We start from the raw sequence: 61414 nt of genomic DNA on the forward strand, positions 1-61414 counted from the left end.
GTTTTTATTTTAAAGCGGGATTGTCTTTAAAAGTTGAAAAAACTTTATGGAGCAGGCACTCAATGAAGGCAATCTTCCACCAGGCAGATACATTCAAAGTGAAAAATTTATTGTTTCCACAGCCTTATGTGTTTCGTGATAAATACTTAATGATAGGCTGTCTTTAAAAGTTATATACGAAGAAAAGAAAAAACTGAAAGAGCTGGCCCTCACAATTGCACCTTCCCATACATAACCTCCGAATTAAATTAGAAGTATTAAAGTTAAAACGTAACCTTTAATAGGCATTTAAAATAAATGTCCAAACAGAAAATTAAACTGATGCTTAGCACCACTCATAACAACCCTCCTTTTACCCGGTCAATCAGCTTCCTGCTTCTAGCTGTCTTTTTAATTTTCTTTTTGGACATTTTCTTCGTATATAATTATTATCTGACCTTGCACACCATACACTGTGTTTGATGGTTGGTGCTCCCCAACACCACATTTCTTCATGTCTTTAAAAGTTGTAACTATTAAATTTGTAAATTTTATCATTTAACACTTTTTTTTTTACCATTTTAAGGGCATGCCACGTTTGTTTTAGGGTGGGCTCATATCTAGGATCTCTTCATATAGAGGATCTCTTTTGTCTTTAATTTGCTTCCTTCGACATTTTTAACAATAAGTGGACACTTCAAGCAATTCCACCTACATTTGTAATAAAGTCATATATAAGAGCTATATGTACCCGCCCTATTCATATTGACCTAAGCGTATGTGAACTAATGAAACGAACGCTAGTGAAAGTTTGCTATGAAAATGCATACGCTAACAAATTAACGCTAGCGAAGCTTCACCATCATTTGGCTGCAGAGACACAACTTCACATCTTAGCGAATCAGCTTAGTGGTAGCGAATTTGTGCCTGGCAAAGTGGCGCCGGATGTGGCAGAGCCTTTCCAGGCAAAAATTCACCCCTAAGTGTTTAGGCCACTTCCCTTATTACTAAAGGCCCAGAAGGTGGCATCCCCAGGGCCCCAAGCCCTTTTGCAGAAGCACATGCTATATAAATAATATGTCTGCCCCTGTCTTAAGAAAATCTTGCTACATAACTCTACCTTTTTTTAATGTGTTGTGAAAAGAATCTCATTTTTCTTTTTGTCTGCAGCTATTAAACATGATGCTGTAAATGTGTTTGGATACACCGCCTGGTCCCTGGCAGACACATTTGAATGGCACAATGGTTTCAAACTCAGACGGGGATTATTCTATGTTGATTTCCACAACAAAGATAAACCAATGACTCCCAAGTCCTCTGCATTCTACTACAAGCAGGTTGTTCAACAGAATGGCTTTCCCCAGGGTGACTCTGCCTCGGAAGTGTTTGGTCAGTTCCCATGTGACTTTAACTGGGGAGTAACAGAATCTGTTCTAAAGGTAAGACAGACTACTAAAGGTATTTTATTTTTATACAAGCTGAAATGTCATGTTCACTGCTAGATAGTCTATAACAGGGGTCCCCAACCTTTTTCACCCGTGAGCAACATTCAGATGTATAAAAAGTTGGGGAGCAACACAAGCATGAAAAACTTTCCTGGAGGTGCTAACAGGAGACTCTATTTGGCAGTACACCTGTTTTTTTATGAAACAAAAACTTGCCTCCAAGCTAGAAATTAAAAAATAAGCACCTGATTTGAGACCACTGGGAGCAACATCCAAGGGGTTGATGAGCAACACGTTACTCACAAGCTACTGGTTGGGGATCACTGGTCTATATAGTCAAGTATAATCAATACTATTGGGCGATTTTTGTTTATTGTGTAATGTGTTAGTCCTGTTTAAAGTAAAGGATAATTGATATTTGCAGAATAGACATGAAAAACTAAATAAGAGAATAATCAGCGATTAGCCTGGTTCAGGCATCTGCGGGAGCAACAATCAAAGCAAAAATTTAACAGTTGGTTTTTCCATGATGGTGCATCTGCAATTTAGAAAATGGACAGCTCATCTGTTATCCAACAAAATCACAGGACAGTCTGTTCAAACCAACCCCACAATCTGCCATATGGTTTAAACTGCCCTATCAAATCTGAACATGTGTGGCCACCTTTAATGGGTTGGTCACCTTCAAACACTTTTTCCAGTTCAGTTGGTTTCAGATTGTTCACCAGAAATAAAGACTATTTTCAATTTCTTTCAGTTTTCTATTTGTGATTGTTTTTCTAATTTTGAAGTGTAAAATTAAATTTTTCTTCCAAAGCCGCTCTGGGAAGGGGGGTCGCCGACTCTGTAACTGTTCTAAATTGATATATTAAGTTGATACATTTGTTATCTTTGTTCCTGTTGAGAAGAATCCCTGAGTTTCATTAAAGGCAGCTGTTGATACAATAGTTGCTTACATCCTAAAGATACTGCTGAGAAATGTATCAACTCATGTAGCCACTAAATGTATCCAATTGCAAGAGTTAAGAATCTGCTCCTGGATCACTCAGCTGCCAGACTCAAACACCGCAGACACAAACATTACATTTTAATTTTGGGAAACCGATAAAATGTAAAAAATGGAAATCAATTGAAAAAAAGTCTTTGCTTATGGTGAACAATCTGAAAACAACTAAACTGGAAAAAGTGTTTGGAAGGTGAACAACCCCCTTTAACAAAAATCAGCTTGGTAGGAACTAGTTTCTGTAACAATGGAACTCTCAAATATTTTTGTCTAAGTCTAAGGAGTTTGCATCTTCACTAGCTATTAGCCATTTACTTTACCTTATAACAGAGCCATTACCAGATAGTAAATAAAGATAAGAATGGCATTTCCCAACATAGCAAAGTGTACTCTTTGGACATAAATGTTGTACATTATGTTTTATGCTTCTGTACCAGCCCAGGGCAACCACGGCCCTTTAGCAGTAATGATCTGTGTCTCCAAAGATGCCCCAGTAGCTCCCCATCTTCTTTTCTGCTGATTCACTGCACATGCTCTGTGCTGCTGTCACTTACTGAGCTTAGGGACCCACTCACAATATACAGATACACATAGAATAGAAATGTCACAGTATAAGGCTGATTAGTAATTAATACAGATAATTACTACATGGCAGCACAGAAACCAGTGCAATTAGCATCAGAATTTAATAATCAGCCCTGTAGCTTCAGCTTATATTACAGGGGAAGCTCATTTTCTGCTTGATAATTAGTGACGACCCCTAAGTTTAGCTTCTCAACAGCTCCTCAGAGCCCACTGAGCATGTGAGTGTCACAGACACTTTCCAAGATGGTGACCCCCTGTGACAAGTTTGAAGTCCCGGATCATTGCTGCTATTGGGAAGCTGAAACTTTAGGCTGGTGCAATAAGTTCAGTAGATAAAACATGGCTTGTTTAGTCCTATTCATTTTTAGGGTTTAGTTCTCCTTTCTTATGGAACACGGGAAATACTGGCACTTTCAGGCTGGCTGTAATTCCAGGATACATGTGTGCACTTGCACGTTATTCAACAGTGTAGTGTGTGCAAATACAGGTATAGGATCCGTCATAAGGAAACCCATTATCTAGAAAGCTTGTTATTACGTGAAGTCCATGTCCTATAGACTCAATGTTAATCAAATAATTACATTTTTTTTTAATTATTTCCTTTTTCTGTGTAATAATAAAACAGTACCTTGTACTTGATCCTAACTAAGATCTCCTTATTGGAGGCAAAACAATCCTCTTTGGTGTATTTAATGTTTAAATGTTTTTTTTAAGCAGATTAAAGTTATGGTGATTAAAATAACAGAAAGATCCAGAAAACCTTAGGTTTCATACCTGTATATGCAAGTGCATTGATCTTATATGGATGTAAATACCTTTTATAAGTCACATGTACAATGAGTTCTTTCTAGCAGTGATGTCTGGTGCACAGAGCTGAAAGGATATGGCACCTCCCAAAATTGTACAGCAACACCAAATAATACAGTAGAAGAGAAGCAAGTGAACATGGAAATAACTATTAATGTGACTCTGTCCCTACAATTAATACACTATTATATAGAATTTTCCTTTAACAAAAGTGTCACCATCCAAAGCAGAGTACAGGTATGGGATCCATTATCTGGAAACCCATTATCCAGAAAGCCCTGAATTACAGAATGTCCATCTCCCATAGACTCCATTTTATCCAAATAATCTTTTAAATGATTTTCTTTTTCTCTGTAATAATAAAACAGTAGCTTGTACTTGATCCAAACTAAGATAGAATTAATCCTTATTGGAAGCAAAACCAGCCTATTGGGTTTATTTAATGTTTACATGATTTTCTAGTAGACTTAAAGTATGAAGATCCAAATTACGGAAAGATCCGTTATCCGGAAAACCCCAGGTCCCGAGCATTCTGGATAACAGATTCCGTACCTGTACTAATAAATCCAGTTATTCTGGACTGAATTCTCCATTCATAAAAGTCCCATTTTCCCCAGAAAAAGGGTTTGGTCATTCTAGAAGAGAGAAGGGATAGAGCAGATTTGTAGGCAGGGTAAGAGTGTATACATTCATAAATAAAATAAAAATAGTTTTTAATTTCCAATGTTCAGAGTTATAGGATCAAATATATGTACGAGTCATTAAAATTATACAATTCTTTTTATAATTTTTAGGCTGAGTCAAACCCCTCATCCCCCCAGTTTATTGACCGCCAGTTGTATGTGTGGAATATAACAGGAGATGGCATCCTGCATGCGGTACAAGGAGTGAAGTTGAAGACCCGTCCCGCCCAGTGCACCGACTTTACCAGTATCAGGAAGCACATAGAAATGCTGACAAGAATGAAAGTCACACACTACAAATTTGCCCTCAACTGGTCTTTGATTCTACCAAAAGGAGATTTGTCTCTAATTAACCGGGAAGTACTAAGATATTATAGGTGCATGGTAGATGAGGCATACCTTCAAGGGATCAAGACTATGATCATGCTTTACTACCCAACTAATTCTTTGAACCTTCCAGGACCTTTACTGCAAAATGGAGGATGGTTAAACAAAACCATAACTCAGGCATTCGCTGACTACGCTGACCTTTGCTTTCGGGAAATGGGGGATTTGGTAAAGCAATGGATAACTGTTAACGAGCCAAGCAAGTTGGGGCAATTATACAGAAGAAGCACTTATCAGGCTGTGCACAATGTACTCATAGCTCATGCTATGGCTTGGCACACATATGACAAAAAGTATAGATCCATTCAACATGGGTATGTTTCAACAGCTCTTCATGCGGACTGGGCAGAACCTGCTAACCCCTTCATCAAATCCCATACTGAAGCTGCAGAAAGGTTCCTAGAGTTTAATATCGCCTGGCTGGCAGAACCGATTTTTGGCTCTGGAGACTATCCAATCCACATGAGGCAGTACATTAATGCCAAGAGACAAAGGGGACTGTCCAATTCTTCCTTGCCTTACTTCACGCAAGAAGAGAAGCTCCTGGTGAAAGGATCAGCCGATTTCTTTGCCATTAACCATTTCACCACGTGGCTGGTACGCCATCAGCCACTGAATGATTTCGACCAAGACATCAATCCTTTTACTGACGTCACATGTTTACATTCTCCAGGCAAAATGGCAGTAGTTCCCTCTGGGATGACGAAGCTCCTGAAATGGATAAAAAGAAATTATGGAGACACCTCTATCTATATCACAGCAAATGGGATTGACGACCATTCATCCAAAAATGACGAGATTCGAATATATTATCTGCAACAATACAGCAGGCATTTATTACAGGGTAGGTTTATATATTAACATGCAACTTTTGTTTTTTAAATTGGACTTGTGCTATACACATTTAGATAACAAATCCATATATTGCTGTACATTAGTTCAAAGGTACTCTAAGCCTTTGGTTCATTGGCTGGCAAAGGGGATATCAGATCCTAATATTGCTGAGGGCCCTGGGGTGTGTAAATGCTTTTTTATTATTTGCGGTGAAACACAAGCAATTCATCTTTCAACTCATCTTTCAATTTACCTATGGCAGCTCTCACAGTCTCAATTCACGTACTGTATCTATCAAGTTCTCTAGTAGACCCAAAGAGGCCCAGTCTGACACGGTTCTGGAAGATGATTTGTCTAAAGGATATTGCTGAGAAAATGTATTAAAAAAATAGAAAATTAGTTGCACAACCAGTTTCTTTTTACAGCATTTGGCCCATGGTTAAATAATTTTTACAGGGTATACAATATTGGGCCAAAGGAATAACTTTTACATTAAGTGTTCTCCCCCCTGAAATACCTGGAGGAGAGCATAATATATTTACTAATACAATTCATACAAAAAGAATGGAAGAAAGGGCCGTTCCTTATTTATACTTTATATGTGTAGAGTTTCCACCTGGCTGGTATTTCACTGGCATAGCTGATTAAATACCAACCAATACAAGTAGTGCTGTATTTACATCCAGTGCCGCCTTAGGCACTGGACCATAAGAGGGCCCCCCACACTCTGTGTATGACATTACTTCCCGTTGTGCATAGGGTTGCCACCTTTTCAGGAAAAAAATACTTCCTTCCTAGATATTTATCTTTTTTCCCTATTAATAAAATTGGGATCAACCATCATTTTTACCGACCAGGCCGGTAAAATACCAGCCAGGTGCCAACCCTAGGTGGGAATGATGTCACTTTCTGTTGTGTGTCACTTCACCTCCACCAAGATGTGCTACTAACTGCCAGCTACCCTTTACCTACCCCAAGCTCAGCTGCCGGATGTTTTTATTGGGGAAATTTCACTTTTTTTTTTTTTGTAAAATTATATCAGGCATCTGAGCTGCCGCAAGGCTGTCTCCCTGGCTCAGGCCCTTGGGTGCCTATATAAATATATATAAATATGGCCTTGCAGCCAAGGCAGGGGTAATACAAATCAAATCTACTCACGATTTGACCTTTTTACTTTTTTATATAGTTTGTCAGTATGGATAATATTATCCGGCTAATGGCTAACGTTTTAATCTTCATTTCATACAGCTTACCGTGAAGATAATATAAACCTGAAAGGCTACTATGCCTTTAAACTGACTGATTCTGCAGTACCGCGTTACGGCTTCTACAGCTCTACCATGAAAGCCAAACCTTCTGTGGACGCTTATAGTGCAATTATTAGTAGGAATGGCTTTCTACTGGATCCGTCCGCCAACACCTGCGGAACAAAAAGCAACAGAGCGGAATGTTCGTTCTGTGTGTTTTTGGAACAGAGGAAAGCACTGATCTTCTTCAGCTGTTGCCTCATTTCCACCTCTGTCCTTCTACTGACTGTTACCTTAATACGAAAATACAAAAAGAGGCGCAGGAAACTGCATGCAGAGAAAAGGAAGACTTTAGTCTGTGTATTGCCTAGAAAGAAAGACAGTTTCAGACGCTGCTGACCACAGGCCTCAATGGAACTAGTGTGTATGCTTCAATTCACTCCATTTGTTCTAGTACTTTAAATAAATCAGGACTTGGCCTTGATAATTATGTTTTCTGAGCTAATTTGCAATCAAAATGTCATTACATTGTAGAATGCTCTTTGGATATAAATCTCACGTAGAGGCAGGAAGGACCCCAAACCTATGCTTTGGCAGAAATGTATTTGACATAATAATTTTTAGGTGTTATTAGTTTCCTAGCCATTCCCAGTCTGCATATAAGACAATGGGTAACTGTTTGCCCTCACTTGGATCCTTAAAGGAACAGTAACATTAAAAAATAAAAGTGTTTTAAAGTAATGAAAATATAATGCAGTGTTGCCCTGCACTGGTAAAACTGCTGTGTTTGCTTCAGAAACACTACTATTGTTTATATAAATAAGCTGCTGTGTAGCAATGGGGGCAGCCATTCAAAGGAGAAAAGGCTCAGGTTACACAGCAGATAGCAGATAAGCTCTGTCTGTCTAATGGTGTTATCTGCTATCCATTAGTTAACATGTGCCATATAGCTATTATTCAATTTCCGCCATTGCTCCACAGCAGCTTGTTTATATGAACTATAGTAGTGTTTCTGAAGCAAACACATCAGTTTTACCAGTGCAGGGCAACAGTACATGATATTTTCATTACTTTAAAACACTTAAATTTGATTTTCCGGGGGGCGGACCCAAGAGATGGCCGCGTTGTAGCCGAGCTCCCGCACCAGGCAGCAAAAATATAGCCATCACAGCAAACGAAAGGCCAAATTGACACAATCCGTCTCTGCCTGAGATAGGGATAAAGAGGGAAAAGGGTTGATACCATCCCCTGGCTCGTCCCTTCATTGCTGCCCCGGAACTTACTGCACAATATCGCAGTCCCACGCCGCAGGCTCCGGCCTGCAGCTGGAAAACTCTAACCAGCGCTGCAGGCTTCTCTGTGCAAAGTGCGCACATCGCATGACGAAGACCGGCAATAGTGCTCTAACTACACCCTTACCTAGCCCGCTATCTCGCAGAGGGGAGGGGAAGCTCCGACTCAGCACGGCACAGCGACGAAGTGCTGCCACTCCTGACGTACTTCCTCCATTTAGCCGCGGACCCGGACCGGAACCCCCGCTGCCGTACCCGACGGTCGGTAAGTGGCAGTCACCCGACTTCAGAACGCTAGGGGGAACTCCGGCCACGGGAAGCCGGCACATCTAAGGGCCTTACCAGTGTTCCTGGGCCTGTTCAGATACACACACGGGCCTACCATCTGGAAAGCCTATTTTCCCGCCCCACACGCCCAGTATCGAGACCACTAATCTGCACTAAACACCCCCACGGCTGACTAACGCCCCAGTTCAGATTATTCATTGTGGACTGAACGTGCTGTTGGGATGATTTAACCTCTGGACACGACTCAAAGCAACCTAGATCGTGATCCAAGGTTTGCCTACCCTGATCATCGGGCCAGGAAATTAACCCTACTTTGCCCACCACGATCACGTCTTCTAAGTTCATACTACCAAAGGCCGCGCTACCATAGTTCATACCCCATATGTAAAGGGGACACTTTGACTATATCAGCGCTCATGTAGCCACAACTCTCATCCACCTCTCCTCTGCCTTATCATGGGACTTTTATAATCCGATAACAGCAACCCCAACTGCACCATTCGGACCCGCTCTTGTATTCCCAACAACAAAGTTAACCAACTCCATTCATTCACGGACCCTGATATAGGTAAATATGGATAAATATCTGGGAACTTCCGCATCCAAATCGCAGCGACAGCTGAACACAAAGGTTAAAGGAAAAAAAGGATCACAAGACTGTGACACACTGGAATCAGAATCAGAATCATCTAATCCACCCATGTCGCCACAGATCCAGATCCAAGACCTAACACAACTGCTAGGACCTCTATTGGATCAAAAACTAGCGGGCATAAAAGAATCTCTCACGGAAGTACTCCAACAGCTTACCAACCAATCACAAAGATTGCACGAAGCGGAACAACGGATCAGTACCCTGGAAGACGTATTGGACAAAATGCAGAAGACGGTGGACACACAACAGCAGGAAATCACCATCCTAGCCGAAAAAGTAGATGACCTTGAAAATCGCAGCAGACGCAACAACCTTAGGGTTGTAGGTATCCCGGAATCGATCAAAGGAACAGAACTTGAATTGCTGCTGACTACTAAACTCCCGACTCTACTCAACATGAGTGAATCCCAATCTAACTTTATCATAGAAAGATTTCACCGTATAGGTCCTCCACCTACCACTGCTGATGCCAGACCAAGACAAGTCATCTTCAAGTTGCTCAATTATGCGGATAAAGTCAACATATTGGCAGCTTACAGAAAATCTAAAGCACTACAGTATGAAAACAACCGCATACTGATATTTCAGGACTTCTCGGCCTCGGTAACCTCGAAACGGAAGGAATTCTCGCCAGTCTGCACCAGTCTCTTCACCTCGGGATTTCGTTTCTCTCTACTATTTCCGGCAAGGCTAAAGATTATAGACAAAGACACCGGCAAACCCACATTCTTCGATAACCCTACACAAGCCATGGCATACTATAACAAGAAGACATCTATCACCTGAACAACTTTGACTTTTCTTTTTTTGACTGTTGATTCGCAGAACCTACCCTTATCCTTGGAAGACTCCGTTCGTCTATACTTATATGATGTGACTTAACACTAACTTTGAACACCGGTTATAAAGTTCCAACATTTTACATCCCGCACTGCCTCGTCTGAACTTGATCACTTAAGGCAGAGAGAGAAGTGACTTCTATCTTCCTACCTTACCTTTTCTCCTCCTCCCCCTTCCTCCACCCCCTTCCCTACGATACTACAAACCCTATTCTTTACTTTCCTTCTTCTCTAACTGTTTTATCTTCCTTCTCTTTCTTTTCGTTACCTTTTCCTTTATTTAATTTCTAATCACAATGTTGATGTTTATGTTGATGTTTACAGCTCTAATGTTCTCATGTGACCCAAATGTGACCCCGGGACAATCAAGATACCCCCGGCCCCAATTCCGGAAGTGCAGGTCTGCTCGCTGGGACAGACTTGACTCCCATACTATTCCATCTCATACTGCACCCTGCCCCAGGCAGGGAGTGGGTTAATTTACAGATCTGATTAACTTCTAAAATGACTACTCCCGTAGCTAACACGTCTAATAATGATCTCATGATACTCTCCTGGAATGTAGGCGGCCTAAATTCCCCAACGAAGAGGAGAAAAGTATTGGATAAATTAAAAAGGGAAAAAGCCCAAATAATTCTCCTGCAAGAAACCCATTGGCGTAAAAAAGATAATCAAACGCTAAAAGATAACTGGATACAATCCGTGATAGACGCCCCCTATAGGTCTAAATCGAGAGGGGTAGCAGTACTCATTAAAAACTCTCTTCGATGTGAAATCCTGAAAACATACAAAGATCGAGATGGTAGATATGTGATGGTGAACCTTGAAATACAAGGGACTGTATATACTATCGTGAATATTTACGCACCAAATACTGATAATAAATGTTTCTTTGCAGATGTGCTACAAAGACTAAACTCCTGGGGGGCCTCCAACATAATACTTGGTGGTGATGCAAACGTGGTCTGGGATGACTCCATAGACAAGTCAGGTAAATCTACCTCGCACTCACGCATTAGAGCAAAACCACTCCATAATCTCTGTGATGTTCTACAATTATATGACACATTTCGACACTTACATCCAACGTCGATAGATTATACCTTCTACTCAGGAGTACACAATACACATTCAAGGATTGATTATATATTCCTATCACAGACATTGCTTCCAACCCTATCCTCTGCCGCTATAGGCAATATAGACGTTTCTGATCATGCACCTGTTTTAACAACGATTAAATTGAAAATACCTCAAGCCACATCCTTTAATTGGAGATTCCCGGCCTATCTGGCTGCTAATGTAGACTTCCAACTATTTTTGAAAACGACTTGGGCCAATTACGTGGATGATAATATTGACCACTGGGATGACCCACAATTGTTGTGGGCAGCGGCAAAGCCGGTTTTAAGAGGACAGATCATCTCCTATCTAATCAAATTAAGAAGGAGTTATAACGAAAAATATCATACCTTACAAAAACTATTGACCCAACATTATACAGATTTTAAACGGTCCAATTCCCAAGATGACAGAAATAAATATAAAGAGACAAAACAACTTTTTGACACTTTATTATCGGAAAAAGCATACACAACCATAAGCCACACAACTAACAAATTCTACAGATACGGTAATGAATCTGGAAAACTCTTGGCGCAAATAGCCAAAAGACGCACTCGCCACACCTTCATACAAAAAATAAAAACACCAGATATTACACACATTTTAACTGAATATTTCAAAACTTTCTACGATAGCGCCACAGATGATCCTCACGATGGCTTACAATTTCTCAGGGAAGCCAACTTGAAAAAACTGACGCCCCAGGACAGGGAAATTCTAGACGAACCTATAACGGAGAGAGAGATATTAGATACGATAAAACACTTAAAAAACGGGAAATCGCCGGGTCCAGATGGTCTGACCGCGGAATTCTACAAACTCTTGTCCCCCGACATAACTCCGACCCTAGTCACGCTATATAACGATACCTTGAGGGGTGTACCTTTGTGGCGAGAAGCAAACGTAGCTAGAATAATTTTAATCCCTAAAGAAAACAAAGACCTGACTGATCCAGCTTCATATAGGCCAATTTCACTCTTAAATCAAGATGTTAAAATCATGACTAAAATCATGGCGGATAGACTACAGCGGATCTTACCCACTATACTCACCGAGCATCAAGTAGGCTTTCTTAGGGACAGACATCCAGTTAATGCACTTCGAAGGATTGTGACAGCAGTTTATTATAGCAACCTAGAAAAAAGAAAACACGGCATGTTAATAAACCTAGATGCTGACAAAGCCTTTGATAGAATATCGCATGCACATCTACGACGTCTTTTAAAATTTCAACATTTCGGTTTAAATATATTCAACCTATACAAGACTTTATACTCCACCCCCACAACGTTTTTAACGGTAAATAACATAAATTCTGACAGATTCCCGATCAACAGGGGTACCCGACAAGGATGCCCTTTATCGCCACTCCTCTTCAACATTGCCATAGACCCGCTACTTAGACACATAATTCAAAACACATCATTCCAGGGTATACAAATAGGCCAAACCAACCTCAAGGTCACGGCCTTCGCAGACGACATTTTTCTATTCCTCGGACAACCCAAGACCGACATACCGATATTATTAAAGATCATACAGAGATTTGGGAACTTAGCTGGATTCCAAATAAATCTAAATAAATCGGAAGCACTCCAGCTTCACCACTCCGACCCCACGGACTGGCTCCCTCACTTTCCCTTTAAAAAGACCAATAATAACATCAAATACCTAGGGATTATGATTCCATCACACTATAACCGTCTATATGAGCTAAACATTAGGAAGACTATTGATGACATACAACAGGAGACACAACAATGGAAGCATTTACACCTTACCTTTCTAGGCAGGATACATTTAATAAAAATGATCATCTTTCCGAAGCTTTTATATCCCATACAAATGTTACCTTATTACATCAAACCCACAGATATCAAACGAATAAACCATATATTCCGAACCTTTATTTGGAACAGAAAACGACCCAGAATCAGCTTGTTCAAATTGGAACAACCCAAAGCTCAGGGAGGAGTCAATTTCCCCAATATTAAAGACTACAACACCGCAGCGCTATTACGGTATGCAGGGAATTGGCTCCTCCACAAAGATCAATACGCTACGCCATCCCTAGATCAATACCTAAGCAGAGACTACTCTCTTAATTATCTACTACACGTTTCGCCCACCGATACCCCCTTATGCCTTCGAGACAACCCCCTATTCGCAGACACCTACAAAGCGTGGCATATCACTAGGAAAAAACTAGGCCTATCACCGACAGTATCTCCATGTTTAACCTGGGTAGGGAACAAACAATTCCCCATTGGACTACATAACCCGATACTCATCCAATGGCGTAACGACGGACTTTCTATCCTCAAAGACTTACTAACGAATGAATACTCCCCAATTACTCAAACACGATTAATGGAAAACTTCCCATACACTACACAACATGTTTTTTTAAGACTTCAACTCCTTCATTTCACGACCCACACCTTGTCTCACTTAACTGCCAAAGACAAGGAAGACCCACTTTACAAACTATGGAAAAATACAATGGTCAAACATTCCACATCACATATATACCAGACTATACGGACTATAATAGACACGGATAATGAGGACAACCCAATCTTTAAATGGGCCAAGGATATCCCCGACGTAACACAATCAGACATCCTAAACTATCATATGAAAACAATGCAGCTACTCCCGGCAAGTAGATATCAAGAGATGTCTCTGCAAATTTTACATAACTCCTATCTTACCCCACTTAGAAGGCATAAAATGGGGAATCTTTCCTCTGACAACTGTTTACGCTGTGCCTCACCAAGAGCTGATTTGCTACATAGCCTCTGGTCGTGCACGAAACTGCAAACATTTTGGCAGGAGGTGGTCACATACGGTGGCCAGATGATCGGGAAACCCCTCCAACCACTAATTGAATGGGCATTATTTAGTCACACTACTTACTATACACAGCTGTCGAAATCTGAGAAATACCTGATAGGCAGATTAGCTGCGGCGGCGAGAAAAACGATCTTACAACAATGGCTGACTACAGAACCCCCATCTATTCTGATAGTCAAACAAAAATTACACCATTTATTTCACATGGATTGGTTGGAAGCAATGACCAAAAAAGAACACAATGCTCCGAAATTCTTTACCACCTGGATGTCGTATGTGACATCACTCCCACTTCACACTAGATGCCTTACGGTTTACACGTTTCGTCGTACAACTTGGTACGATGAAGAATCACTCAGAGACCACCCACTGGTCATGGAGTCATCCCAGTACCTCGACAACTGGCAACACGAACAAGACGGGCTGGTTTTTGCACCCCCCGGGAGTCATCAGATAAACAGATTATTGGCAACATTCCCACTGAGTCCCTCTTGAGATCGGATGCTGTATTTAGAGCTGTATGTTTTGTTGATATTGTTAAAAATTTATCTTTGACTAATGTTCAGTTTCTGCACTATGGGTTCTAACTATACGTATCATTGCAATGACAGAATGTACTTTATTTGTGCTGTATCTGAATAAAAAAACACATTTGGAAGAAAAAAAAAACACTTAAATTTTTTGATGTTACTGTTCCTTTAAACTGCCCTTCATACCCGTCAATCCTTTCTCTTTACCTGTGTATAAGGGGCATATGTTTCCATCAGGAGGTACAGAGGAAGTGTAGTTAGAGGCCCAATGAAAATGAAAAGAGATGTAGTTAGAGGCCCAATGAAAGAGATGGGCCCTAGATTAGCAGATGACCAAGGGGGTGTTGCTAATGGGCAAAGAAATGGGGTTTGAGCAGATTCTGGCCATAGTGGGGTGCATCTGGGCAGATTTGGGGTGCGGTATGCGCGGAATTTTGTTGCCAATTGTTTTTACATTTTTTATTGGGGTCCCATTCTACTTAGTTACAGGAAAGGGCCTTGCTAAATAAGTAGTATTGGCCCCCTTCATTTATTATGGGGGCCCTGCCTGCAGTTGGAAAGGTTCACTACTACACCTGTATTGTACATTTATCCTTTGCCTGGAGCATCTCCACTACTTCCCGACATTCACTGGTTTCTCAGCATCTTTGTCTACACCTGGCGCATCTGCTCCAGCTGACTACAGACGTACTGTAATGTATATGCAAATTCTACGGTAATTATTAGATTATTTAAATAAAAGAAAATGCTGTTGTGGTTGTCTGTTTTGTAGATTGTTAAATATGTAAAAAGAAAAAATTATATTGTGAAAATATTGTCTATTTTTTTTTAAGTTGGTCAATGGCCAAGAAGAAATTGTTGTTGTTCACATCATGTATTAAATAAAATGAGCGCAATTGTTTTTTGTTTTTGTGATTTTTTTCAAAGAAGGGAGTTACAAGATTTATGTGTTATTCGTCCACTACTCAATAATACTGTAATACAACTGATATTCATGTTTTTGCAGTCCGAGAGACACCACCCGTTCCCATGTCATAAGGGACATAAAGATTCAGGCCTTTTTGAGACCCTATTTCATGCTATTATTTAGTGTAAAATTTGAAATTAGGCCTAAAAAAACAGGAGTGGATGATTATCTTCCTCGTGACATGAGGCTGGCTGACAACAGCTGGCAACTATAACTATAGGCCATATATTGTTTTTTAACTCTTTAATTTGCATTTTTTTGGTGCATCTGAAATGAGCAGGGAGATTCCTAGATGTGATAGTCATGTGATATGTAAATCACTAAATCCTTTTAGATGTGCTAAAAGATTAAGGCCCCCGTACAAACTACAGACTTAAAGGTGAACTAACATACCTCCCAACATTTTGGAAACGGAAAGAGGGACAAAAACATTTGCCGCGTGGATCGTGGTGAATTTCTTTGACCACACCCCCTAATTACCATGCCCATTTTACAAAATTTGGTAGGTTATGAAAGTTTGAACACATTTCTGTAGTTTTTATGTTTTATTACAGTTTTACTAAGGAAGGTGAATTGCCCTTTAAGCTGTGAGTATAACGTTGTATCTAAAACTGTTACAAATGTATCTTAAGTATGTACTCTGGGTTCTCTGCCAAGAGCCAATTAAGTTAGAAACATTGTATCTTTTTTGGATGTTCAGTCCCATTGTATCTTTTTTGGCTGTTCAGTGCAGAGAAATTGGGACTTTCCAGTACAAATGAGGGACTGCGGGTTGAGCTGTCAAAAGAGGGACTGTCCCGCTCAAGACGGGACAGTTGGGAGGTATGAACTAAACCTTAAATAAAGAAGTAGGACAAAAATGTTGTACGTTATGTTTTGGGCTTCTGTGCCAGCCCAAGGCAACCACAGCCTTTTAGCAGTAAAGATCTGTGTCTCCAAAGATGCCCCTGTAAAATCACTGCACATGCTCTGTGATGCTGTAAATTACTGAGCTTATGGAAGAAATTATATGTATATATTGAAATTAAAAATGACAGACTATGAGGTTTATTAGTAGATAATTCAGATTATTGGTACATGGCAGCTCAGAAACCAGCACAATTAGCATCATATTTTAATAATCAGCCTTATAGCATCAGCTTATAAAACAGGCAACCCCTTATTTTCTGCTTGATGATTTGTGATGACCCCTAAGCTTAGCTTCTCAACAACTGTTAAAAGCATACTGAGCATGTGCGTGCCACAGACACTCCTAGCAAAATCCAAAATGTGAAACTCCTGTGACAACTGTAGACCTGGTTTATTACTACTGCAGAGATGCTGAACTTTTAGTCTGGTTCTATAAGTGTAGTGTATAAAATATGTATCCTTATTCATTTTCAGAGTTTAGTTGTCATTTAAAGGAGAAACAAACCCTTAAATATTAAAACCCCTACCCCCCCACCCTACATAGACCCCCCTCCCTGGTCCCCCCCAGCCTAGGTGTTACCCCCGGTAAATGCCCCTTCCTCTTTAATTACCCCTCAGTGCAAATTCTGTGCAGCTGAAGTTCATGGGCGCCATCTTCTAGTCATCGGTAATCTTCGGGAAGAGATCAGAGCATGGTGATGGAAATTGCCAAAGCACTGGAAGAAAACCCGATGATTACTGAAGAGAAGAAGATGGCGCCCGTGAACTCTGCTGTACAGAATCTGCACCGAGGGGTAAGTAAAGAGGTAGGGGCATTTACCCAGGGTAACACCTAGGCTGGGGGGAGCAGGGTCTATGTCGGGTAGGGGTTTTTATAATAAAGGGTTTAGTTAAATTGGCCATATACAGGCAGATTTAAACTGCTGATTCAGCCCCTGCAGACTGAGTTGGCTAGTTTATCTGCCTGTGTATGGGACCTTCCCAACTGCCTCCATGACAGATATTTTGCGGAAATTCCATGATCTTTAAACTAATGTAGCCAAGTTGAAAAGCTGCAGTCCCAGACTTTTTGTAAACAAATCAAAAGAGAATGTCTGCCAGAAAATCACTAATTGGGCTGGTTTATGTTCCTGTTTTTTCTACCTCAGTCCACCATTTAGTACAGGGATAACTGGAAGTCTATCTAATATACACTGTATGCATTGAGTCATTGTGTCCTCCTATGCATGCGTCTGTCCCACAAAATAAATAAAATTAATAAAGTTTTTTTTTATAGTTTGTAGTGGAATTTGCCTTATCCCAGGCATGGCAGAGGTGAGGGGGTTTAACATGTTAATGTTCAGTCAGCACTGACAGATAACACAAGAATGATAAGCCCCAAGCGCTCAGAGATTTCTCCATATTTATAAACCAACCAGGCATCTGCTGATGTCCACAACTGATAAACAACATTAGTCAGTGATTACAGCTTTCATCACAATAAGCTCTGTGAAGGCTCAGTTACCAGGCACTGCAAGAAAATAGAGAATGTGTTAATTATATCTGTCACCTCATCTTCACCTAGAGCCTAGGGCTGCCCAAAGGACAATCATGATCTACCCAGCAAAGTCTGAGCTGGTAATATACAGCCATATAGCCTCGTCCACGAACTGTTCACAATTTAGCGTGCTTCCCATTAAGGATAGCAATTTTTAAAAATGTATTATATTTCGATCTTCATATAGATACATATTGGATAAAATGAGTAAAATAATAATATGTGTCAGAAAATTACCATCAGTACTTGAACATCTACTAATAAAAGAGGGATAATACAAGTCATAAAATTAGAAGCTTTAGGGAGCTAGCACACGGGCAGATTCGGGGAGATTTAGTTGCCTAGCGACTAATTGACTCTTCTGCGGGGTGACAATCTCCCTGAACTGCCTTCGCAGTGCCTGCTACCTGCTATAATGACAAAATTATAGCGCCAATGCACTCGCGGTGCTTCGATTTCTGAAGTCGCCCGAATTCGCCTCACAAGTCATTATAGCAGGCCGCAGGCATGGCAAAGGCAGTTCAGGGAGATTGTCGCCCCGCAGAAGAGGCGATTAGTTGCCAGGTGACTAAATCTCCCCGAATCAGCCCGTGTGCTTGAGGCCTTAGGGTGGTGGCAGATGAGGCTACTGGGGGTGATTAGTCGACCAGCGACAAATTGCCTCTTCTTCGGGCAACTAATCTCCCCTAAATGCTAGCAGGATGTAAATTGCCGGCAGGATGGCACTCGGATTGTTTTGGCTTCCAAAGTCACCCGAAGTTTCCTCGTGAGGCAACTTCGGAAAACAAAGTGTTCTAAGTGCCATCCTGCCGGCGATTTAGATTCGGCGTGAAGGCATTTAGGGGAGATTAGTCGCCCGAAGAAGAGGCGATTTGTTGCTGGGCAACTAATCTCCCCCAGTCGCCTTGTCTGCCACCACCCTTTTTGTTTGAGAAAATTAAATAAATTTCAAGAAGGCAAAGACAAATACTCTTTGCTCAATGTCAATATGAGTATGAGCATTGTCTATGATGAAAATAGACTCAAAAGAATGCTTGGAGATTAGCAGAATTAAATCCTTTCAATATTGTTATTAATTACAAAAAATGTTGTAAATCCTCAATTTCCACCAGGTAAGACAGGTGGAATTTTCTGGAATAGAAACCTAAAGATGGGATAAATGGCATATGAAATGATAGGAGAACCTGCTGGAAAAGATACTTACATCTTGGCAAAATAATTACCTGAATCAGTTTTAATCAAGACAACATAGCCATTGGTATATCTAGACAAACGAGCTGGATAAACAACATTTGTGATATTTGTGCAGACTTTACCTGAGGCACCAAGGCTCAAAAAAGAACTTGGTATGAAACTCATTCAACTATTGATATTAAAAATTGAGAAAAGGAGTAAATGTTTAATCTAAAAAAATGGTAAAATGAGCCAAGTTGTGTTGTGGCTATTATGTAAGACATTCGTTCACTCCAGCCTTTAGATCTGTTTACCCAGTTTAATTTTATGTTGAACTGTTTTTTAAGTAGCTGCTGAGGTATTGGCATTGAACTGATGTCTTGAAATTATCCATCCAATCTAATGTAGTTTGCACTGGTGGTGACTAGTTTGAGTAGTGAATGAGATTAAGGCAAGACCTGAGCAGTGTCGGACTGGCCCACCGGGATTCCAGGAAAACTCCCGGTGGGCCCAGGTGTCAGTGGTCCGTCATGCTGTTAAACTTTTGGCTTATTTCATGGCCATTCCCTATTTCTATGAGAACAAAGTGGCTAAATAGGTGGAATAATAGATTATAGTATTTAAAGAAAAGAGACTAGGAGAATAGAGGTTGAGTGAGGAGAGGAAGAAAATACTGAGGGTGGGCCCCTGGTCTAAAAACTTTTGGTGGGCCCCTGGTCTAATGTTTTTTGGTGGGCCCCTGCTGCCCCAGTCCAACACTGGGCCTGGGGATATCACAGAAGATGCTCCAGACAGCCAGGCTTGGCCCCATTGCTAGTTTGGGGACTTTTCTGTTAATTTAGCTAATCTAATATTTTAGGGTGGCCAGTTAGGGTTGCCATCTTTTCAGGAAAAAAATACCAGCCGTCCTATATATTTATCTTTTTTCCCTATTAATAACATTGGACTCAACCATCATTTTTACCGGTCAGGCCTGTAAAATACCGGCCAGGTTGCAACCCTATGGCCAGTGCCTGCTGGTGACTTGTTGGATATTGTACATGATGAGACCCTTCCTTCCACAATAAAGTCATACTGGGCACTTTGATTGTCACCAATTTTCCCAGAAAAAGCTATTTTAAAGAGTGTTTCCCATGATAAATCTGTTGAACTTTACTCCTTGGAGCCTTCCACCTTGCATGGCAGGTAAAGTATTGATTCAATTCTTACAATTACACCCATATGTACAACTATTTCCACCTACAGTACTAATAAAATATCACAAACTCGCTGCATGTTGTTTTAACTACATCTTTTTGAACAAAAAGATACAAAAACCAAAATGTCATGTATAAAATATCCCTTAAAGATGGGTTCATGCAAGCATTCTTTACATGGTGTTTGTTGACCCCAGGTTACGGAAAAATCCCAAATATTTTCCTGTGATAGCTGGAGTGCCGTGCATTTCCCTCTGAGCCACATGCAGGGAGCCCTGGGCTAGTGCTTATTGTTTACTCTTGTTATTCAGTGTGTGCTTTTATCAGCAGGCAAATACAACATGAAAGACAAAGTCCTGTCTTGTATCTTTGTGATTATTCAACACTTTACACACAAAAGAAACTAAGTGATTTATTTGCCACTTAAGATGCTATCACCCTGCATGCATAGCTTCCAGCTGCCCATCCACATGCCTTCTAGGCACATAATGACAAGAGAATGCAAGAAGCACATTGTCCTGCACAGGGTTAACCCATATTATTGTTATTGGCAGATCTCTCACAAATATGTTTAAATAATAGTAAAGCAACATGTATGTGCTGATTTAGGTGGAGGTATAAAAAGCAATGTAAAGTATATATATATATATATGGACATAGGATAGCGCTTCCTTGAATTCACTAAGCAATAAATATGGCCTTTTTTATTTTTCAGAGATGTCCATAATTGGTCAGTTGCTATAAAGGTAGATAATGGCACAGATACAGTAATTGGGGTTGCGGTGGTGCAGTAGTTAGCGTTATAGTGCTAAGCCCCTATATGATTCAAGTCAGGGCATTATCCAGGCCAGATCCTGATCTGAATCATGGATTCAGTGCAATCCCTATATATAACTAACAATGGGGTATATTTATCAAAGAGTGAAGTTAGAGATCGCCACAGTCCGCTTAAGTGAAATTCCGCCACTCTCCGTTCAGTTGTATGGGATTTTTAAAAGAGTATTTATCAATGAGTGAAAGTGAAAGTTCATTCTTTGATAAATAAAAATCCCATAGAAATGAATGGAGAGTGGCGGATTTTCACTTTAGCGGACTGTGGTAATCGCTAACTTCACACTTTGTAATATACCCCAATGTCATGACTGTGATTCCCAGCTTGCTTTACACACCTACGATGGGATAAAAAGGCATGGTGAAAAGCCTTGTAGTCCATTCAGCCATGAAGCCATTCCCATACCAGGCCAGCTCTTTTAAGAACAGCTAACCATATTAAATCAGCATTATTTTAGACATAATGGGACAAATTCAGTTCAGTGAGAAGAAGGTTTATCATGGGAAAAGTTATTGACGAGATCCAGTTTGAGATGCAATTTAATTCAGAAAACCTCTCACAATTTAGCACGAGAAAACTCTTTGAATTGAATGTCAACCATGAGTTTTCACGTGAAAAACTATTTCTTACTGAATTGAATCTGACCCATTACGAAACGATCCAGTTCATTGGAAAAGCTAGCTATGGGAAGGGAAAAGAGGAGCAAATCAGCAATCTAAACAATCATGAACATGTCACTGTGAAGCTTGAAATGAACAGGGGTGCTGTTGTCATGGGGGAGTTGAGAAACTTGCCTCAGGTGGCAGCTGCCCACAAGTTAGCGGGGGGGGGGGGCAAAAAACCTGCTCCTGGTAACTTTAAGAGCTGAAATTCCAATTTAAAATCAGAATTTCAGCTCTGCTAGTGCACAATTGCGCTCTCCACATTAGCGAAGCGCCCCATCCTAAACCCCAGTGCTGGAAATAATATGCGGGTGGGGGCGGGTTGTACAGCCGGGCCTGCAACCTACCACCAATATACTTTTATTAAAAAATGTGTACTGTTTTTATAAGAAACCTGACTTGCGCAGTGAAATTCTCCCTTCAATTATTGCTGTGGATAGGAATTGTCAGACGGTCCCTAACTGCTGAGCAGGGAAACAATCATACTTATGAACAGCAGGGGGAGCCCCCGCCTTACTTCCCGGCGATGCAGAACTAAAGCAGCTTTGTTTGTTTCCCTGTAGAGCAGTCGGCGAATGTGTAGAGATTTGTATTGGATTTTATTTTTGCCTTTACATCCCCTTTACCGTTTCCGACACCAGCTGCAGCGACAAAGATCATGGAGCCAGATTTAAACAGATAAACTGGGATTCTATTTGGAGGATTATTTTGCTGTAGCCACTGGTTCTGCAGAGCTGGAGAAAGTTTGTATTAAACAATACAAAAACTATAAAATCCACATTAGATGACATGACAACACAGGACCCAGTGCAGTCTGTATATTCTGATTATTAATCAGTCTTGCTGTATCAGCTTCTGGCAGCTATTATTTGACTTGTGCTGTTTTGATAATTTATGACGATCCCTAAGCAGCCCAGACCACACTGAGCATGTGTCTTGCTCTTGCAAATATGTATAACTAAGTTACAAGATGGTGACCCCCTGTGGCCAACTTTGAAAGCATAAATCATTTGTTTGATTAGGCTTGTGGTGCAGTAAGTTCATGTTTATGTTTAGAATACCAAATACAGCATTTCTAGACATATTCTATTTTAGACTTTACTTCCCCTTTAAAAGGTTGAACTTGACGTGTGCCTTTTTCTAACCTAACTTACTGTACTATGTTACTATGTTAAATTAAATTTGGCACACACCAAAGTGTGCAGAGTGTATATTGTATTTACATATATATATATATATATATATATATATATATATATATATATATATATATATATATATATATATATAATATCAAAACAGGGGGGTTGTGGGAGCACTCTAAAGGCTTTAAAGTATATATATATATATGTATATATACATAAGTATAATAAATGCTATTGCATATGTACCCAAAACAGGGGTTATTTTGTTACAAAGTTATGATCATAAAATTGATAAGCCACCATACCACGTCAAGGTAAACCCCGAATGGCGGTCCCTAACTTGTTTTATTTTTTATGTGCATTTTAGCATTACCTGTAATCAATGTCCGTTGAACGCTGTTTTTTCACTGAGGGCTAAACAGCAGCATTTATTATACTTATATATATATATACTTTAAAGCCTTTAGAGTGCTCCCACAACCCCCCTGTTTTGATATTGTATATTTAGCTGGAAGCTGTGGCATAGCTTCAGTGGTTGTAGCACCCCATACCCCCCCCCCCCCTTTAAACTAGTGGTGATCCTATGCTTTTAAAATTGGGCGTTTGTTTTGGGAATATCTCTCCTTTAATAGCCTGATTGCTGGCTGGGGAGGATTTAGCCCTCAGTGAAAAAACAGCGTTCAATGGACATTGATTACAGGTAATGCTAGAATGCACATAAAATATAAAACAAGTTAGGGACCGCCATTCGGGGTTTACCTTGACGTGGTATGGTGGCTTATCAATTTTATGATCATAACTTTGTAACAAAATAACCCCTGTTTTGGGTACATATGCAATAGCATTTATTATACTTATATATACAGTATACTTTAAAGCCTTTAGAGTGCTCCCACAACCCCCCTGTTTTGATATTATATATATATATATATATATATATATATATATATATATAATATATATATAGTTCTCAGATGAGTATCCGCACTCCAAGGCAATAAGGATAAGGAGGGGTGCACGGTAATATTAGCATACATCAATAGTTTGCAAACCAGCACTCCTTTTTGGTGAAAACATACAATCTTTTATTGTGAGATGGTATCTTATTCCAACGTTTCGATCCCTGTTGGGATCTTTTTCAAGGAAGATCCACAGTGTTAACAATCAAAATCTTAAATACCCTAGTGCTTCACAACTAGCCAATCCGTGCTCCGGTACCTCTTAATTGGTTAATTGGTTAAAATTTGAATTAGTGACAACATTTAGACAACTTTATATATGTGCAAAACATCATTTTTTTAAAAAACATATCCACATCATATGTCATTTTACTTTAGTTTTGTGCTCTATCAATATATAAATATATAAAATATACGTAACAATGCATAATAAAATCCTATTGTTTAAATCTTTCTGTGTCAGTGTGAATTATTTATCACCACATTAAAAAACATAAAACTGTAAAACCTTAGTGTCTCCACAAGGTGTCACCAGTGCATTCTAATATGTAATATTATGGAAGCCAATTTGGCACAAAGAGTAGAGAGATAAAAAACATAATACTCAAATATTGGGATGTTGTACGCACTGACAAACAATTAAAGGGAAAGTTATGTAAGAAGCCCAAATTCAGCTACTCGCGTGCCATGAATTTGAAGGAACAACTTAGTCCATCTGACCCTAGGGACAAGTATAGCAAAAAAAGTAATGGATCAATGACCCCAATACAGCCGGGTGTGTTTAAATGCAAAGGATGTGTGATGTGTGGGACACTGATCTTGGGCACGTACTTCACACACCCACATACGGGCAAGAGGTACAACGTTAGACAGCGGATGAATTGTGAAACCACAATGGTGGTATACATTATAAAATGCCCCTGTGGGTTGCTTTATTGTGGGAAAACGGTAAGGCAACTAAAGGAGAGGATTGGCATGCATCGATCGAGTATTAGGGCAGCATTGAATCCCGAAAGGATAATAAGAGAGGGAAAGCAAGATATTGCCCAACAGCCAGTCGCGAAGCATTGGGCTGAGGCCAGACATGATGCCTCCTCTTTTAGGTGTATGCCAATCGAACACGTTAAAACACATCCCAGGGGTGGGGACATTGAAAAAATGCTATTAAAGAGAGAAGCATTTTGGATCTATGAGCTAAACTGTATGATCCCTAATGGCATGAATGGGCAAGTCAATTTGAGCTGTTTTTTGACATAATTTAATTGTAATTTCCCCCAGTTGGTTGCTATACTGCAAATGGAAGCTTTTCCGTGGACACATTGCAAATAGAAACCTTTCAGTGGATACAAAAATGATGCCTATAGTACTTATGTGGTTGTTACAGTATTGTTTTTAATAGTTACAAATCTATTTTTTTGTTGTTTCCTTTTAGGATTTATGTCTAATGGACACTATGGACACTGTAACACGAACCCTATTAGAATGCACTGGTGACACCTTGTGGAGACACTAAGGTTTTACAGTTTTATGTTTTTTAATGTGGTGATAAATAATTCACACTGACACAGAAAGATTTAAACAATAGGATTTTATTATGCATTGTTACGTATATTTTATATATTTATATATTCATATATTTATAGAGCACAAAACTAAAGTAAAATGACATATGATGCGGATATGTTTTTTAAAAAAATGATGTTTTGCACATATATAAAGTTGTCTAAATGTTGTCACTAATTCAAATTTTAACCAATTAACCAATTAAGAGGTACCGGAGCACGGATTGGCTTGTTGTGAAGCACTAGGGTATTTAAGATTTTGATTGTTAACACTGTGGATCTTCCTTGAAAAAGATCCCAACAGGGATCGAAACGTTGGAATAAGATACCATGTCACAATAAAAGATTGTATGTTTTCACCTAAAGGGAGTGCTGGTTTGGAAACTATTGAGATATAGATATATATATATATATATATATATATATATATATATATATATATATATATATATATATATATATATATATATATATATATATATATATAAAAGAGCACTGAAATCCTGTAAACTATATCCGGACCGCTCTGCCACCAGAGGCAGTTTACTGCTGCCACCCTCCTCCCCTGTGCACTCACCTTTATGCGCTGGAGGGGTCCACAGCATCAGTGGAGGGGTTCAGGAGGCTAGAGCAGCAAGCACAATTGCACTCTCTGTGATAAAAGAGTCAAATTTCTGGCTTGAAAAATGGAAATTCAGCTCTTAAAAGTTACAGGAGCAGCATTTTGATGCCCCTGGTAACTATTGGGATGCTGCCTCCTGAGGTGAGTTCCTCAACTCAACTTATTGGAGCAGTGCCCCCTGCGTATAAATGGCGCTTAATGATATAATTTCACATATGCGTATTATTCATAATATCCTTTGTATTTTATAGTAAGGGGTACATTAATTACTTTTGGAGACACAACACAGACACAGACATTTTAAGTCGATAGCACGTGATCCACATTTAACTCTGAGGAAGTGCGGTTCGGTAGGCACGAAACGCGTTAGTTCTACCACTCACCCACTGCCAATGTCACGAGTGTTGTTTAATAAAAGCCGTTTAATATAGTAGCGACTCCATGGATGCCTTTGTCAGCGCCGAATTGTGGGTCATTCTGAAGGTACATTAATTACTGTATATATAGTGAACAATGTACCACCTATTGCAAAATAAAGGTATATCATAAGTCACCGAGCAGTCCCATGACCATATTCAAGTCCGAAGACAAAGGCCGAGTACTTTTATACAGGTCATGCTCCGAAGTGACTTCTACTATCCTCATATTTCACAACAGATGAAACATTTAAGTTTTAGTGGGCCATATGCCAGAAATGACATCACTAAGCACCATTTATAACGTAATCGTGGCTCTTGTGTATTATATAGTGGATAATGTACAAAGAAATGATGTCACGAGGAGATACATGACTACTGTGTGTGTACATTCATGTATATGTGCGTGTGCTTGGGCTGGAATTTTTCTGTCTTACGTGGAGGAATAATGGAAACAGTGTTGACCACTTCATTTTTAAACCACACCCATGTTATCACAAGAACATTTAAGACCATATACACATTAATTGTGGTAGCACGCCAAAAACCAAATGTTGGGATATCACTTATCAGCCATATGTGAAAAACGTAAGTCATATTAAGACCTACCCTTAAATCCATATGCCTCTTCCTACCCTGTGGATAACACAGCACCCCCCCCCAGCACATGAGTAAACACCTAAGTGACCTCTAACAATACTTTTCAAATGCTAACAAACTCCCAGAACAAACCTTACCAGGCTCGCATCCCAAAGGGTAGACAGAGTATGGCACACACAGAGAGTATAGGACAGGCAGAGTATGGCACACAGGGAGCATAGGGCACGTAGAGTATGGCACACACTGGGAGCATATGATAATCAGAGTATGGCACACACAGGGAGCATAGGGCAGGCAGAGTATGGCACACACAGGGAGCATAGGGCAGGCAGAGTATGGCGCACACACAGGGAGCATGGGGCAGGCAGAGTATGGCACACACAGGGAGCATGGGGCAGGCAGAGTATGGCACACACAGGGAGCATGGGGCAGGCAGAGTATGGCACACACAGGGAGCATGGGGCAGGCAGAGTATGGCACACACAGGGAGCATGGGGCAGGCAGAGTATGGCACACACAGGAAGTATAGGGCAGGCAGAATAGAGCAGGAGACAGGGAAACCTATCAGGACTCTCATACTGTGCTACATACAGTTACACAATGCTGGTGTCTCTCCAGTATTTTGTCTGAGATGTGAACAGGAGAACAATGGGCACTTTGAGTCTGTTTCTGAGGTGTGAACACTACAGGGCTTTAGGGGTGTGAACAAGGCAGGGCTGATCACAGGTGTAAAAAATACAGGATCTTAATGTCTGAATTTGAGGTGTAAACGATGCAGGGGCCAGTTAATCTTAATACCTTTTACACAAGATAAGCAGTCACAGCAGGCAGACTTTCATGGGGGGGGCGGGAGACAGCACTGCTCTAGAAGTTATAAACTGCACTTTTATGATGTAGGAGCAAGCAGTTTATTTGGGTCAGGGCACACAGGCAGATTCGGGGAGATTAGTCGCCCGTCGACAAATCTCCTCTTCTTCTGGGCGACTAATCAACCCGAACTGCCTCCATGCCGGCGATTTGGCACTCAGTGAAATTCGTTTTCCAAAGTAACCCGAAGTTTCCCCGTGAGGCAACTTTGGAAAACGAATCACACAGAGTGCCAACCCGCTGGCAATTTACATTTTAGCCTGCAGGGAGGCAGTTTGGGTTGATTAGTCAACCTGAAAAAAAATCGTAGGATGCCTCCTGCACTCACTTATCTGGGTTGTAGCCCTGGTGCTAACAGAATATATGTATAAAAGTAAAATGAAAGCTGTTGCTCAACAGGGTCTTGCAAAAAAAGTAATTATTATTTCACAAATCAACGTTTCAACCCTCACTGGGGCCTTTGTCTTGACAAAGGCCCCAGTGAGGGTCGAAAGGTCAATTTGTGAAATAATAATTACTTTTTTTGCAAGACCCTGTTGAACTTACCATCCTCCACTCTAATGAACATTCTCTATACCCAGGTTTAAGGGCTCTTACTGACGAGCGGTTGTAGCTGTGCTCCCCTGCGTTCCATTTTTCTGCGTTCAGCCGCAGGGGAGCACAGGAATAGACGCATTATGTTTTTTCCAATGGGGCAGTACTCACAGGCGTTCGGCGCGTGTAGGCGCCGAACGCAGGTTGAGACGCAACATGCTGCATTTATCCTGCGTTCAGCGCCTACATGCGTCTGCGAGAGTACAGCCTCATTGGAAAAAACTTAATGCGTCTACAACCGCTCGTCAGGAGGAGCCCTAAGAGTCTGCAGGATTTCGAACAAGGAAATTGACAATTAGAATTCAGTGTGATTTACAAAGCTTTCTCCACCTTGTATATATGTGGTGTCTGTGCTCATTAAACCAAACCGTAAAATCTGACTGTACTAGTCACTCATTAGTCCACCTTAAAGATATTTAATTCGTTTTCAAAAACCATGTGTTTCTAGTAAAGCCAACTGCATGGCTGAACTTATACATGTAAGAGACAGGATTTATGAAGATTGCCAGACAACAAGCTCTAAAGTATTCAACCCTACATTCTTTGTATACATTTTATTTTGGGCACTTCTTATGTATTGGACCATTAGTTTGAAAGGATGACCAATACTTTATGTAGCTTTTAGTGCTAGTTGGGCAGAGCTGGTCATCCACTGGTCTACAATCTGAGATTACCTGACCCCCAAATATGTGAAATAGCAGATTGACAATGCATGGAAAACCTGAACGAAAACTGAATGAGGGTATTTGTTTTGTAGTCTCCAATTTACACAGAATGCTTTTAACAGTGGTCTTATTAACACTAACTAGTATTTACTGTTAACATACCGCTAATGTAAAAAATAGATCAAAGCTACAGCGGTTAAGCAATCTGCAAAAAAAACTTACTTTACGAATTCATTTTAAGATAATCATTGCGGAGGGCGTGGCCGACTAGCAATTTGAGCAGACGTGTATTAGCTGAGCTCCGTCTGAAACCCACGCAAATCCAGTAAAACCCAGGGAATATCCCCTTATATTCAAGCTTGCTCGTGACCAATTGCTGATGGGCAGAAAGAAGCAAAGTATGGCAGAGGCTTCTGATATCTGATTGCATCTGCAAATGGCCGACACAGAAACGCCTAAGGAGCAGCGCAGCAGATTATCTACGCCAGCCATCTTGGCCCAGAACTCAACTGTGAGTACAGCGGACATCCCAGCCGATCATTCTGACCCTATACACTCCCTCTCTCCCCCGACCACAAGCCTCCAGCGTCTCCGTGTGTTTCTGCCCTTAAACTGTAGCGGAAGGGGAGATCCATCTAAACATTTTGTCAGAAAGCAATTACATGTGCATGTGAAAGGCTATGAAAATAAGGCCAGAAGGACAGCGAATCTCCAGTGGTGGTGTTAGTATATGACAGTTTTGATAATCCCAGCTTCTGAAAATGTATGCATTTACAGAAAGTTAATTAATCTTGTGTGAATTATGCAGTTATGTGTTAAGGCTTTATTGTTATATCTACTTGCCAAAATAGTCATTAAGAGAATCCTTTAAAAAAAAAGAAAAAAAAAAAAAAGAAAACACAAATCAGGAGATTAGATAAAGGGACTTTATTTTTGGAAGCAGCACAGGAATCAGACTTCTGCAGGCCTGTAAAGACAAAAAATATACATCATTGTACCTTTGCTTAAAGTCCATTACCAATGCTATTGTTCTAACAGCCTAACGACCTCATTTTACCCTTCTATGACCACATCCTTATAATCGGATATTAATTCTCATGGATTCTACAGCAGCGCAAAATATTGCTAATAAAGGCACACAAGGCAAATTATGTAGAGAAAGTAGTGATGTCAGCAGTTGTGTTATTTCTTGCTACTCCCATAAGCCGCCTGTATAAACAGACAAAATCCAAGCAGAGGCTTTATCAGAGGCAAGAAGTGTTTGTTGTAATATTTAAGCCTCGCCAGTGGACTGATGTTTTGCTTAGATTGTCCTCCTTAAGCACTGAACGTAGACAAATTCAAGTTATTTTCTCCAAATCGGTACAAAAAACAAAAACATTATTCAAAAATATGTTCAGCACAATCCCTATTCATTTAACTCTGAGATGAACCACTTAGTTGCAGTAATTGTACATTTTATGTAGGGATGCACCGAATCCAGGATTTTTCAGCAGGATTCAGCTGAATCCTTCTGCGCGGCCGAACCGAATTTGCAAATTAGGAGTCAGGTTCGGTATTCGGCCGAATCTTTCACAAATGATTCGGGGGTTTGGCCAAATCCAAAATAGTGGATTCGGTGCATCCCTAATTTTATGATCTATGGCTCCATCTTGTGGTGAAAGTTTTTACACTAGGCAAAAAAATAAATAAATAAAAAAGTGGGGGAACAAGTGACCCTTGGGAGAGGATTGCCCGGAATAGCAGCAAACAAGTGGCCACATACTTTGGTAAATATAGGTCATATTTAGTACAACTTTTCTTGCCTGTAAAGTTCAAGCTTTGAAGTGATTCAGAAAATGCCAATACACTGCTTACGTTAGGAAAATATTGCAGGTGGGAGTTTGAAGAAGAACATTTACCCATTTTACATTGTCAGAATGTGCACTTTCCTGGGGTAGGCCTACTGTTCTAAAGTATACTTTTGGTTCTTTGGGAATTTTGTAGAACACTGCTGGAAGTTTTGACCAATTGACTAATTGTTTTCTGGGTAAACCAACCTCAAAAAAACCACAAAATGTTAAGTGGTCAACAAGTCCATTTGCTTTCAGCAATATAACAAATATATTTGCCCAATAAAAATAGTTTAGCTCAGGGGCGATTCATATTTGCATTAACTTTTAGTACGTTATAGAATGGCTAATTCTAAGCAACTTTTCAATTGGTCTTAGTTTTCTTTTTAAATTGTTTTTAAATTTGCCTTCTAACTCTTTCCAGCTTTCAAATGCGGTCACTGACCCATCAAAAAAGAAAAGATGCTCTGTAAAGCTAAACATTTATCGTTACTTATTACTCATTTTTCTATTCAAGCTCTCTCCTATTCCAGTTTTATTGAGGTAATGGTTGCTAGGGTAATTTGGACCCTAGCAACCAGATTGCTGACATTGCAAACTGAAGAACTGCTGAATAAAAAACCAATTGCAAATTGTCTGAATAATGCTCTCTAAATCATACTAAAAGTTAATTTAAACATGAACCACCCTTCATTAGGCACACATGTTTTATTTCTTGTATTAAAGAGCAAAAACCATAAAAACAGAGTGTCATATGCTACTTCTTGGTTTGTATAAGCACAAATCAAAAGAAGTCAGTAGTCTATGGAGAAGCCCCCTTCCTTTCAATCAGTCTGTTCAGTTGCAACATGTAAGAAATACTTTACTTCCAAGCCAACATACTAGAAACCCCTTTTCTCCATAACCATGGGGATCTCAGATACCACCAAGGGGCAGATTTATCAAGGGTCGAATTTCGAAGATAAAAATACTTCGAAATTTGATCAAATTAAAATACTTCGACATCGAATTCGAAGTTTTTTCAGCTAATTTGGGTGTCCTGCGGTCGAAGTTAAATCAATCGAACGATTCTAAGGATTTCAGCGATCAAACGTTTTTTCGACTTAAAAAACTGCTCTAGAAGGTCCCCATAGATTAATTTAGCACTTCGGCAGGTTTCATTTGGCGAAGTATTGAATTCTACGTTTTTTTTTTAAAGAGACAGATTATTGAATGGTCGAATATTCAAACTATTTTACTTCGAATTCAAAGTCGTAGTATCCAAAAAATTGCTTCGAATGTCGATTTTACTTCGAAAATTCCCTCTAATTCACTTCGACCCCCCCAAGTGTTGATTTTTTCATATTGTTGTGTGCTAAGGGTACTCTGTGTTGGATACTGAAATATACTTACACTATACTGTGTGATGGGATATTTTACATGAGATGTACTGGTGTATATGTTTTTATTCAGTTTTATGCAGCAGACACATTCAGGTACACAAACTAGTAAATCAAGTGCAACTTGGAGTGTCCAAACACCAACCTTTTATTCTTCAAGCTGCTGGACTGTACCCTTTTCAGACACATAGATCCCATCCAAGAATTTTCGGATATCCTTATTCTTTACTGTGGTGGCTTGCTGGATCAAGGCAGCTTTAAAAGAAAAAAATATATAATGTATGACATCCAGCTATGATGGTTAAAAACCCCACATATTATTCTAAACCACTTAATCTCTAATGTTAACCAGGCAAATTTCAACCTTGAACAAACAAGTAGAATTATGTTTTATTAAGAAAGAATCCATCACACATCTAGGCCCGGTAATAAGTCTCATTATTGGGAACCTTGAATGGATATTTAAGGACTTACCAGAGTTTGATACAAGTTCAATGTCATTGCCTTCAAGAATCAACTCGTCCTTCTGGGCTTGGGATAAGGTGCATGCAACACCTAGAATGGAAAAGTACAGATGGATTTATTTTTACAACTTCATGCCATCAAACACTTAGTTTATAAAATATTTCTTAAAAAGACAGACATTTGAACACATTACCTGTTAATTGCAACACCTGTGCTATTTAAATGGTTGTCAAGTGATGAAACAAAGTTGAATGCTACTTTAACAATGACAGAGACTAATAAGACTACTGTAGAATGGGATGTTTTGGAGCCCTGCTTGAAATATAGCAGGGTGTGCAAGGTCTCAGCCTTTCACTGGTTGCTTATTATAAAATCACACCAAAACTGATTTTTAGAGCTCATTTAGGTACCATTGTTGCTCAAAGATACTAAAAAAGTAGGGCAACAATCCATGCCTCCAACTGGAAAACAATTGACACCGAAAACCCAGCTTCTGTTGGAAGCCCTATACTTTGGCTCTATTGAATCACTACATCATGTTCTCTACAGGTCCAAGAAATCCTTAACCATCTTAATTCCATTACTAGAAGCCACCAAAAAGTCAGACATTCTTTGCAAATCCACTAATAAAGATAACTCTCTCTCACCAGACATGCCCTTGTGGCATAATGCTTCATTAAGCAACTTGACAATCGCCAGGGGAAAAAAAAAAAAAAAAACTAGCGCCTAAAACATACACATTCCTTGTATCTCGAAAATATGACCCTAGTGGGAAGGTAGTGGAGTTTACTTAGAACCCGATTGATTGGGAAGAGCTGGAGGACAGCCTCTATCTCCTCTAATCAGCACAAGAAACATTTAAAATTGTACACCAAATGTACTTGACACCAAAAAAAACTAACTTATGGGTCGCCTAGAGCATTCCAGATGTCCTTGCTGCAATTCACCAGATGCCGACTTTATACATCTGGTATTGTCCAGATATACAGAAATTTTGGAAAAAAAGTAAAGCAATTTTTAGCCTACGAGTTTACTTTGCCGCAAGTGTTGAACCCGGTTACCTGCCTACTGGTAGTAACAGACTGGTACCTAGAATCCACTCCAGATTATTGATGAGAACACTTATTCTACGCCAGGAAAATGATAGCCCTACAATGGATGGGACCAACACCTTCTACGCTTAAAAAAATGGATTAAAACCATAAATTCCCAGCTTAAACGTTACAAATTAACTTATATTGCCAGAGGATAGCCACAGAAAATCAAAAAAATATGGACTCCTTAGCTGGATTCACCCGCAACAACGGCCCAATAATTCTGTTTAAGAAAAGTTCAGTGTAGCCTCTCAATGTCTATTTCTCTTTCTTCCTTCTAATTTTGTTTATTAATGAAAGCTTAATATAATGTACGATTATAAAAAAAAAATGTAGGGCAACAATGAACAAAAAATATAATATAAATATAAAATAAAAACATATTAGAGGGTGCCAATTTGTTAAGGCCCCCGCACAGCCAATTGTTAACCTGGGACTATAATATGCCATGTTTTTTTCCCTCTGTTAGAATCTAAGCTACTGGCAAACTCCATGGAAACAGTCGCCCAAGAGCAGAGTCTTCAGACATTTTAAAGTTAGGTGAGGAGGAATTTGGGGACCATATTTCTTTAAAGGAGCACTGAACTCCAAAATTGAATATGGCAATAATACCGTAGTTTATATACAGAACTTACTGCACCCGCCTAAAGTTTCAGCTTGTCAATAGCAGCAATGATCCAGGACTTCAAACTTGTCACAGGGGGTCACCATCTTGGAAAGTGTCTGTGACACTCACATGCTCAGTGGGCTCTGAGCAGCTGTTGAGAAGCTAAGCTTAGGGCTCGTCACTAATTATCAAGCAGAAAATGAGGTTGGCCTGCAATATAAGCTGATGCTACAGGGCTGATTATTAAATTCTGATGCTAATTGCACTGGTTTCTGAGCTGCCATGTAGTAATTATCTGTATTAATTACTAATCAGCCTTATATTGTGACATTTCTATTCTATATGTACTGTATATTGTGAGTGGGTCCCTAAGCTCAGTAACCGACAGCAGCACAGAGCATGTGTAGTGAATAAGCAGAAAAGAAGATGGGGAGCTACTGGGGCATCTTTGGAGACACAGATCTTTACTGCTAAAGGGTTGGGGTTGCCTTGGGCTGGTACAGAAGCCCAAAACATAATGTACAACATTTCTAGCTACTTTGGGTGATTCACCCATGTTTCTCACCAACTGTGAAACAAAAACCCCTTATCCGAGATCCACAAATAATTAACCTATATGACAGCCATACGAGTCTCTCCTAAAAGCGTATGCAATTCTCAACACCGGAGGCTGGCATTTTTTAAAATAACTTCCCACTTCAGTAGACATAAATCAGTTTTAGTAGCTGAAGCCCCCTTGTGTCACACTGCCCCTAGAACAGAGAATGTTTAATTCATAGCAGTGTGACTTACATCAAAGTATTCATTTTGCAGAATATATAATCAAGTTTTAACTAGATATGATCAGCAACCTGAAACAAAAAGTGACCAATTTCAAAAAAAGTTAAAAATGTAAAGCAATGTGTTTCATGAAGGTTTTACTCAACTGGCAACTGTATTAAAACACCATAAGGGCAGAGACAGACGAGAAGATTCGGGGAGATTTAGTCGCCCATCAACAAATCGCCTATTCTTCGGGCAACTAATCTCCCCAAACTGACGGCGGGATGGCACTCTGAGCACTTAGTTTTCTGAAGTTGCCGAAGTGCCATCCAGGCAGCGATTTAGATTCTAGCCGGCAGGGAGGCAGATCAAGGAGATTAGTCGCCCGAAAAGCCGATTTGTCGGCGGGCGACTTATCTCCTCGTCTGTCTCTGCCCTAAATCTCCGAAAATATACTCCCAAATTCCACTAACCAATTCAGAAAATCATGTCAGGCAATTAGTCATACGGTAACATGTAGGACAGCTCAGAATAAAAACCAGACTAAGCATGACAATATGAACGGATAATCATATCTTGGATTATCCTGGGGAGTTTAGTTTTCTGCAGAAACTCAAGACCTCTGCATATCCTACCACCAGCTAACTAGACTTCATTAGAAATGCCGTGTTTTGATCTTTTTATTCCTTGCTGACGAAAATGGGGTTCTATGTAACTCGCAGACACAAACAAAGTTTGCAGATCTAGTAGAGGGAAGGCAGGAGTCTTGGTCCTGCAGCAGATGAGCTCTAAAGACCAGGGATCATACTAGGGATATGGATACACTCAAGGGTCACAGGCAAATCCCTATATGACCTCAAAACAGACCAGGTAAAGAGTTGCAACAGTATAACAGATACTCAGTTAGCAGACACTGTTAGTAACCAGCAGTAATGGGAAAGATACAGCACATTTATAAACTATGTACCAAAAGGAACAGATAATGAAAAGCAAGCAGACTTGACACTTTCCTGATCTCATGCGAACCCTGCGGATATACTTTTCACCCAAGAAGTTCCTGATTTCCACAAGAGACCCACTCTCCTGAATGACGACGTTGATGGGAAAGTGAGCATACACGGATCTCATTTTGTAACGAAACCCCTGTGGAGAAGGACGCAGAAATGTCATTATGGAAAGGGAATGGAGCAGACATGCATGCCAAAGTTTGACTTTTACAAAGCTATGCTTCTATATGCAGTAGGGATGCAACGAATCCAGGATTCAGCCGAATCCTTCTGCCCGGTCAAACCGAATCTGAATCCTAATTTGCATATGCAATCTGAGTTCTACCATGTAAACAAGTTTATGGCACTGGTTTCCAATTGCACATTGCAGACAAGTCTCCATTCAGAATTAAAGCATCCACAGAGTGTGAATCTAACACATGCCTGGACAATTATTTGTGGGCTTACAAGACATCAATATTTACCACCACCCACTTGTTAACATATCCACAAAGATTTTAAGCGAAATTAATACTCTCTACATAAATACTGGGCAGAGATTTGTCTCATGCAACCAATGGCAAGCAGCTGCCTAATGTGAATGTGGGTCAGTTTTATTTGCTCCATTATGCATGGCGCATTATGCATGGCGCAAAACTTGCACTGGTAAAACTGCCGAGTTAGAAACACATCTACTATTTCTATAAATAAGCAATGGGGCAGCCGTTCAAAGGAGACAAGGCTCAGGTTACACAGCAGATAACCTCTGCAGAAGATAATGGTGTTATCTACTATTAAACCTGTGCCATATAGTCTTTTTTCAATTTCCGCCATTGCTACACAGCAGCTTGTTTATATGAACTATAGTAGTGTTTCTGCAGCAAACAAGAGTTACCAGTGGAGAACCACAGTACATGATATTTTAATTACTTTAAAAAAAACGCATTTATTCGTGTTACCGTTCCTTTAAAGGGGTGGTTCACCTTTAAGTGAACTTTTAGTATGTTATAGAAAGGCCAATTCTAAGTAATTTTTCGAAAAAAAAAAAAAAAAAAAAAGTTTTTGAATTATTTGCCTTCTAACTCTTTCCTGCTTTGAAATGGGGGTTACTGACCCCATCTAAAAAACAAAATGCTCTGCAAGGCTACACATGTATTGTTATTGCTACTTTCGCTTACTCATCTTTCTATTCAGGCCATTCCTATTTCAGTCTCTTTTACATCAGTTCATGGTTGCTAGGTTAATTTGGACCCTAGCAACCAGATTTCTGAAACTTCAAACTGGAGAGCTGTTGAATAAAAAGTAAAACTCAAAGCACAAATAAAAAATGAAAACCAATTGCAAATTGTCTCAGAATATCCCTCTACATCATACTAAATTTTAATTGAAAAGGTGAACAACCACTTTAAGGTAACCTTTTAAATAGAAACTGTCAATTTTAACATAGCATTGAGATTCTACAACAGCCCTTGTGTGACAACGTTACATACACAAGCCAACTGATAATGGGCTGACAGGTGGAAAGTAACTTCACTTACCAGTGTGACTCCTTTCACCATATTTTGCACATGACTACAGATGGTGCGCACTGTGGCCAGCTCTTTTCTGTTACCCCACCATTTGTCAACACGGAGCTAAGAGAGGGGAGAAAAGAAAAATGTTCAATATAAATCAAACTGCATCCCTATCTAGGAAGATTTAGCCCTAAGGCCACTTATTTGCTGCCCTACATTTAGCTTGAACTATAGTAGACCGGAGGATATTAGACATACGTCTGTAACCTTGTTTGTTATGTGAGGCCCTGACCAAATACTGGACTAGAAGGGGCAATCTAAAAATATATGAAAAGGTCTCCCTGCTGTCAAATCACATGGCACATTCAGCCCTACACTTCAAAGTTATTCTATGCTCCCCACTAGTGAATATGTTAAAATCAATCATTAGGATACATTATATAGCATACTACAGGAATAGGATCCCTTGTCCGGAAACCCAATATCCAGAATGCTCCAAATTACAGAATGGCTGTCTCCCACAGACTCCATTTAATCCAAATCCAAATTTTTAAAAATGGATTTCCTTTTTCTCTGTAATAATAAAACAGTAGCTTGTACTTGATCCCAACTAAGATATAATTAATCCTTATTGGAAGCAAAACCAGCCTATTTGGTTTATTTAATGTTTACATGAATTTCTAGTAGACTTAAGGCATGAAGACCCAAATTACGAAAAGATCCGTTATCCGGAAAACCCCAGGTCCCGAGCATTCTGGATAACAGGTCCCATACCTGTATTATGAAGCTGGTTTAAAGGGTTACGGTCATGGGAAGAAAAAAAAAACAAAAAACTTGCTGGCTCAGCAAAAAATTTTTTTACTATCTTACAACCTGTTACAATAGGAAATAGAATATTCAGCCAGACAACTAATCGAGCCTACATCATGGACATTCCCCTTGCTCAAGTCCCTAGTTTGGTTAACTTCAGGTTATTGCACATAGGAAACAAACAGTGTACTTACCCTCCTCTTCTTCTTGCCCAGAAGACTCAATTCAACATTGATGTGGTTGAACTTTTTCCGCAGGACACCTCTGGGCCCCTTTACAGTAACTGTGCGGCCCTTCAGATTGATGTCGACTGTGAAAAGACAGAAAGTCAGAGGCACGCAGACAAAAAAAAAAGTGCAAGTACAAGAAGGTTGTTTTGTAGAGCAACTTACCATTCTGAGGGATGTCAACAATCTGGTTGCTGAGAATGGTCTTCATTCTATAAATGAATGGAAAAATAATTACAGATCAATATTGCATCATATGAAGGGATATTTAGATATAATTTATGCCATGAAGGTCATTTTTTTTTTGAACCACCAATAGGTGACTACAACACGGGCTCATCAAGTGCACTTCAACATAATAGCCTCAAGTATTAACCTGAGACGGCTCAGTGTGTTGATTGTTACTTATTTATATCATGCCAGCATTACTAAAGAGGATCGCTGGAAGACTCAGGCAATTGTAGTTCTTCTGCAAGGTTACTGTCACAAGCTGCACTTACTTTTTCTACTACAGTTCATGGCATTAAAGACCACACGTTAACAAAGCACAACAAATATTACCTTAAAGGAAAAACAAACCCTTAATAAAAAAAAAAAAACCCTAACCCCATCCCAGCCTACCTGCCCCCAAGTCTTTGCTTATCCTTCGGTGCCGATTCTGTCCAGCGGAGTTCAGACGACTTCTTCTCTTTGGTAATGTAAACTACAGAATGAGACCGGTGTAGTGGCGCATGCGCAGTTGGGAGCAATTTTCTATTTTGCAACAACTGCGCAATGCCGGAACTCACGAAAATTGACGAAGCTCTGATATCATTCCGAAGATTACCAAAGTGGCTGAAGATGCCGGCCCATGAACTCCGATGTACAGAATCTACACAGAGGGGTAAGTAAAGAGTTAGGGGCATTTTACTGGTGGGGCATTTACCCAGGGGGGCAGCAGGGTCTATGTAGAGTAGGGTTTTTTTTATCGAGGGTTTGTTTCTCCTTTAAAGTAGGGGTGTCCAATGTTTTATACCCGTGAGCCACACTGAAGTGTAAAAAGAATTGGAAAGCAACACAAGCATGAAAAAAGTTCCTGGGGTGCCAAATAAGGGCTGTGATTGGCTATTTGGTAGCCCCTATTTGGAATGACGGCCTACATGAGGTTGTAGGTGGCAGTACACCTGGTATTTATACAACCAAAACTTGCCTCCAAACCAGGAATTCAGAAGTAAACAGCTGCTTTGAGGCCACTGGGAGCAACATCCAATGGGTTAGTGAGTTGCTCCCAAACTACTACCTGGAGGATCACTGCCTTAAAGGGGTGGTTCACCTTTAAAGTAAACTTTTAGTATGTAATAGAATGGTCAATTCTAAGCAACGTTTCCATTGGTTCTCATTTTTTTATTATTATTTGCCTTTTGCTCTTTCCAGCTTTCAAATGAGCGTCGCTGACCCCCATCTAAAAAGCAAATGCTCTTCAAGGCAACAAATGAATTGTTGTTGCTAATTTGTAAGTCTCATCTTTCTAGTAAGGTCCTCTCCTATTCATATTTGTCTCTTTCAAATCAATGCGTGGTTACTAGGGCAATTTGGACCCTAGCAACCAGACTTTCTAATGCAAATTGAACAACTCATGAATAAAAAAAGCTACATAACTCAAAAACCACAAATAAAAGCCAATTGCAACATTACTCTCTCTACATCATACTAACAGTTAACTTAAAGCTGAACAACCCCTTTATAAGCACATGTAGCCCCTTTACTTTCTGCTGCCTTCTCCTAGCATGCCATTTAAATGAAACCCCACAATGCTGATAATCAGAAGATCACTGATCTGTTTATCAGGATTGTGGAGCTTCATTCAAAAGGCATGCACAATCAAGCCCAGGCCTATTAGAAGCCCTAAAAACTTCAGGCAAGCCAAACGGCGGTGGAGGAGAAACAGCGCTTATCGCGTCTCCCTTGCAGCAAACTAGCCCCATACACAGCGCGGGAGAGAGAGAGAACACAACACATTCAGAAACCGGCCACGGATGACACGGAAAGCCTCTCCCTCCGAGGATGAAAGCAGATTGCAAAGACTCCGCCGATACAGCCGCCATATCCTCACCTCGCAGCTGACAGAGGAAAGGGAAAGCGTATGTCGTCATCACGCTTTTATACCGCCGGCGCTCACGGCCTTGAAAGCGACGTAGAGAACGTAGGAACGATCATCGGATTACCAATTCACTTACTCTCGCTACTGACAACATAGTAATTATACGGGTAAATACATATAGGGTTATTATTAGTGACGGTAAGAAAGCAGTTCTCCGTTATACCTTTACTGTGCAAAATGGAAACTACCGGCCAACTGTGGTAAATAAAGGAAGCTTTGCTGAGCTGCTTGTACTGTCTTGTTCTAACACGCATGCGCATTGGCTTCTTGTGTTGTCGTTATCTAACTGCGAGTATCTCTAGACCAGACCAGCTGATTAGCGAGCCGGGGAGAGTAAACATATTGTCCTTTGGAGCTGATGCCCGCTGAATCCTGTCTGTGACAAAGTAGGGACCCGGGGCAGCCGAGATGAGGCAATGCGGGCTTGTCAGAGCGGCACAACTTCTGCGGACTTGCGGGGTGAGCTTGGGTTTACACCTGTAATTAAAGGGGAACTGCAACCTGTCCTCTTTAGCAGATTATTGTCCTACTTTGAGGTGCAGTTCAGCAACATCTGTAGAGACGTATGTGTAAGATCAGTTTAATAGGAGGGGCTCTCTCTTTTTTATAGAGTATTAGTGCAGGGTATTTAGCTAAGAATCCCGAGCATCACAAATGATAGGTTTTTTTGGGGAGGGGGATGGTAGATACATCCCTCCCAACTGTCCCTTTTTTGGAGGGACAGTCCCTCTTTGTAACAGTTTAGATGAGGAGAAACATTTTTAAACTTTAATAACCTGCCAAGTTTTGTAAAAGGGACATGGTAATTAGGGGGTGTGCAAAATATATCCAGCTCTCGCACACCACAATTCAATTAGATATCTGGTGCTCTGTGGTAGAGGTTCGGCAACCTCACAATCTGTTAGAAGTACAAAGTATCCACGGCACACAGCTTAGTGTAAGCAAGGATCTCCTTGCACGTTTATTGCGGTAGTGAGCAACGTTTCGGGGTCACACCCCTTTGTCAATTAGGGGGTGTGGCCACATAAAGGGGCATGGTCAAAATATTTTGCTGTTGTACATGCGAGAAAAAATGTTGTCCCTCTTTCTACTTCCAAAATGTTAGGAGGTATGTAGATAGAGTAATAAGGTGAGGAACTGCATCTCCCCAGCATTCAACTATCAGTATTCTGTCAGTGCTCTGATGACAGAATAGTACTCTGACAGAATGGAGCTCTGATGACAGAATGGAGCTCTGATGACAGAATGGAGCTCTGATGACAGAATAGAGCTCTGATGACAGAATAGAGCTCTGATGACAGAATAGAGCTCTGATGACAGAATAGAGCTCTGATGACAGAATAGAGCTCTGATGACTGAATAGTGCTCTGATGAAAGAATAGAGCTGTGATGACAGAATAGTGCTCTGATGACAGAATAGTGCTCTGATGACAGAATATTGCTCTGATGACAGAATAGTACTCTGGCAGAATAGTGGTCTGATGACAGAATAGTACTCTGACTATTCTGTCAACTATCAGTATTCTGTCATTGTATGTAAAGGAAGAGGTGAGTATCTAAAAATACATGATAATAATAATATGTGCCAGTGGTTCACTCCATACTGTGTTTTAGTTCAACTGCATTTGGAGGTAGTGCACACTGGCTATGGCTGATTTATATAACCCAATCCCAGGTGGGCACCTCAGTCTTTCTGCATAGATGGAATCCCTTAGCCTTGTCCCTCAGCATTAAATGTAAAGTTTATGCCTATATATAGCGTTGTTTAATTTAAGCAAAACAAATTAGATTTGTGTTGAAAATGGATCTGCCAAACCCAGACTCAGAAGGCTAAATGTTGGAGCATGATGTATGGCTGATTTATCACAAAAACACAGCAGCTGCTAATCTGCTCGGTGCATTATACCATGTTTACAACAATAATTATCATGATTTATTACTTTGTACTATTCTTTGGCTAATTTCAGGGCATTTACCACTTGTCTTGGTAAATATTACAATAAAGCTGCTAACAAAAGGGCAATATCACAAATAAAAACAAGTCCATTGTGAATTTCAATAGTGATTTAATTCTTTGGAGGTTTAACATTATCAACAACCAGACATTTGTACATCGTTATTATATTTTAATTCATGTGATAATAAACATTAAGAAGAAACATAGAATACTTCCTTAACAGCAGGACATGCAGATATGACAATTCTTGTCTTAACCTTAATCTAATGTGTTATTTTTGCTGTGTATTTGCTTTGTAGTTAGCTGAATGGCATACCCCTTACAGGGCATTAAGCAGTCTGCCCGATGAGAAGAAGGAACTCATTAAGAATGGACCTGACCTTCAAGACTTTCTGTCGGGAGAGCTGGTTGATAAGAGCTCCTGGGCTGCATACAAAGGAGACTTAAAGAGACAGAAAGGAGAGAGGTAATAAATAGAATAAATTTCAATTGTGGGCAAAATGGTGCATTTCCAGAGATGCATATCTGGTCCCTGATCCCTATAAACGGACTACACACCTGGGACACTGTGGTTATTGGTTTGCTTCCACATAGTTTTATGTTTTACTGGGGTTTCATATGATTTGTGAAAATGTTTGTAGTGAATTAGCCTGTCCCTGTTGAGTATTAGACAGTTGTACTGTATGTAGTGTCTGTCATTTTATCCCAATCGTTTTGGGATAGAAGGGGAATTAGCCTTTGCCAGTGTGATTAGGCTGATAGAAAGTGTTTGGGGAGCCCAGTCAAGATTTTGAAATGCAGTCTGGCTGTTTTTTTTTTTATGGGATTTCTGATAAAAAGGCAAGGTGTAGTAAGGGAAAAACTCTGTATTGATACTGGAAAAGGTATCCTTTAATACCTTAAAGGGGAACTCCACAAAAACATAACTTAAGCTTTTTGAAAAGCAAATATAATTTCAAGCAGATTTTTAATGGTTTTGTAGAAACAATGTGAGCACACACACTAGCCTTCCTTACTTGATTGCCTGGTGCACAATCCTCTAGGGAGACGGCACTCAGGTGACGAAGGGGCGTACCCCCAAAACGTTGTGCATCATTTGACGCAATAAACACTTAGGGGTTTACCCCACATTGCAATCGTTCCTGTGTGCCGATTCCTCCTTTCACTTTGCTTCATTTTAATGGTTTGGAACAGTTCCATAAGCCTAGCCCCCTGCTCTCCTGCCTGACTACTGTGCTGAGCTGTCTGACTACTCTTACTTTGTATCAACAGCCATCTGTCCTCAGCCTGCATCCTCCAAACCCCACAATTCCCTGCACACGTGATTTCAATAAGGAACAGAACGTCACAGTGCAATGCATTGTGGGTTATGTAGTTCCTGCATGCTGTCTGTAAGCTGTGGAGAAGTTGTTACAATTTGTAACATCAGTGTTTAGTCCCTCCTTCCCTGCCAGAATTTCAAATGATGCAGAAAGAGAAGAACTGTTAAACAGCTGGATTTCAGCATAAAAAATGTCATTTATTCATACTTTTTGAAGAAACGGTTAACTGTGATGGGTACATTAGGGGTTTCTGTGTTTCATTTAGAGTTAATCCCAGCATTTTAGGTAAGTAACCTGTCACTTACTAGAAGTGGAAAGGGAATTATGCCAGCATATAAAGTTTGTTGCCCTTTGTTGCTCTAGAGCAGTGATCCCCAACCAGTAGCTCGTGAGCAACATGTTCCTCACCAACCCCTTGGATGTGTCTCCCAGTGGCCTCAAAACAGGGGCTTATTTAAGAATTCCAGGGTTGGAGGGAAGTTTTGGTTGCATAAAAACCAGGTGTTCTGTCAACTAGAGACTCCTGTAGGCTGCCAGTCCACACAGGAGCCACCAAATGGCCAATTATAGCCCTTATTTGGCACCCCAGGACTTTTTTGCATGCCTGTGTTGCTCCCCAACTCTCTTTATTTTTTAATGTGACTCACAGGTATAAAAAGTTGGGGCCCCTGCTCTAGAGGGCCCTCTATACATGGGACATGGCAGAGGGTGTGTGAGGGAGCTATCTGGGCCTCCATCCAAATTTAGTCCAGGAGAGCACAGGCCCTAATGCCTTGAAGAAGATTTGAGGGTACACACAATTTGTGCCAAGGTTCCGCAGTCATATGGATACAAAAATATATTGCTAAGAAAACTGATATGGCCTTTTTGTGTTTCAGTAAACAGGAGTGAATACGCTCTTATGTTTTTGAACATTTAACTAAAGGTGGCCATAGACGCAAAGATCCGCTCGTTTGGCAACATCGCCAAACGAGCGGATCTTTCCCCGATATGTCATTAACGAGCATGGCTATATCGGGAGTAATCTGAACGTTCGGCCCTATGGCCAAACGATCCGATTACGATGCGCAATGGGCTCCAGCGGGATCGGTCGGGTCGAAATCAACCCTGACCGATCGACCAAACGACCGATATCTGCCGGACGAAAGATGTCGGCACACACTATCCGAAAATAGGATCTATGTGTCTGTGGCCACCTTAAACCAATTGTTTATTTATGGTGATTGTGTCTCTCTTTATAGATTAAGACTTCCACCTTGGGTGAAGACTGAAATTCCAATGGGTAAAAATTATAACAAACTGAAAAACACCTTGCGAAACCTTAATCTTCACACTGTAAGTATGATAAGCTTTCTGTTAGAACTGAATGGCGGTTAGATATGGGTTGGGTGGATAAGCCAAGCTATATGTCATTTGCAAAATATTATTAATCTTTGATTTGGAATCTTTAATTTTTGGAATGGTCAAAATACACAATGGGGCAGTGGACCTTAAAAGAATTTGTTAAGCAAGAAGGAAAACTTTTTTGAGGGGGTTTGGGGGTTGCTTGAAAAGGCAGGGGTACCGTGAAAGCTTTAAGAAAATACAGAGGTATTGGTTAAAGGAGAACTAAACCCCTCCCCGTTAATCAAAAATCCCCATCCCCTTCCGTCTATTGGCCCCCTCACTGCTTTCTCCCTCCTTAGTAACTCAGTGGAAAAAGTATCCCTGTCATGTAACTTGGCATAATGATGCAGAGTAGCACTGCGGAGCTCTTCGGCACCATCTTCTGTATCTTCGGATACTCTTCTTTTCCTTCTGCAATCTTCCAAACTTTCCGCGCATACGCAGTAGGCACGAATACCAGAATGGTCCCAACCGCGCATGAGCGAAAAAGCTCTGTGCTGGCGCTTACTTCAGTGAGGAACCAGAAGATACAGAAGATGGCGCCGGAGAGCTCCGCTGCGCTACTCTACATGAATACGCCAAGGTACATGACAGGGACACTTTTTCCACTGAGTTACTATGGAGGTAGAAAGCAGTGAGGGGGGCCAATGGACGGAAGGGTATGGAGATTTTTGATTAACTGGGGGTTTAGTTCTCCTTTAAATAAAAAGACAGGATAAAGAGTAGGAATTATTATTTTACCTTATGAATAGTAATATTCTGTGGGGAATGTTTATATAATCGTTAACCTGCATAGCTTGTAATGTAGTAAATATTTAGCAGTGCTATTTTGAACTTCTTACACTATAACCACAAGCAGTCAGAAATGGGAAACCTCTGACTATGCAGGTCCACATTTAACTAGACTAGAGCTGTCTACCTGGAGGCCAGATGTGGCTTTCCAATGGATAATTTTGGCTACCAGCCTGTTCAGAATCTCTGTAGACACCTTTATATGATTAGTATGTAATAATAATTGGTATGTAATGTGGCCTTCAAATCTCAGATATGTTAAATAATCTTATTCCACTGTACGGAAAAGTTGGAGGGAACTGAACTAGACAGTCATACCATATTTTTGTGACCGGCTTTTAGCAGTAGAAAATTGTGCATACAATACAAACCATGGTCCTTGCAGCACAGATTTCCTGGCCCACTGCCCTTGAGAATCTCCAGCAGTTCAGCTATTGGCTTGTTAATGATCACAGCCGCGGAATAGTTAGTATAGACACTTATATGGCCTGGCAGTAGCCCAATTTCGGAAATAATGTCACTACGTTGATGGCTGAAAAGCTACAATTCCCAAATATACTAACCCCACAGGTGTGCATTTTTGGATTTGTGGAGAAATTGGTCACCACTAGCCAAGTTTAATCAAACCCCACCACTTCTTAAACAAACTCTGATTATTAAGGGGACTCCCAAACATTTTGCTAAGTTATGGAGTGTTAGCTGGGAGGCAAGATTGGGTGGAAATGGAATCAAGGATGTGTGTGTGAGGAACTTGTATGGAATAAAGACACCACACTATATCTGTACCTTTTATTGCAAATAACCTGTAATACTGCATGGCGCTGTATAACTGAGTACCTTGCTTTATTATTGACATAAATCATAGTACTTTTATATGCATCAAACAGTATGTAAGGCAATTGTCTTCCTCTTCCCAATGCTTTGTTTCCTTTCTCTTTTTTTTCTGTTGTTTGTTTGGAAAACCAATAAAAAATTGGAAAAAAAATAGTACAGAATAGACACTTGTTAAAACCAAATTCACATTGAACTCTAAATTCATGCATAGTCAGGTAATTGGACAGAAAATGATGCATGTCTGTTTTTTGAAGTAAGCCAATGTCTGTTCCAATCTGAGAATCACACGACAACTGAAGTAGTAGCTTAGTAGGGATGCCAGCTGCAATAAAACAGAGGCAAGGATTCCAACATTTCATTTATGAATTGCATCCCTTCCCTTTGTACTTCCCCACTGAAATGTTGGTGTGCTTGCCTGTGTTCTATTGCATGTGGACTTTCCCACGAATGATCAGGCTGTCAAAGGCTTATAGTTGTACAACAACTTCAGCTGAGGTCACAAATTGGTGAGCGTGGAAAAGTTTGTTTTAAAAAGGCCGCTCTCTGAATATCACAGTATTCTAGATTCCCAGCACTCAGAGCTGCTTATTTCAATACAGTTGTTTTACCTGAGAGGCTTTTTATAGTTAATTCCTGTATTTTCTATCAAGGTGTGTGAAGAAGCTCGCTGTCCTAATATTGGGGAGTGCTGGGGGGGAGGAGAATATGGCACGGCCACAGCAACCATAATGGTGAGTGAGAACTTTGAATATATTGATATGAAATGTTCATTTGACTGGTTATTTGTTTACAAATTACACCTGATTTGCAGGGGTATCGTAATGGGCACTTATATTTAGTGATTTATGGGTTGCATGTTGTGAAACAGGACCTGGGGTTTTCCGGATAATGGATCTTTCTGTAATTTGGATCTTCATACTAGAAAATCATGTAAACATTAAATAAACCCAATAGGCTGGTTTTGCTTCCAATAAGGATTAATTATATCCTAGTTTGGATCAAGAACAATGTACTGTTTTATTATTACAGAGAAAAAGGAATTCATTTTTTAAAATTTGGATTATTTGATTATAATGGAGTCTATGAAACACGGCCTTCCCATATTTTGGAGCTTTCTGAATAATGGGTTTGTGAATCACGGATCCCATACCTGTAATATAAATATTTTTATTTCTGAAAAGTTTAGACATTTGTGTACAGTATAGTATTTATCCATTCAGCATGAAAAACATGAAATACATCCGTTTGTCAACCTATATTGTACAGTTAAAACACGGTCATGCAACTAAACGAAATGTGAGCCATTCCAATGTGGAGTTGCCTCCCTGATGTATCAAGATCCAAACTAGTTGATATATATTTATGTTTAAAGTAAAAAAAAAAGTGAAAAAGTTTGCTTTATTTTTCAAAACCTGTTGAGTGCTAGACTTATTTAGTTTATTTAGTTCATTAATATTATTTACGGTTTAACTCCAGTATATAAGATTGTGTTTTGTCTTCACCTTAATGCTTTTTATAATTTTTTTTCTGTGGTCAAAGATCAATCTTAGCTGTTATTGTCAACTGCACAAAGATTCACTTGTTTTGTGACCTCGCCAAATGAGCGGATCTTTCAGCCTATATACTGTACATCTTAAGAAACGGTGACCTATGATTTTCCTCCTTCCCCCTCAGTTAATGGGTGACACGTGTACCCGAGGTTGCCGTTTCTGTTCAGTAAAAACTGCAAGGAACCCTCCTCCCCTGGACCCAGATGAGCCATATAATACCTCAAAAGCAATTGCAGAATGGGGCCTGGATTATGTGGTGCTGACATCAGTAGACCGAGATGGTTAGTATTTATTGTGTAAAGCTTGCTGGATTGTGATTTACCGTACTAGCACTTGCTGATATTTCTGTAGAGAGTCTGCTTTAAAGGAGACCTAATCCCTAAAAGATTAATATGTCTAAAATGTAATGTTTTATTTACTTCACTTATTACACCAGCCTAAGGTTTCAGGTTCTCAGTAGCAGCAATGATCCAGGACTTCAAACTTGTCACAGGGGGTCACCATCTTGGAAAGTGTCTGTGACACTCACATGCTCAGTGGGCTCTGAGCAGTTGTTGAGAAGCTAAGCTTGGGGGTCGTCACTAATTATCCAGCAGAAAATGAGGTCTGTCATATGAACTGATACTACAGAGCTGATTATTAAATTCTGATGCTAACTGCACTGGTTTCTGAGCTGCCATGTAGTAATTATCAGTATTATTTACTAATCAGCCTTATATTGTAACATTTCTATTTAATGTGTACTGTATATTGTGAGTGGGTCCCTAAGCTTGGTAAGTGACAGCAGCACAGAGCATGTGCAGTGAATCAGCAGAAAAGAAGATGGGGCATCTTTGAAGGCACAGATCTTTACTGCTAATGGGCTGTGGTTGCCTTGGGCTGGTACAGAAACCCAAATATAATGTACAACATTTCTACCTACTTCTTTAGTGTGGCTTTAGTTCTCCTTTAACAGCTAATCTTCAATTTTAAACTAGCCAATCCCATATGCATTGAGCTGACATGAGACTTCAGATATTGTTCAAATAGATATAACAGTATTGTTAAGTAGAAAAGATGAATGTATTCAAAGGCAACGACTTATTTTAAAATGTCTTTAATTCTCTAGATATTTCAGATGGGGGCGCTGAACACATTGCACAAACAGTATCGATGTTAAAAGAGAGGTAGGCATAATTATTATATATATGTATTTATCTTGAAGCATTGATTATGGGAGAAATTTGGCATGTGCTGTGGAGTTAAAATAGGTGTAAGAGTATTCCTAGCCATCACTACAGCTATTTATACAACCCATGGTTTTGGACATTGCAGAGATGTAGCTTGTTGCTGCTGTAGCGAGGGAATGCAATTTAAAACCAAAACAAATGGGTTGACTTCCTCTGTCCAATTAGGGATGCACCAAATCCACAATTGGATTTGACAAATATACCAAACCGAACCCAAATCCTAATTTGCATATGCAAATTAGTGCCGGGAAAGGAAAAAGTGGAAACTTTTTTTTTTTTTTTTTTTTTTTTTTTGTGCCGAAAAGTCATGTGATTTCCCTTCCCATCCCTAATTTGCAGATGCAAATTCGGATTCGGTTCGGCCAGGCACAAGGATTTGGCCGAATCCAAATCCAGCTGAAAAAGGTGAAATCCTGGCCGAATCCTGGATTCAGTGCAATCCTACTTGAGCTTTTTCACATGCTCACAACAAATTGTTCTGGCCAGCGTATGTGCAATGTCTTATTATTAGAAGTTGAAGCACATGAGCATATGGGAGAAACTGATGTTTTTGTTTGGCAATGTCGCCAGACGAGCAGATCTCTTCATGTATGGCCAGCTTTAGTTAGCCTAATTATTTTTGGTACATCTATAGAAGAAACACAGTTGCCCTTTTCAGTGCAGTGATCCAGTAGCACAATGGTTAAACCACCTGGAAAAAGAACATGTATATGATACAGCAAAATAATGCAGCTTTTCTGGTTAGAATTACGGAATAATGCATTTTACCCTTAAATAATTGCCTGAGGCAAAGTGGAAGAGAACAGTGGAGATTGTGCAATAGTGGAACTTTCTCTTATTTACTGCTGCTTCATCCAGTAATAGGGATTCAGTTTTATGTGGTGCAGAGCTTCTTCAAATCCCAGATGCTGTTTGTTTTTCTTTCCCAGCTTTATAAAAACATAAGGTGTTCCTGAGTTTATCTGCACTGACAGACACTGTATGACACATGAAGTGGCATATTCATGTCGAAATCTGCTCCATGTTTCTGCTCCCAGGACAATGCAGTGCCTGTCAGTGCAGATACACAGAAGAGATTTGGAGAGCAGATCAACTTATCTCCATCTGCATACAAAACACATGTGGAGTAAGGGTCAGGGCACACGCTCAGATTCGGAGTGATTAGCAGTGACAAATCTCCTCTTCTTCGGGGCAACTAATCTCTGCCTCCCGCCGGCTAGAATGTAAATCACCGCCAGGATGGCATCGCTTTGTTTTCCAAAGTCACCCGAAGTTTCCTTGTGAGGCAACTTCAGAAGACGAAACGCTCTGAGTGCCATCCCGCCGGCGATTTACATTCTAGCTGACTGGAGGCAGGTTGGGGATATTAGTAGTCCTGAAGAAGAGGACATTTGTCGCCGGGCGACTAATCTCTCCGAGTGTGTGCCCTGAACCTAAAGCGTATCCCCTCCCTCTATCTCATTATCCTAAGGCACTTGGTGATCGTAGAAAAATTGATGGTTTTGTACATGAGGTGCCATATAATTGAAGATGACAGGCTATTAAAGGAATTCTGTCATGATTTTTAAAATGTAGTTTTTATTTCTAAATTACACTGTTTACACTGCAAATAATTCACTCTACAATATAAAATGTCATTCCTGAACCAGTAAGTATATTTTTTTACTTGTAATATTGGTGTGTAGGCGCCATCTCAGGTCATTTTGCCTGGTCATGTGCTTTCAGAAAGAGCCTGCACTTTAGGATGGAACTGCTTTCTGGCAGGCTGTTGTTTCTCCTACTCAATGTAACTAAATGTGTCGCAGTGGGACCTGGATTTTACTAATGAGTGTTGTTCTTAGATCTACCAGGCAGCTGTTATCTTGTGTTAGGGAGCTGCTATCTGGTTACCTTCCCATTGTTCTGTTGTTTGGCTGCTGGGGGGGAAAGGGAGGGGGTGATATCACTCCAACTTGCAGTACAGCAGTAAAGAGTGACTGAAGTTTATCAGAGCGCAAGTCACGTGACTGGGGGCAGCTGGGAAATTGACAAAACGTCTAGCCCCATGTCAGATTTCAAAATTAAATTATAAAAAAATCAGTTTGTTCTTTTGAGAAATGGATTTCAGTGCAGAATTCTGCTGGAGCAGCACTATTAACTGATGTGTTTTGAAAAAAATTTAATTTCCCATGACAGTATCCCTTCAAAGTAAGTACAAAAAGAAATGGAGTGTTTTAACTATTATTATTTATTACACAGAAACCAGACAATTCTTATTGAATGCCTCACCCCAGATTTCCGAGGGAACATGAAGGCAGTGGAGACTGTAGCTAAGTCTGGATTGGATGTTTATGCCCACAATGTGGAGACTGTGCCAGCACTGCAGAGGTAAGTCAAGATGTGCAGCTAAATTTCCCTCTATAGAGGTTTCTACTGCAGACAAGTGCAGATATTGGTGGGGCAGAGAAATCTCATATTGGATCAGTATGTAAGATGGACTCACAAGGAGGCTACAATGAACTGAATGTCAGGTGGCCTATAGATGCCATGATGAGTAAGGGTTATTACTTGCAGTTTATTTTCCCTTCTGTATGTCATTGCTGTCTGGAAACAAAAAACAAAACAAATGGGTTGTTCACATTTGCGTTACATTTTAGTATGATGTAGAGAGTGATATTCTGAGACAATTTGCAATTGGTTTTCATTTTTTATGTGTGGTTTTTGAGTTATTTAGCTTTTTATTCAGCAGCTGTCCAGTTTGCAATTTCAGCAATCTGGTTGCTAGGGTCCAAATTGCCATACCAACCATTCGTTGATTTGAATAACAGACTGGAATATGAATAGGAGAGGCCTGAATAGAAAGATGAGTAATAAAAAGTAGCAATAACAATACATTTGTAGCCTTACAGAACATTTGTTTTTAGATGGGGTCAGTGACCCCCTTTTGAAAGCTGGAAAGGGTCAGAATAAAAATGCAAATAATTAAAAAACGATAAAAAAATAAACAATGAAGGCCAATTGAAAAGTTGCTTAGAATTAGCCATTCTATAACACATAAAAAGTTAATTTAAAGGCGAACCACCCCTTTATTAATAACAAACCACCTGAATTTGCAAGATTAAAAAAAGGCAGACTAATTTGGTCCAAGAAATATTTAGGGAGCATTCTGGCTGTGCTGTCAGACTACCACCAGATGGCAGCGTATGTATGCAAACGCAAATATGTGTAAATTGGTCTTTTGAAGCTTATTGTAAAAACTCAAGCTAACATCTATGCGGTTTCTTACTTTATTAGGCATGTACGTGATCCAAGAGCTAATTTTGACCAGTCCCTTAATGTTCTGAAACACGCCAAAAATGTACGGCCGGATCTTATATCCAAAACGTCCATCATGCTTGGCTTAGGGGAAACAGACGAGCAAATCTACTCCACAATGAAAGGTCAGTAACTGGATGGAATCCGGTTGTCCAGGTTTTGGGGAGGATGTTGCTCCAGTCAGTGTTGATCTAGGCCCAAGGGTAAGTAACTAAGGAGCAGCGTAGAGAATGACTTGGACATAACATAGAATCATAAGACTTTCACGTACATCCCTTTGGGCAGTAAGATAAGATGGTTCTTTGGAAGAGAATAATTATGTGTTGAGTTGATTGTATTTATACTATTGTACATGAATATTTTTTTGCGTGGCCTTAGCTAAGTATTAAAGAAACAGTAACACTGAAAAACGAGCAATGACAATATCACGTAGTTTTGCCCTGCACTGGTAAAACTGATCTGTTTGCTTCAGAAACACTACTATAGTTCATATAAACAAGCTGCTGTGTAGCAATGGTGGAAATTGAAAAAAGGCACAGGATAAATAGTGGATAACAGATAACATTATGTTCTACACAGCTTATCTGCTTTGTAACCTGAGCCTTTTCTCCTTTAAATTGGTGCCCCCATTGCTACACAGCAGCTTATTTATATAAACTATAGTAGTGTTTCTGAAGCAGTTTCACCAGTACAGGGTGCTGTTCCTTTAAGTATGTCTATTGCTGATTTAGTTGTGAGTACCATGAATACACATCCATGCAAGCACAAAAAAAGTGATTTTAGTTTTTTTGTTTTGCAGGAAACAAATTTCCCCTGCCCCCGATGGCACTATTTATATAGTTTGCAGAAGTAAATTATTTTTTTATGGGATTATCTCTTTAACTGGCCAAGAATGTGTCTTTTGTCTTGACTTTTGTGATTCAAAGGCCTATACAGTGATATGAATAGGGATGCTTTTTTGGATTCGGCCGAACCCCCGAATCCTTTGCAAAAGTTTTGGCCAAATACCGAATCCGAACCCTAATTTGCATATGTAATTTAGGAGTGGGAAGGGGAAAACATTTTTTTTGTGACAAAAAGTCAGATAATTTTCCTCCCCGCCCCTAATTTACATATGCAAATTAGGATTTTGGTTCGGCCGGGCAGAAGGATTCAGCCGAATCCTGCCGAAAAAGGCCGAATCCCGAACCGAATCCTGGATTCGGTGCATCCCTAGATATTAATGCATGTGTCTGGGGATGTAGAAATATTTTTATTTTGTGTTTTTGCCGTTACAAACTTAAGGGCAGAGACACGCTCAGATTCAGGGAGATTAGTCGACCAGGATTCCGGTGGGGTTGCAATCGGTGTGCTTCGTTTTCTGAAGTCGCCCGAAGTTGCCTCCGAGTGCCATCCATATTTAGATTCTAGCCGGCGGGAAGGCAGTTTGGGGAGATTAGTCGCCCCAAAGAAGAGACGATTTATTGCTGGGTGACTAAATCTCCCTGAATCTGAGTGTGTGTCTCTGCCCTAAAACACAGCAGTGTGAATCTGATTGTGCAACAATGTGTGTTACACAGCATGAATTTCCATTAACGTTGAGCTGCTGTTACTTTAATTTCCAGCACTGAGAGAAGCGGGCGTGGACTGTTTGACCCTTGGTCAGTACATGCAGCCAACAAAACGTCATCTCAAGGTACCCATCCCTTTTTTACGAACCATGTAAAGATCATTTACTGCTTGCTGAACTATTGGCAAGTTTAAACTCGTTGTCTAGTGTTAGTCTGTTGTATAATATTGTTTTCTGTGCTTCAAGATTCCTTAGTTAACCAGCAAGCAGTCTGTATAGCTATGTGGTGGGATGCCTTGCAGCTGCTATCTCCGGTAACGTTCATGCATAAAAAAAATCACATTCAATTGTTTCACTTGATGCTGTACAGGGCCATTATCTGCATCCTAGGAAACCTGTTAGGGTAAGGGCACACCTGGCGATTCGGGGAGATTTAGTTGCCTGGCGACTAAGCGCCTCTTCGTTGGGGCGACTAATCTCCCCGAATCGCCAGGTGTGCCCTTACCCTAACAGCTTCCCCCCGTCTTGCGCCGGCTATAATGAAAAGTCGCCTGCGGCATGGCACATGTGGCGATTCGTATTCCAAAGTCGCCCGAAGTTTCCTTGTGAGGCGGCTTCGGAATATGAAGTGCCATGTGTGCCTTGCCGCAGGCGACTTTTCATTATAGCCGGCGCAAGCCATTTGGGGAGATTAGTTGCCCCAAAGAAGAGGCGATTAGTCACCAGGTGACTAAATCTCCCCGAAACACCAGGTGTGCCCTTAAGTTGTAGCATAAATGCCCCTGCTGTGGCTCTAGTCTAAAGGGAACATACTCTGCTCATGAGTTATGTTTAATGATTGATTTATATTTCATTAACTACACAACAATATATAAGAATGTTGCCTATTGTGAGCATAGAGCACCCCTTTCTGCATATATATGGCTTTATACCGGGCAACAATAAGATGCCATAGTTTGTGGATCAGCTGACACGCTACACAGGCTGCAACCGAACCACACCATCATCATCATCATCATTTATTTATATAGCGCTGACAGGTTATGCGGTGCTTTACCATTCATTTATAATCTGCTCCCACATATACACACAGACCAGTCTGCAAAAATGCAGTAAGTTTACTTTGTACATAATACCTCACCTCAAGAGATTGGAGCAGTTATTTGTGCCAGTGATGGCCGTGTTTCTGAGCAATAACCACCTGCTAGTGCAAGTGTCTTCATTTCCCAAGAGAGAGTGCATTTTGGTTATTGTGCTTTACTCCAACAGGATTGGCATGTGTTGGGCCACAAAGCACCATTAGGTCAGAGACACACGTGGAGATTCAGGGAGATTAGTCGCCCGGCAACAAATAGCCTCTTCTTTGGGCCACTAATCTCCCCGAACTGCCTTCCTGGCTAGAATCTAAATCGCCAGCCAGATGGTACTCGGAGCACTTCGTTTTCTGAAGTCACCCGATGTTGCCTCACTAGAAAACTTAGGGCGACTTCGGAAAACGAATCGCTCTGAGTGCCATCCTGCTGGCGATTTAGATTCTGTCCGGCGGGAAGGCAGTTTGGGGAATCCACCGAATTTCCACGTGTTTCACTGCCCTTAAAGGGGTTGTTCGCCTTTGAGATAACTTTTAATATGATGCAAAGAGTGATATTCTGAGACAATTTGCAATTGATTTTAATTGTTTATTATTTGTGGTGTTTGAGTTATTTGGCAGCTCTCCAGTTTGTAATTTTAACAATCTAGTTGCTATGGTTCAGATTCCCCTAGCAACCATGCATTGATTTGAATAAGAGACTGGAATATGAAAAGGAAAGGGTCTGAATAGAAAGATGAGTAAAAAAAAAAGTAGCAATAACAATACATTTGTAGCCTTACAGAGCATGTGTTCTCTGCAATGAGTCAGCAGAAAAAGGCAAATAACTATAAAACTATAAAAAATAAATAATGTAGATGAATTGAAAAGTTGCTTAGAACTGGACATTCTATAACATACTACAAGTTACCTTAAAGGTGAACCACTCCTTTAAAGCAATTGTTCAGTATAAAAGTAAAAACTGGGTAAACAGGCTGTGCAAAATAAAAAATGTTTCTAATATAGTTAGACAAAAATGTAATGTATAAAGGCTGAGTGATTTGATGTATAACATGTCAGTCAGAACACTACTTTTCAGCTCTTTTGGTTTCCACTGACTGGTTACCAGGCAGTAACCAATCATTGACTTGAGGGGAGGCAAATGGACCATAACTGTTGCTTTTGAATCTGAGCTGAATGTTGAGGATCAATTACAAACTCACTGAACAGTTATGTCCCATGTGGCCCCCCTTCAAGTCGCTGACTAACTCGGAGTTAGAGAGCTGAAAAGCAGGAAGTAGTGTTCTGGCTATTATGTTAGACATCCAGTCACTCCAGCCTTTATACATTACATTTACTAACTGTATTAGAAAACTGTCTATTTACTTAGTGTTTGTTTTTACACTTTAAAATGTTTACTAACCACTTGTATTTTGCAGGTAGAGGAGTACATCACTCCGGAGAAATTTAAGTACTGGGAAAAAGCAGGCAATGAATTAGGATTCCTTTACACGGCTAGTGGTCCTCTAGTTCGCTCTTCTTACAAAGCAGGTATAGTACTTACTAAGCTAAGAAAGTGAAGCAACTTTTATTCCCTTTACAGCTTTTCTGTTCTGCTTCTTTCCAGCCTCAAACTGAAAATGCTGTGTGTCTGTTTTTGAGTTCACTGACCGTAGCATCCAAGACTGTGTAGACTTTGTTCATTATTACAGTATTTTTAACTGCTTATGGGGTTTTTTTGGGGTCATTTCCTATTCATCTTCCACTCTAATTTCATTAATGTAGTTAATCCCTATGAGTTTAAAGGAGAACTTGAGGCGGAACTGCCAGGGGAGCAGAGGCTGCACCCCCTCGGGGCCCGCCGCCTATTTGTGCGCATGCAAGTTGGCCACGGAGAATGCGTCAGGAGGGGGTGGGGGCCCGGCTGCACAGTCTGCACCCAGGCCCGGAGATGGGTAGTTATGACTTGAGGAATAAGCACTGGTGGATTCTAGAATGTTACACACCCCACTGATTAATGAATAGGACTAAAAATTCCATATTTTATATACTGAACTTATTGCATCAGCCTGAATTTTCAGCATCTCAATAGCAGCAATGATCCAGGACCTCAAACTTGTCACAGGGGGTCACCATCTTGGAAAGTGTCTGTGACACTCACATGCTCAGTGGGCTCTGAGCAGCTGTTGAGAAGCTAAGCTTAGGGGTCATCACTAAGTATGAAGCAGAAAATTAGGTTCCCCTGTAATATAAGCTGATGCTACAGGTTTGCTGATTATTAAATTCTGATGCTAATTGCACTGGTTTCTGTGCTGCCATGTAGTAATTATCTGTATTAATTACTAATCAGCCTTATATTGTGACATTTCTATTCTATGTGTACTGTATATTGTGAGTGGGTCCCTAAGCTCAGTAAGTGACAGCAGCACAGAGCATGTGCAGTGAATCAGCAGAAAATAAGATGGGGAGCTACTGGGGCATCTTTGGAGACACAGATCTTTACTGCTAAAGGGCTGTGGTTGCCTTGGGCTGGTACAGAAGCATAAAACATCATGTACAATATTTCTAGCTACTTCTTTAGTTTAAAGGACCAGTAACATCAACATTTTTTTTAAAAAAATTTGTTAGAATACAACGAAAAAAAACACCAAGACAAATTAAAATTTCAAAATTGCAAAGCCTTTATTAAAAAAATAACTTACTGAAACTCCACTTCCTGTCCTCTTCTGAAACGGCGATATGGCGACCATCCATAGTGCAGTGCTGGATTTGTCCTCCCTGGCTAGCTCCCATAGGCTACTGACAGCAGGAAGACGGTGCTGGAAAGCAGACGGCTGGATGAAGAGCTGAAGTGTCCGGTGTGTTCCCGGAACATCCTTGTGCAGAGCAGCGCGCCTCTGGGGAGATCTTGCAGGGACTCAGCCTCCTACTAACCCGGCCCTGCAGCAGCAGGCGATTCTTAGCGAGAGTGCCCCAGGCGGGTGGCAGGGCACACAGACATCGCAGATTGTTTCTTCATCCCCTCTGGGGCGCATTTATCAGCGCAGGAGCGTTACATTGCTCAGATACAAGAAGCGGTGTGCAGCTGGTGCCGGGGGCCGGTGTTTGTGTGAGGCGCAAGAGTGAGCGCACACTGACAGCCTCCATCGCTCCGACTTGGAATCGGTACAATCCCAGCAGCCTCTCTCCAGAGCGGGACTAAGGAGGCTTCCAAGCAGCGCCGCGATGCAATTGGTGCATGAGAATGGCCGAGTGCTGCTGCAGCCTGTGAAAAAAGTATGCGGCTGTCAGTGTGCGCTCACTCTTGCGGCTCACACAGACACCGGTCCGGCACCAGCCGCACACCGCTTCTTGTATCTGAGCGATGTAACGCTCCTGCGCTGATAGATGATCCCAGAGGGGATGAGGAGACAATCTGTGATGTCTGTGTGCCCTGCCACCCGCCTGGGGCACTCTCGCTAAGAATCGCCTGCTGCTGCAGGGCTGGGTTAGTAGGAGGCTGAGTCCCTGCAAGATCTCCCCAGAGGCGCGCTGCTCTGCACAAGGATGTTCCGGGAACACACCGGGCACTTCAGCTCTTCATCCAGCCGTCTGCTTTCCAGCACCGTCTTCCTGCTGTCAGTAGCCTATGGGAGCTAGCCAGGGAGGACAAATCCAGCACCGCACTATGGATGGTCGCCATATCGCTGTTTCAGAAGAGGACAGGAAGTGGAGTTTCAGTAAGTTATTTCTTAATAAAGGCTTTGCAATTTTGAAATTTTAATTTGTCTTGGTGTTTTTTGTTGTTGTTTTCTAACGAATTTTTTTAAAAAAAATTTTGATGTTACTGGTCCTTTAACTTTCCTTGTCCTTTAACGGATACCCCTGGCCTTGGCTATTTCTGTAAAAGTTCATTGTTGCCATTTTCTTTGGCTTCTTTCGACTTCTCTTTGCTCTGGTACAAGCAGCCACATGCACAAGCTGAAATTAGATGCAAAAAGTTGGGGTTTCCACTCATCTGAGCATGCGCCTGCCCGGGCCCAGTGAACATAAAACAGACACAGAAGAAGCTCCACCAATGAGCTTTTACAAAATACCCCCAGCCTGGCCAAGTTTTTAGCAAACAGGAGCACTGCCTGGGGTATTGGGTAAGCAATTATAATCACTGGGGGGGGGGGACCTAACATTTTGGTGTTGGGGTTTATAATTTAAATCAAGGTTATCTATGTACCTTCAGTTATCCTGCTATTAATAATTATTTATTTTGCTCATAGGTGAATTCTTTTTGAAGAACTTGATTGAAAAAAGGAAAACAAAAGCTATTTAAAGAGCATCCCCTATTGTTGACTATACACTCATCTGAGGAAGGAATTCATTAAAAAAAAGGCCACCGTTTGTGCTATCACAGCACAGGTAGAGCTGGTTTCTCAGTGTTTCAAAATCCTACCCAATTAATTTCCAGGCTGGCACCAACATAATCCAGTACTTCATTAGGCATGAGCTTGGCACCAATTAAATGTTTTTAGGTTTGTCAGGCTGTATTTGCAGCCATCTGTATATTCCAATTGCTGTACAAGACTGTTGTATGATATATGGAAATAAATGTTTCAAACACCACCATACGTGGAAATATGTGGTAATACATGGAAATACATGCCCAGATCTGCAACGAGGGGTATGTAAAGAGTTTGGTATTTACGAAGGGTAACATCTAGGCTGGGGGGGGGGGTCTGTGTAGGGTAGGGGATTTTAATATAAAGGGTTTGGTTCTCCTTTAACCCCAGTAGACAATATGTCCAACTACAGCCCAGTGGAAGCCGAGGATGGATTCTGTGTCTTTAACCAACAAAATAAAGCCTTAACAACTCAAAAAGTTGACAAATGTGGGCAGAAATATTGTCAAACAAATTCTGTTCTGTGCAGTGTTGAGTTCAGGGGCTGCACTGAGAACACCCATTCTGAATCATGAATCTGCTATGCAAATTGAAAGCAGGGATTAGAGGAATTAGAAAATTCCTGTTCTAACTGGAATGATTATATGTTCACCCCGCAAATTTTTTTCTCTTGCAAGCTGAGAAAACTGGATCTGCTCTGTGCTCCAGCACCGATGATCTGCACTGGCCGGCTAGAATCTAAATCGCCGGGAGGGATGGCACCCGGAACGCTTTGTTTTCTGAAGTCGCCCAAAGTTTCCTCGTGGGGCGACTTTGGAAAACGAAGAGCTCCGAGTGCCATCCCACCGACAATTTACATTCTAGCCAATGGGAAGGCAGTTCGAGTAGATTAGTCGCCCGAAGAAGAGGTGATTTGTGGCTGGGCGACAATCTACCCGAATCTCCACGTGTGTCTCTGTTAATGCTGTAGGGAAGGGGGGAT

At 40.5% G+C, this 61414-nt stretch overlaps 3 protein-coding genes across 3 annotated transcripts in view; 2 read left to right on the plus strand and 1 right to left on the minus strand.

Moving 5' to 3' along the window:
* klb.S (klotho beta S homeolog) overlaps window positions 1-8002 on the plus strand; it is a 21401-nt gene extending 13399 nt beyond the window's left edge. Inside the window, exons 3-5 of the mRNA XM_018243098.2 lie at window positions 1150-1418; window positions 4614-5733; window positions 6972-8002. Coding sequence (XP_018098587.1) covers window positions 1150-1418; window positions 4614-5733; window positions 6972-7369 — 1787 coding nt within the window. The 3' untranslated portion in view covers window positions 7370-8002. The remainder of the gene's footprint in view (window positions 1-1149; window positions 1419-4613; window positions 5734-6971) is intronic.
* A 22171-nt stretch (window positions 8003-30173) lies between these two features.
* On the minus strand, window positions 30174-39149 carry LOC108706570 (60S ribosomal protein L9). Its single transcript, XM_018243099.2, has 7 exons — window positions 39103-39149; window positions 38905-39020; window positions 37925-38020; window positions 36411-36543; window positions 32947-33027; window positions 32618-32727; window positions 30174-30228 (listed from the first exon to the last, which is right to left on the minus strand). Exons 1-6 carry the CDS (start codon window positions 39146-39148, stop codon window positions 32621-32623), a joined length of 579 nt encoding a protein of 192 aa, XP_018098588.1. The 5' UTR covers window position 39149; the 3' UTR covers window positions 30174-30228; window positions 32618-32620.
* A 2255-nt stretch (window positions 39150-41404) lies between these two features.
* On the plus strand, window positions 41405-60655 carry lias.S (lipoic acid synthetase S homeolog). The gene is given in 11 exon segments (NM_001092065.1): window positions 41405-41536; window positions 43334-43500; window positions 45598-45691; window positions 48019-48099; window positions 49043-49199; window positions 50027-50084; window positions 52386-52514; window positions 53421-53566; window positions 55046-55116; window positions 57499-57610; window positions 60313-60655. Coding segments are annotated over 11 exon segments (1119 nt in total). The 5' UTR covers window positions 41405-41485; the 3' UTR covers window positions 60366-60655.
* The last annotated feature ends 759 nt before the right edge of the window (window positions 60656-61414 follow it).

This window comes from Xenopus laevis, chromosome 1S (assembly GCF_017654675.1).
Source record: "Xenopus laevis strain J_2021 chromosome 1S, Xenopus_laevis_v10.1, whole genome shotgun sequence".
Lineage (NCBI taxonomy): Eukaryota > Metazoa > Chordata > Amphibia > Anura > Pipidae > Xenopus > Xenopus laevis.

Coding starts and splice junctions, on each gene's coding strand:
- LOC108706570 (XM_018243099.2), bottom strand. CDS start 39,148: ATGAAGACCATTCTCAGCAACCAGATTGTTGACATCCCTCAGAATG. Junction 39,021..39,102: donor TGTTGACATCCCTCAGAATG/GTAAGTTGCTCT, acceptor GTCTTTTCACAG/TCGACATCAATCTGAAGGGC. Junction 36,544..37,924: donor TGGTGAAAGGAGTCACACTG/GTAAGTGAAGTT, acceptor CCTTCTCCACAG/GGGTTTCGTTACAAAATGAG.